At 40.6% G+C, this 70,890-nt stretch overlaps 6 protein-coding genes across 8 annotated transcripts in view; 4 read left to right on the top strand and 2 right to left on the bottom strand.

The window, feature by feature from the left end:
* Positions 1–5,214: 5,214 nt before the first annotated feature.
* lrrc56 (leucine rich repeat containing 56) lies at positions 5,215–12,736 on the bottom strand. The gene is made up of 12 exons (XM_030790619.1): positions 12,581–12,736; positions 12,398–12,485; positions 11,724–11,784; positions 10,428–10,524; positions 9,934–10,131; positions 8,243–8,420; positions 7,695–7,886; positions 7,132–7,199; positions 6,593–6,735; positions 6,171–6,382; positions 5,516–5,831; positions 5,215–5,389 (listed from the first exon to the last, which is right to left on the bottom strand). Exons 1-12 carry the CDS (start codon positions 12,734–12,736, stop codon positions 5,215–5,217), a joined length of 1,884 nt encoding a protein of 627 aa, XP_030646479.1.
* Positions 12,737–20,048: 7,312 nt separating this feature from the next.
* hrasa (HRas proto-oncogene, GTPase a) lies at positions 20,049–23,425 on the top strand. Its single transcript, XM_030790998.1, has 4 exons — positions 20,049–20,159; positions 20,597–20,775; positions 22,072–22,231; positions 23,306–23,425. The coding sequence occupies exons 1-4, from the start codon at positions 20,049–20,051 to the stop codon at positions 23,423–23,425; spliced, it is 570 nt and encodes a 189-aa protein (XP_030646858.1).
* A 7,001-nt stretch (positions 23,426–30,426) lies between these two features.
* Positions 30,427–31,910, top strand: LOC115826733 (tumor susceptibility gene 101 protein). Its single transcript, XM_030790617.1, has 5 exons — positions 30,427–30,471; positions 30,786–30,873; positions 31,015–31,080; positions 31,261–31,424; positions 31,776–31,910. Exons 1-5 carry the CDS (start codon positions 30,427–30,429, stop codon positions 31,908–31,910), a joined length of 498 nt encoding a protein of 165 aa, XP_030646477.1.
* Positions 31,911–34,370: 2,460 nt separating this feature from the next.
* Positions 34,371–40,936, top strand: tsg101a (tumor susceptibility 101a). The gene is made up of 10 exons (XM_030790632.1): positions 34,371–34,650; positions 35,218–35,305; positions 35,437–35,502; positions 35,627–35,790; positions 36,393–36,519; positions 37,030–37,087; positions 37,313–37,404; positions 38,849–39,051; positions 39,303–39,542; positions 39,729–40,936. The coding sequence occupies exons 1-10, from the start codon at positions 34,609–34,611 to the stop codon at positions 39,816–39,818; spliced, it is 1,170 nt and encodes a 389-aa protein (XP_030646492.1). The 5' UTR covers positions 34,371–34,608; the 3' UTR covers positions 39,819–40,936.
* A 341-nt stretch (positions 40,937–41,277) lies between these two features.
* On the bottom strand, positions 41,278–48,555 carry ldha (lactate dehydrogenase A4). 3 transcript variants are annotated; one of them, XM_030789625.1, is made up of 8 exons: positions 48,467–48,555; positions 46,529–46,660; positions 45,463–45,580; positions 45,004–45,177; positions 44,730–44,903; positions 43,238–43,355; positions 42,527–42,650; positions 42,083–42,247 (listed from the first exon to the last, which is right to left on the bottom strand). In XM_030789625.1, exons 2-8 carry the CDS (start codon positions 46,655–46,657, stop codon positions 42,083–42,085), a joined length of 1,002 nt encoding a protein of 333 aa, XP_030645485.1. In that variant the 5' UTR covers positions 46,658–46,660; positions 48,467–48,555. The 3 variants fall into 3 exon arrangements, with proteins under 3 accessions (XP_030645486.1, XP_030645487.1, XP_030645485.1); XM_030789626.1 differs by lacking the exon at positions 48,467–48,555 and having other exon boundaries at positions 41,278–42,247; positions 46,529–46,657; XM_030789627.1 differs by lacking the exons at positions 45,004–45,177; positions 48,467–48,555 and having other exon boundaries at positions 41,278–42,247; positions 46,529–46,657.
* A 13,714-nt stretch (positions 48,556–62,269) lies between these two features.
* The window catches only part of brsk2a (BR serine/threonine kinase 2a), a 131,109-nt gene continuing 122,488 nt past the window's right edge, over positions 62,270–70,890 (top strand). The window contains exon 1 of the mRNA XM_030790150.1: positions 62,270–62,363. Within this exon, the coding sequence (XP_030646010.1) occupies positions 62,270–62,363 (94 nt within the window). The remainder of the gene's footprint in view (positions 62,364–70,890) is intronic.

Raw genomic sequence — 70,890 nt, 5'->3', positions numbered from 1 at the left:
GGGAGTAAAAAAAATAGCCTATATGAGCGTGTGGGAACAGAGAATGTTTGAAATTTGAGTTATGTCTCTGGACATCTCCCTGAAAGTATTTCACATCCTCTGGGAGTAAATTACGATAAATCCCTTGTAGTCCTCTATATAAACCTAAGGGAAAGACTGTGTGAACATGGAACTGGTCTCAGCTGTTTACATGGCAAGCCTGTTATGTCAACCATGAAAACAGATCAACCTAATGACTATAACCTTCTCCAGGAGCTATCCAATGACAAGAATAGTACTTTTTCGCATGACACAAAGCGTTACATCACAACGCAGCCTGTGCATTTACTGGGACATTTTTTTTTTGCGAGTGGTGCATAGCAATGTACGAGTAAACCAAGAACTCCCTTCAGGTCGTGATCTGTTTGTCTTGCTCACCTCTGCACCTGATGTCACCTTGAGGACTTGTAATGACAACCGACAGGTGTGTTTCAGTAACAGTGGTAAATAATATTCTTGGTAAATCTGAACACATTTCTGAGAGGTGAAAAAGCAAGTGAAGTCACAGTTCGTTTAATTGAAAGAGCCGCTAAACAAACAAAATGGCACGGGTTAACGATAAACCTCGACAACTTAAAGGATTGGTTACGGTGAGTTTACAGTAGCTACGCAGCGCTCCACAAAGCAGGCAGGTGCAATGGACGCGCAAACTTGGCATACGTTGATCTACAGTAAACTAGGCAACAGATCAAGTTAGCACTCACTATAGTCTAAGAGATAAAATACAGAACAATAAACTTGACTGAGCTCTACCAAGAGTTTCTCGATGTTCACAGCAACATGGGCGACACCTAAATTGCACACCACTTGTTAGCATTAACACTAAGCAAGAAACTTGCAACAACAGTGCTATCATAACCTGTGTTAATTGCAAAACGTATTCGAGGTTAGTTTAAAAGCTTCTTTGTGACTACTTACCGTCCCAGCATTACATTATAAACTTTTGGATCCTCAACTCAACAGGTTCATGTTGAATACGGCAGCTATGCATGATACCGCCTACACACCTCAACGCGCTGTGTCCTGCATCTTAAAGGGGAAATGCAAAAACAAGAAATGGACCGATTTTTAACTTTGATAAACCGGTCCTGGTGTTAATCTGGTTCCGTATATCAGCGTCATGTTAACCTACAATACATGTTTATCGCGGCATGCATATTAACAAGCATTCTACATCGCAATCATTCTAACGGGAGACATTTTGCCTTTATTTCTCTTGGCGCTGTACTGCGTGTTCGTTCCATAATTTCCAGTTCAACGACGACATTTCAGCCACTTTCTTAGCAACAGGTCCATCCTTTGTTGAGTCCTGTGCTCATAGCAACCATATGACCTTGACGCATTCTTGTTATGTTTTTAGAAAGCGGAGGAAGAGCAAAAAGATGTCTCACCTTTACTGTTTCAGTCTCATTTTAAAATAACATACAGTATGGTACTGACATCACAATTTGATTCCATCATATTTAATTTAAAGCTTAGTTTTGTGTATCCTCCATTCGTTTTAGGACACTTTACAACACAGATCATGTTGCCAGTTCCGTAGCTCCCCCAGTGTGGGCTGGTAATCTCTCGCAAATTCTCACAGCACATTTTAGCTCTCCACAGGTGTATTTAATAAATTATGAGAGAGGTTTTAGTTTGTTGTCATGTCATTAATATTGATATGGTTGTTATTAATAACTTTGGTCCTCTAATAAGTGTAACTGTGTACGACGTTGATCGAGTAAGATCGACTTTCTCAAGCAGTAGCACAACAAGTGAGCTTCAAAACTGATCTTCTGTCCAAACGTGAGCAACTGGCTAGTGTATGACTTGGGGCGCGACGAAAAAAATTATGATAACATGACAACTGCAAGTCATTTGTCACTGGCACTGCTGAGTTTTAATTTGCCAACCTGTCCATCCTTCAACCTCCACCTGAAACTTGCCCCCCAGCTCAGCGGCTGTGACCTGTGTGTTTTGAGGATCCTTGACGAACTGCACCAGCGCGTCAAAGATCAGCGAGCAGCAGGCACTGAAGACTGCACTGCGCCTTAAGACACCTTTGTGGTCTGTCTACATACATGTAGAGATCCTGAAGGTTTCAGGTTAGATATTCCCCTTCATAACAGAATGTGCAATTTAACTCAGCTGAATCCTATGTTCACAACTGAGGGTTAGGACAATGATGAATAATCATCTTTTACTTTGCAAGAGGGCTTGTAATTAACCCTACCTTTTTTCTTAAATGCTTCCTCAGCTGTGTTAGTGACTTTGTTCATGCAATCCACTAATGAGGTTTGGCTCTGTGTGGCACAAAAATGATCCATCAGTGTAGAGGAGTGCATGCCATATACAGACATATGGTGAAGCCACACCCAGTACCCCGACCGTAAAACGAAGCAGAATTCAATGGGTCGTCGTTCACAGTTAACACATGTGAGACATGTAATCGAGACTAGGAGGTACTTGTGTTATGATGTGAGCAACCAAGCAACAGACTTCTTTCTGCACAGACTGCCTACTATAAAGGTCATTTTTTTCACTCCACTCTCCTGATTACCGGCAGCACGGATGTTTGCTCTTTAGCTGAAGTGGCAGTGTTAAATGAGATGAGCAGTGAAGCTGTGTGGTGGAAGAGGCTCAACACCTGGCTGCCATGGAGCACAGTTTGACGAGGCAGGTCAGAGCGTCACGCATGGCTGGAGACATCTAAGAAGCTTTGTAAGAACTGATCAAAACTTATCACGTGACGAATACACATCCAACATAAGAGAAAAATGAAGCACGTCTAGATCCTGTGTTGATGTGCGTGTAAAACACAATTAAGTTGTTCTAATGGTTTATTTAATTACACCTTGTATATTCCACACAATTCCTTTATGAGTTATTAACTAAGAAATATGTGTGTACAGTTAATGTTTTCTCTCTGAGATCATACTCTTGTGTTCTATTGCTAGAGAGAGTAATAGAATTTATTTGACAGATTCTTGGAATGGCAGCAGCTTTGTCTTTCATCTGTATGTGGACTCCAGTCATGTACTAGACTGAACTTGCTCAGGAATTTGACTATCACTAATGACCTTCCATCAGATTGGAATTCCACATGTGCTCACCTAGCAATGTCGTCAAAACAAATCACAAATCCAAAGTATTTTTTTAGGAGGGTGTTTTTTTTTTGCCTCCAGTGTCAGAGTCATCTAATGTTTCACCTCTCACTGATGTCCTTATAAGAGATTACCATTTTTCACAGATCATCAGGTAAAACTCTGTGAGAAATCTCCATTATTTAAGAGGAAAACCACACTTAAACAGACTATATTAAAACCTGTCATTGTTCAATGAATACAGGAACCTTTAAATACACAGAGCACCCCCTCGTGGCAAAACAAATTTGTCTTGAGTCTAGGAAGATGCTGGTCCAGTAATCCATACTGTAGCGTCAGCTGCTATGGCAACTCAACAAGAGAACAATAGAGGAGGAAAGTTGTTCTTTGAGTGTAGTTTGCTAACCTTGCTCTTACAGTGGGTGGCCGGTGGTTGCCGTAGGTGCCAGAGCCAGGTGACAACCGTGGCCTCTAGGGGTCCATCCTCTCGACCTACTGTCAAAACAACTGTGGTCCCTATTCACCAGTCTTCCTTCAGGCACACACCCTGAAGTGGTGCCAGTTGTCGTTCACTGGTGCTCACTGTCTCCGTCACCATCTCCTCCTGCTCCTGTACCATCCTGTCCACTTTGCTGGAGCAGAGTCTTTGCAGTTCTCATTTCTTCAGGCTTCCAGAATGGTGTCACTATCACTGATCTCATTGTCACTGGATCCATTACCATTTCACTTGATCTGTCTGTGGATAAGACGTTGACTGGCTCTTCACTTTAATTAACCACTCCTAAATACTAATTAAAATAACTATTGTCAATGAAGACACTGATATAACATTACTAAGCCTACTAAACAACTGTCCACAGAGAAGAGTAAGACAACATTTTTGATTAACAAGATAGCTTACGCCATTAACGGTCACTGAACTTCTTATCTGCAGGAATTTAACACTTTTTAATGCTGTAGATGTGTCTTGGGCGCAAACAACCTCTTTGATGGGCACTTAAAGTGAACGTGGCCACAACAATGCAGACCACTTCTATAGCAAATCCCAAAAACCAAGTAACAAACCTTATATACTTAACACAAAATCAAAAAAAAAAAAGTCTATTATTGTAACAAATGAGATCAAATTCATGAAACTAAGAAAAAAAACTAAGAGGGAAATTTTGTTTTTGTTTGGTTTTTAGTTAATAATGAGGTACACCTCTGCATAGGTGGATTGGGTAATAATATTATTAAATGTTAGTAAATGTTATATTGCCAGGTCCGATATTTGTATGACACCTGTGTTGTTGTTTTTCTATGTGCAATAAGTACTACAGAAGAGTCATAAGCATCAGTGATGGAATCACATACCTGGTCAATCATTATATTAATCTGACCTTGATCCAGTTACCATGATTGCCAAGTTATACTATTCCAGTTCATTGCTCCACTCTGCTTCCAGTTAAGTCTGAGGGAGTGTCTCTTTGGTATTTAGTACCCTACAGGCAACAACTACACCAAACTTAGGCAAGTTTTCCCAGTTTATATGATGCCAACCCTGTGTCTACATAGGTACATTTTCAATGCAAACCTTGTGAACTTTGTACAGCTACATGTGTGCAAGCAAAATGAGACACACAGTATCAGAGTTACTGTATAGAAAGAAACGGAAATAAAGAACAGAGTGACACATTCATTGCTACTTAACACACTGACTTATTTTGTTTTAGAAATATACTACGCTGTTTGTTGCATCAATTTGACATTGCCTCTTACTACTACTGTACATTGCATCAATTTGAAAAGCATCCACAAAGCTTTAATGAACAACTGATCATCTGTTTACAATACGACAACATCTACATGTACAAATTGAGACATTTCCAAGTTGAGCTTTAAAAACATCATCAAACAGTATGGGTGTCTGATTTGTTAACATTAGTACATTCAGTGGGTGGGTAAATTGGTACATTATTCTCTGCATAAGCAGGGCGTGCGAGGGAGGAAGAGGTAGCGAACTATACACGTTTTTCAGACAATTCCTGAGACCAGATGTCATAAAGGTAGAGTTTCTGTTCCAGCATTAGTAAGGTCCACTAGCTAACCTTCAGTCTAAGTGGGAGCTCCACCTGCTGGGTAAGAGTGGTTGATAGTTTGCTGGCTTCTGAAGAGCCGCTCTGGCTGTGTGGGGACGCGTGTGCGTCTGCCTCCCAGGTGTTTTCAAAGATATGACTGGCTTGTGGTCACAAACAGACAGGCAACAACCAGCAGCAGCCTCTGCACTGTAAAAAAGAAAAAAAAAACAAAAACAGAACTATCAGTATTGACACTCAATAAGATAGGTCTTTGGCTTTTAAAAAAAAAAATGTTGATGAGAGACTGGCAATGAAAAACAGCCCAAGACATACCACTGTGAGCTACACCCAGGAACCAAAGGACTAGAATTTGGCTGATGAAGTTGTTGACTGCCAGGGGAAGAGTTACAGAGTTCTACAGGTCTATCCATGGTAGGGTCTCCTGTTTGTGCAATAGGCACCTTTTCTGCAGGCTTCTGTGTGCCGATACATGGCCTAACAAGTCTGAGCCTACGTGCCCGGATCTCTGCTAACTTCCTGCCACCGGTGGGTGAAACAGTCGTCAAAGGAGGGGATGGGGAGAGAGTGTGGTCTGATGACAGAGTAAGTCTGGAAATCTCAGGAGAAACAGCCTCTCGTTCCAACAGATCTATTACAGAAAAAAAAAAACACATTAAACACTATTTAACATTACGTTAGAAGTGACCAATTGAGAGATTAATGACTCCTCCATGAAATCACAGTACGTCTGCAATTTTACCAACCAGACTTACAAAATTATCCTTCAAAAGCTTCATATCCAATATGTCAACCTAAATATGTCTGTATTTCAATATGTCTACCCCAAAATGGACATGCACATTTTGAGGAGGGTAAAAGTTGTTTTGTCTTGTTGTTAAAACATTTGTCCATGAATTAAAACAAATGCAGATTTTATGTAAAAAAAAAAAAAAAGGCTTAAAAACAAACAGTGGTTTGAATGGAGAACCTGGCGATGGAGAATGGAAAGAGGAATCAGGCGAATCATTTTCTATCCGACGACCACATGCAGTTTTGTCTTCTCGCTCTTCCTGTTTGTCAGTGATGACGCTAAGAGTGTGTCCTGACACCTCCTCTTCTTCAGAGTCAACACCTCCTCCTTCACTGTGGATGATGCTCATTATCTGTGGCTGCCGAGCTTTCTCTATCATCATTAGTCGTCTGTCGCGCATGCATGGAAGTGTGCACACACACACACACAAACACATACAAAGAGACAGAGACAAAAACAAAAGCATTGTGGACAGTTAGCCATGTGGACAGTTAGCCGTGTGAAACAGATAGGGAAAAAATGCTAAGAGCAAACTGTAGCAGAGCAACAGGAAATAGTTAACCGGTCTTGTACGCAATGCTGGACAAATTGCTCCATACCGGCTGTGTTCCTCCCTCCAGGCTCTCAGCTCAGCAAAGATGTCATTGCGGCCCTGACCTCCTGAGTCCTCAATGTCATATGTGTGCTCTGGAACATAACTGAGTTGGGTAGAGGGCCTAGGATTGGAGCTGGTTGCTCTATGCTGGACAAGAAAGCATGAGATAGCAAAAGAGTTGTGACAAAGGTAAATTTGGCCATCGGTGGTTATTCAGTCTTAAAAGGCTGGCTCTATCTAAATGCCTGTCCCCTGAGAACCCCCATAACCACCCACCCATTCACCCAGCCACACACCCCATCATCTTCCGCTTGACCTTAATAGCATCATCAGATTATGACTGTTTATAACCTTTACATAGACTCCACCCAGGGTCAATAAACTAATCTTGATAAGGCTACTTTCACCAATAAAAGTCTTCCAGGTAATTATTGTACTCAAATGAAGCTTACGTCTGATGTCATACATGTTTGTATAGAGAACATAACCCCTAGTTTATGATTGTGAAGGAAGTCTAGCAGACATCATTAAATGAAGACTCACCGTCAACTTCTGCCGACGCTCACGGAGAGCTTGTACGGGATTTCCACAGAAAACAATTTTTCCTGCCCCTACAAGTACACAGATAAAACTCAGCATTTCATGCAATGCCTCATATGAACTGGCATCATGCATAAAGTTCAGTGAAGTAGCGACCACAGATAATTTTACATTTTATTTACCATCCACAGGGAGGCAGTATTAAACACCACAACTGGCCATCTCATAAAGGTACAACAAAGCCTCGTGAGACACTTCTCATTTAAGGAAATTGCATTTGTTTAATATTCTGCTAATAAAATTCATAATTATGATTAAGAACAACTAACTTTCCCAAGATACACAGCCTCATGGTAAGGAATGGGAATGAGGATAAATGGTACTGAATTTAAGCAGCTCCGTGGCAAACTAGGATTTTGGGGGTTTGTTTAGAGACATGGGTTTTTTTTGTGCCACAGAGTAACGTCTGTTTTCATAAGATACCGTGCTAGTGCCTGAACTAACGTAAAGTTGCCGATGCAGAACTTTAAAAGGTTTTGAGGTGCCATAGACAAGCATTTGCTCACCATGTGTCAGATCACTGGCATCGTGATCCAGAGAGGCTGGGTCAGATTCGGCAGAACCCGGCCTAGAGCTTGACGAGGACAGGGGTCCAGCGCTGCTTGGACGACTTGGGAGGTTAGCGGAGGAGAGGTCAGCGCCAAGGCAATGGGCAGAGCACGGTCTAGAGTAGCCACACGCGTTGGCTCCTCTATCCTCTGCCACTATAAAACATACCAATCCCTTTATTAAACAAAGTGATGGTGTTTCATAGATGCATAAATGTCTTCCAGTGAAAATATCTGAGTACAAACTGCAGCCTTGCTCAGTTTGTTCCTTGGTTTTGAAGCTGACCACTCAACAGAAAAAAGTAGAAAAGACCAAGGTGCTCCTCCTAAAGTTAAAATGACTTTTTATCAAACGGCATATTACACTGAAAAAAAATAAAACGCACTGAATATGCCATTAGAATAAGAATAGAATGGGTTTTTTTCCTCCTTTTTACATATGAATTTGAAAACAAGCCCAAGGAGCAGCACAAACAAAGTCATGTGGATTGGTAATTTATTTATACCCAGGGGCTCTAAGTCATCAGAGGGATTGCAGTCCTTGATGGACTCTTTAAGCAGGACCCACTCCATCTCTGAGGTCTTGCAGACACGTGTGTCCTCCTCTTCCACAGAGACATCGTCCAGGTACAGCAGCTGTGGGATTAGCTTTCTCACTGATGATCGGTAGCCATACTCTACAGACTGTTAACAAACACAGAGCAAGGGTGTGGAGAAAGGTAGGTGGTTTCCAAACAATGCTTGTCACTGTACATGTTAATTTTTCACAAGCAGTAAAATCTCATTTGAATTCCCATGGGTGACTGCTCAGTGGAAAAGAATTGCATGACATCAGAGAGATTATGTCCAGCAATCAGGTACAGGGTGAAGAAACCAGTAAACCTGGAGAACGTAGACACTACCTAACATAGCCTGTACTGAACTATGGCAGAAATGCCAAAATGATTCATCTCCCGTGTTGGTTTAACCTCAAGAGATGAAAAGCATCTGAAGAATGAATGATACTAGGACTGCAAAGCTTAAATTAACACTGAGAATTTTGCCCTGCACACTGCCCCCAACCAATCATCACACAGAGAGAGATGATAGTTTATGGAAAGAAGGGAATAAGAACATCCCTTATTCACCACACCAACTGATACATATTCAAAGTGAGGCTTTGCCCTCACTGTTGGTTGCCCCAGTTTTCATAATTCCTTGTGGTGAGTGAAAATAAACTGATTACTTTGTGCCAGCACCTAGAGATAGAAAAGAAATCTAATAGAGAACCAGTCAGCCCCTGCAGTCTTCCTACTCAAGTGAAAGCTGATGAGTAGAAAGCATACCTGCTATTGAGAATGCCCTTGACACCTATAATTATTCATTCAGGTTTTTTTTTTACATGACTTGTGTTACAAAAAATAAATGAGACTAACTGCTCCAATTTTATTCTCTTGGACATATACGGTGAAATTATACTATAAAACACGCTGTATCTTTCAAAACCATTCTGTTATATAGGTAAAAGCAAAACTGGGGGGAAACACTTTCTATTCCATCTTATTCTGTTCAAGAGTTTTTTTTATTGAATTAAAATCTTCTTTGTACTGTCATTTATTGGGTTTCATGATGGATATTTCATAGCAGTGCCAAATCAAGCATCAGACAATGTCTTTCATGTCTTTCAAAGAGAGTAATTTCATTTTGTTGACTTGTGGAGCCATTATCTGGCTGGCCCATGCAGTAAATGTGCAGGGTTGAGTATTGCATGTGCTCCAAACTCTGCTTGCTGTACCACAGTAAGGAGAAGCTAAGCCTGTTAATCTTATCAGCCACGCTCTCTTACTTAAGCTCTGTTCCCAATCTGATGCTCTCCATACAAAACCACACGATGGATCTTTAAAAAAAGACAGGGTACAAGCACAAATCATCGATGTGAGGGAAAGACATTACCTATAAGACCAAAGATCAATGATGAATCTCCATTTCTCGTCATATAGCATCATTATTCCAAGCCTAAATCTTTATTAAATCATCCTAATTTAGGTAAGTAAAGTACAATACAATACTTTCATATGAGATATTTAAGGTCTGCCACATGTTGTTCACATTAGTTCTGTCTGTCTAAAAAGTGCTTTGAGAAGCCTGTATCAAGAAAGCTGAGAATTAAAGGTTGAACTCTAAGGACTGCAGCCTTATAGGACTTTTGTCTGTGTACCTCAGTAGCACTGGGGTGGGGCCGTATGCACACAGGGTTTCCCTCCAGGTTCAGGGTTCTCAGGCGACCACACAGGCCCAAGAACTGCACCTGGACAAGATCGTCCACATTATTCCCCTCTAAATCGAGCAGCTCCAGACACTCCAGCATGCTAACCTGGCTCAGGTCTGAGATGTTATTATAGGCCACATAAAGCTCCTGAAACAAGAAGGTGACAATTTTTAACAACAGCATGTTAATTTCAGGTGCGATCTCATATTAGCTCAAGTTCTGAACCTGTGAATAGACTTAAAAAAAAAAAAAGGAAAGAAAAAGAAAAAAACAGGACGGTAAAACTAAAAATTGTGTTCAAATTAAGGAAATAAATCATACACCACATTAATGAGCCCTGACTTAAACAATGGACAGAAACACATCACTGTATAGTACAGGTGGTTATTTCATTTTAAAATAATCACAATGGGGTGCTGATACATTTTCAAGTGTCAAAATACCTTTAGAGAGGAGAAAGATGGAATTCCATCCAAGTCAGCCAAACCACAACGAGCCAGCCATAGGACGTGCAGGTGGGAGAGAGTAGTTCCAAGATCCCTGAGGAAACATAGACAACAATGAGCAAACACACCCCTTTATTCCTCCAGCAGGCCTCTTTGACCCACTTCCTTCATCTGCTGGACCTCAGCACTTTCTCCTGTGCCCTGACCGTCCCGCAGCAGGAAATGCTATCAAGACGTTAAAGACGCTTCCCAGTTCTGCACTCCCGGAGTAATTTAGACAGCGCTGTTTCGTCTGTCACCTCCACTTTCACTGATATTTCTCTCCAACAGGATCCTTAACACCTGTGCTGGTGTCAGTCAAAGTTACAAGCAAAGTAAGTCAGACGACACGGTGTATTAACCATGTGTGTCTTTGTCTGTGTGTACCCTCGCGGGGACATCGAGGGTTGTATTACGTTCTCCTAAAAAAAGGTTCCAAAATCATGACAGAGGGTATGTAATCTGGTTAAAAATAAAGGTTACACTGAACCAAAACACTTTATTGTATAAATCATAATAATTTTAGCAAGGACCAGTGGTGTCTGATGGATGTACTTGATAATATGAATCACAGTAACAAAGCAGACACACACACATACTCACTCACACACACACACACACACAAACACACACGCATACACTTTCTCAATCCATGGAAACAACAGGTGATCCTGTTCTCCAGATGCGTCGAATCTACAAAGTCATCCTTTGAGACACTAGCTTCATCTTAAGATATATGACCTAGTGCATCCTCCATCTACAGGAAGTAACATTTGCCGTTTATCTGGGTTTGAGAGTTACAAGTCCCAGCTGGCTTTACTGCAAGGTATAGAACCATGCACCTGCACCACACAAGCACATACGGGACATTTGGGCTCTTGAGTGTTCCAGTGCCTCATTCTTCAAAACCCCACCCGTGACCACATCCCGCATACTTGCAGCTCACAGGAGGCATGGCAGGGATTTCCAAGGCCAGCTGAGCTCTGTTTCTAATTACCATTTCCTTTTGCATGGAAAACAGAGAACCTTATACTCTGTGTCTCTGGTCTATCTCTTCTTACTTTTTCTAAACCTCTGGAACAAGGATCTTTCTGAAGGACTCAGATGTTATATCACACACTGATAAATCTTTTGCAATATTGTTGAAATCTGTTTTAATAAACATGTAAAACTGTTAACATTAATGAGAATAACATGTCTTCAAGACTCCCACACATGAAGAAAAAATTACAGAGGAAATATACAAGCCCTTACCTCACAGACAAAATCAAACTGTTGTTCATTTTCAACTGTACAAGTTTGGGCAAGTAGGTACCTGCAATGAAATGGAATAAAAAAAGAATTAGAGTTAGTTGCCTGAGCCATCAGACATTGTGATGACGATTCAGTTCATATGTGTCTCTCTAAACTGGCTCACTACCAACCACACCTAATCTTTCAAAATTCCAGTCATACGCTAAAGAGTATGCCTAAGAGAATACATGATTCACTCCTTCCCCATAACTTCCGTTCCACTTGCTCATGTTGTGCAACTTCAGCTTTCCCGGTTCAATTAAATCCCTAGAGGTAAAATGTGCAGCATCATTCAAAAGACAAAAGAACGGATCTGTCACCAGGAGAGGATCATTAAGAAGTTACAGCTGCTTTTATTGAATGGCTGTCAGCACTGAGATGTTCTGTAATGCTCACCCTTCATTGACTTAGATTGCCTACCCACGGAGTTTGAGATCAGATCTTTTTTTTTTTTTCTTTTTCTTTTTCAGTTGCCCACATAACTCAAAAGTGCTTGGAGCATTGCAGGACCTTGCCCAACATGTTGGTCACTTTTCTGTTTTGACCTCAGATCTGATGCCTTTTGACTACCTTACGAATTTTAGACCTTTTCCGGGGTGAAAAAGGAGGTACTTGATTTAGTAAGTCACTCTCACCAAAGTTCCCAAGGGTATTCTGCCGGGTATCAATGGACATCTCAAGAGAAGTAACTTCGCGTAGGTCCTCAAATCCAGTTAGGCTCCTCTGTGGTGTTATTAACACAGTATCACCCCCTGAGGTTAGTTATTACATCACATTATCTTAACAAGGTGAGTAATAATTACGTATGAGTATCTCACCAACTTCTCTGGAGAAAGATACAGATCAACTTGTAGATCAGTGTCCTCGCAGCCTGAAGGAGTTGGATTTATTCGGTCAGACCCACTTAGTTCTGTTATCAATGGACGACCTCTGCCTGACCGCCTTGTTCTTACTGACTCTCGAGAAAAACTCATCTTTCGTATGTAACATTACCTTAAAGGCACACAGAAAGAAAAGGCAGTATTAATCAAGGATGTAAATTCGTGAGAAAAATCTGGAACTACAGTGGCAAGCCAACAACCCGACTTAGCTAGGTTAGCTACCTATTACAGACATCAAGTAACTAGGCAAGTTCTTTAGCTTGGCTAAGCTATCAAACCCCAAAGTTAACACGACATTAGAATATACTGACACTGAAATGTTTTGCTAATTTATATGTCCATTTGCATCGAATTTCTTACCCCACAATCTAAAATGACCAACCCTAATCACAAATTTATTTGCAGTAGCTGGCTGAGTGCTCCACCACCCAGAAGTTTGGTTGGCAACGGTACTTTACTTCCTAGATACGGTGATAATGGGTACTGCTGTCTGCAGGGATGTGTAGTCTTGTGCACGGCTACAGAATTTTCTCAAACTGTTGCCTTTGAAAACCTTGCGCTCTAACCCCAGATGCGTTTCAGGATACTTAAAATTCACCAAGCTCAAACTAAGCTATCTTGACAGGCTACGAATAGCTCATTAATTGAATATAAATTAAAATTATCTAGCAAGCTGCGAGCACAGTCATTTTGTTTTAATGAAAATTTGGTTTTATCAAAAAGTGGCGTCCTCAACGCTACCCCTCCTACTGATTAGAAACAAACGAATGACTGCCGGGGCGGTACAATGTCGTGTGGGGCTGGGCGTGGGCTGCAACAACCCGCACTCTCTCAGAGCACATTGTTCGTGGTGTTCTGGACTTAGCATCGGTCGTGTACTGGAAGGATTTTAAAATTTAAAATCGGCGCATTGGATGTTTGATATATCCGGGTAATCGAAGTTAAACTTAGGAGCTGGCTGTTCGTATTGTTCGCTCAGACCTTAACCACTGGAATCCATTGATACATTGTAGTCAACTGGAGTGAACCGCTGTTGCAGATTGGAGTGGTGTTTTGTTGTAAGTATTACGAGCTATCTCAGTGCAGAGTTTATGAAAAAAATATTTTAAGCACAAATGCCTTGTCGCATCTTAGTGATTCATCTGGAAATATTCTTGCCAGAATCTGAACGCAAGAATGAAATGCTGCTCCAAGCTTGCGGCGTACCTTCAGTTCCGTGCTTTTACGACGTAAACCACGGTTGAATCTATGATAGTCATTTTTAAGAGGCAAAAAAGCAAGTGTTATGTTTTCGTATTTCGTTTTCAAACATTCCTTTTTCTAATGTGAACTCACGTTAGTACAATAGGCCTACCTGTTTTTTTTGTCGGATACATTCTACCAGAATTTCATTCGCTGTAAAATTGGATACGGGTTTTGGTTATTTGTACGCACTCAGCGGTAACCTAATGTAATGGTTTGTTTCGGAGATGTAAACAAATAGTTTAATTTGTTATGCATTAGAACGTGAGACGATACATTTGACACCATGTTTGAGAATGTCACCACTGGACTTCTTTTCAATTTGTGTTGTGAGATCGATTTTGTCAAGTTTTGGACACTTCCATGTGACAGCTGGGTGTATGCTTCATGGGTAGGGGTGACGCCCCGTTGTACTGGGCTGAATGGAGAACAGTGCGGAAGTTGCATACCAGTACTCGACTTGTGGCTACTTTCGTTATGTCATACAACTCATGTTTGTGAGAACAAAGTTTGACATATAAAACAGCAGGCGCTTCTCAACTTCGCAGTCATGGAGTTTGATTATCCAACTTGCCTTCCAAGGATCTTAAACAACAATAGGCTTTTCTCGATATTGCTGAAACCACAGAAACGGCTCATTATGGATATCTTACTGGTGCGCATAACAACAGTGTCTCTTGTCTAAACATGATGAGTCTTCAGAGTAGTAGGCTATGCTACCCACAGGTTTATGCTGTGAGCCGTCTCGGGAAACGTGTTTTTGAAAGCGAAAGATGAAAAGTTGTTTGAATCCCTTAAGGCCTGTCTGGTGTCATTGTCTGTTGAGGGGGTAACTGAGAACTGAAATACGCCAATAAATGTCTCATCCTTGTATTACCAGTATGAATTGCGTCCGTGTGGTTACCCGGCTGAATCGCATCAGCGTCTTTTCCAGTCAGTCGCAAATGCTGTTGTGCTCTTACCTGAGATAATCTTTTCATAAAATATTGCATTATAGTTATATTATAATATGTAGATCCAGTGCCGTGGAGACCATTTGTAAACAACATCTTCAATTAAAACCCTCGCAGTTTTTTCTGATCACAGCTGACGGATGACTTGACCTACAGGCTGTGTTCTTTGTTGTTCTAACACAACCCAGCCGAAATATCTGAATATAAGGGCGTGTTCAGGGCCCTTAGAGCCAATAATACTGCAGAGTAAATTTTGGAATGTATGGAAAAAGATGAAAGCCAAGGTTGAATGATGAAATATTTACTCCTGCAGACAGAACCATTTGTAATATCTTTATCTGAATCAACTCATTAACTTAATATGTTTCTCAGTTTGGTTAACACATAGAGATTAATAAGAAGCTATAATGAAGCTGAACTCTGCTGGTGTAATCTGACCGCCCAGGGAAGTTATTTTGAGGTATGATGTCAGAACACAAAATTTAGCATACTGCCCGGAGTCAGAGATGGTTTCCCAGTATTTGATTCTCACATCCCTTGAGAGTTTCCTCTTACCATCATCACTCCATTGAAAATCAATTACCCTGGTTACTGGCTTGTGGATCTGCCAAAATGGGTCTTTTAACCAATTAAATGTTTTACGAGGGTTCTGAAAATGGAGAAGCATTCAACCCATTCCCCAGCTCAAGGCTGCTTGTTTTCTGGCTCATTTTTTGTGGCTCCCCCCATCCCCATTCATCTTTTCCTCTCACAGAGATCTACATGGATTTACCAGCTAGGCAGCCAGTTGGTTGCCAGAATTCTGTTGTATTAGCTTATAGATTTGTTGTTATTTTTTTTAAACATTCCACCTATCTTGCTTAGTATCAAGGCTGAGAGGATTTTGGCAAGCTTTGTTGAGCATGTTTACCATGAATCATTCAGTTGTGTTGTTTATTATCCAACGATGCTAATGCTAAGACACCAACTGCCATCAACGAGTTTTTAACTTTAGACATGTTGAACAATTTAATTTTAACATATAAAAGTGATAAAATCATTTCAAAGTGATTTCCGTTAAAAGCCACATAAATATATATATATATTTTTTTTTTTTTTTTTTTTTTTCTTTTGTTTTCAAAAAAACAAAAGAAAAATATTATTCAAATCCCCCAAAAGTATCCAGGTCACAGCTCTCCCCACCCTCTCAACCCTCTGTGCCCTTGTAGCTGTATGTGAAGCATAGCACTGAGGTTTTTCCACAGGCTCACTCTCAGTGTGCTGTCATGTAAGATTATCCTCAGTGTCCAGTGGGGCTATTGAGTTTCAAAATGAACTCTTAATTTGTCCAGCTCATGGTGACAGGCCATATATATATATACAACTACTGAGCAGTGGCACACTGGTTAGGGTGGAGGTCACTAGTGTACACGTGATTTATTTTATCACTTGAACATCAGTGCATGGAGTATGCTGTTTTTTGGGGGGGTTTTTTTTGGTTGACATAGCCTGTGCTCACTGACCTACACTGAACTTTTGGGGGAAAAACAGAGGACCCGAAAGTTTGTGCATTTGGTAAATACAACACAACAAGGCGGGTTAGTGTTGCTCCAGGGTTTAGTGCTGCTCCAGGGTTTGATGTTCATATTTATCTACCAAAGAAGTAGTCTGAGACACAAACAGTAGGACTGTGGGGGCTAATTAAGATCTTTCTGAAGGCCCACTCTACTGGATACTAATTGTGAATCTGAAAGTCAGATGTGACGGTGTGGGAATGTGAGAAGGTGCCATGGGGAGAGGCTCTCCATCTGTGTGTGTGTGTGTGTGTGTGTGTGTGTGTGTGTGCATGTGCGCATGTTTGCGAGGGAGGGAGGAAGAGGACGCTGGGGATTCTCACAACAGATCTTTCCTCAGCACCAACGTCAACATGCAAAACACCCTCAACAACAAATGGCCCTGAAAACAGGGCCATATAAAACATTAATTTCCTTATGTTTGTTTGTATTATTAATCACATTCCCATATGGCCTGGGTTAGCGAGGTATTTTTTTTTATCGCACACAGTTTTATGGGACATGTCAGCTTAGCTCATCTCTTCTGCAAAGTTACACCTGACATGGTATTTGCTCTCGTTAATGGAGCTTGTACATTTTTTTTGCTTAAAACGTTTTTGGGTTTTTTTGTTTTTTTTTTGCTTAAAAGCTTTTTTTTTCCCTTAAAACATCATTTGTAATTCTATTTCATGCAGGAGCAAACATGAAAGAAGTGAGGTCTTTACTGAGAGCTAGCAGCTTTGGCATGTTGTTGTGATTTGGTCAGGAATGCTGCTACCCCTAGTTTCCCAGTAGGTCTGTATCTGAAAATGAAGTTCTCAGTTGTACCTTTCACTTTCCTGCGGTGATTTCTGTATCACTCTGTCAAGCTGAGTGAATAGTTTGCCCTCAGAAAAGAGTATCACTCCACGGTATGTTTCGCGAGAGATTGTAAACACTTACACCACTCTCTCACTGAGATGTTGGGTATTTTTATTTAAGTGTGCCATGCTCATGACAGGGAAGTGTGGAACATTAGGAAAGTTTCAACAATGTTAGAGTGCCTTTTTTTTAAGCTTCTTTAATCATTTCCTTGTTCCTACGGTACGAATGACTGATCCAGGAGACATGAGTATACAGCAGCTGACCAAAAGCACATCTTACTGTCAGGTTTTATGAAGTCATGTCTTTCCCTAAAAACAGCTCTTCCCAGAAGCAGATGTTGCCACAGTATAGACGGTTCCTACTAGGGACTTTTTGTTTTTCTCCAATTTCCCAATGCCCTCATTTTATTCCCTGATGCATGAGCGACTCACGTTTTTAGGCAATGAATGTTTTTGTTGTAACACCCGTTAATAGATTAATAACGATGTCCCTCAATCGATCGGTAACCCACTTGCAAATTGTTTCCATCCTTGAGCACCCTACTAAACCACTAACGGTGTCAAAGAACTTCTAATAATAAAATACCACACCCAGTTACAAATATAACTTGAAAGTAGAGAGTGCTGGGTTGGCGTCCGGGGTATTAGCAGAGAGGTTGTGGTGTAAATACAGGATGTCATGTTCACTTCTCGTTCAGTTCCCTACCTTTACCTGTCACCACGTTGATGTATAGTAAGGATTAGCAGAAGACTTCAAGAAAGCTTGTACTACTGTATGCCCCATATATATTGTATGTGTGCTAACATCTGAAATTTGGATCTTAAAATTCATCCGTATGATTTTTATTTAAATGCCCTGCCTATATGGAGAATAGCTAGACCGTGTGAATATTTTAACCACCTTATCTGGATATCTAGTTTGCATGACAATTAAATTGTCCACAAATTCTTTTGCTAGCCTATGATTAAAAAAAAAAAAAAAAAAAAAAAACTTTGGTAAGGCTGTTGTGGACACTTATTTTTCAGAGCACTGCTGGGGTGAATTTTAGGGCAGACAGTGTTAGGATGTTGCAGCCCCCCTGGGGCAAGTTGGGGTTAAGTGCCTTACACAGTAGCACAGCGGCAGCAGGCAGGGCGTCAGTGGGGACATGAGAATCAGCAGTCCTTCAGCACTGAGTTGATAAACTGTTGTGTCACAGTATGAGTCAGACCGGCTTTACCCTGCCCATGACTTGTCAGATTCACACTCTTTGGAATTTCACTGGTAAATGTTGCCCATGATGTCATAGCGCTTGCTTGCCAAGGAACATAATAACTGAAGGAGAGAAGCCTTTTGGATTCTGCATGAAGTGTCCACTGCATTTGGAGCTGAAGCTTTTGCTGGTCTGTAATTAATTTGATTACTTCACTGGCTCTCTTGCTTGGTTCCATTCCATTCTCCATGACATTACTGTCTTTGCCTTCATTTAATACTCTCAGCTGTGTGCCGCGAAGCTTGCTCTTTCTGACTCACAACAACCACCAATCCAGGCCTGCAAATGTCAAACTATGTCATGGAAAAGGCCTTATGCTTGAGTGGGGGAGTTTTATATGGCAGACAGCTAAAGTTAAGGTGGAGGATCTGTCCAGTGAAATAGCCTGTGTTCTGTCTTTCTGTGGGGTGCTGTGGATTTGACTCTGTTTGTCCTGTCTGGTGAGCTCTTTTGTTCTTGCTTGTTAATGATTGGTCTCTCATCCTGTAGCCTTTGGGTTCATTGCTTTGCGGGTTTTATTCACAAAGTACTTACGGTCAGAGATTAATTTGCTCTGCTACTCTGCACTGGTCAAATAACAGTGGTTTGATTCATGGTCGTGACTGATCTGTTTAATAGCCTTCCTCTTAACTCGGACGAATGGCTCTGGGGGGGTGTGGGGGGGGGGCGTCTTAGGGCACACCTGGTTGTAATAAGCAGATGAAGGACTTCAGAAGGTTGACTGTAACTGAGCAGTAAGCTCCATCTTACAGTTGATTTGTTTCTTCTCAGCTAGAACACTTCTCTCACATCTTGCAAACACAGTTCAGAGTATAAAATTCACCTTTTCAACTTCTTTTTTTTTAAAATACTTTTTGACTGAAATGGTCTGCATACAGACTTAAGCCAATTGGAATTGTGTAATAGATGTTTTGGAGAAATGCATGAACAAAATCGTCAGTTTTCAAAAGTTTCCTGAATGAAGAAAACTGAAGGCTAGAACCTTTCAGTGTCTAGTGGAGGCCATCCCAAAACTGCACTGCAGTAACTGGTCCGTATTAGACAATTTTAACTTGTTTTTTTGCGATTATAGAGCGGTTTCACTGCTGATGGCTAATGCTGGATATGGGATTCTAATGATCAGTTGTTCACTGATGAATGTTAATGATTAGGTTTATCTTTCGCTAAGCATATACAATAATCCGAACATGAGTATAATAAATGTAACCTCAGCAGCTCTTCGTGAAAAAGCATCAGCTGATTATTTTGAACAGTAATAGAACAGTTCAAATCCGTTAAAGTAGGAGTGGCTAACTGTTCTCCTGGGAATCTGCTCCTCCTGTAGGATTTTGTTGTAACCCCCTGACACACATGGTTCTAATATTCAGGTGCTCCTTAACCAGGAATGTTAGCTGAGGGCATAAAATCGAACAAAATCCCACAGGAGAGTAGATATCCAAAAACAGAATTTGTCAACCTTAGTCAAAAGAAAAAGATTATGAGATATCATTTTCCATCATATTTTCCAACACTCTGCTTCTTTTTTCCTCTCCATTTTCAGTAGCTGAAGAGGAACGGCGAGGATGACTGAGTACAAACTGGTGGTGGTTGGAGCTGGAGGCGTGGGCAAGAGTGCTCTCACTATTCAGCTCATCCAGAACCATTTTGTAGATGAATATGACCCTACCATAGAGGTGTGTATGCCCATGTATGTCTCATGAGCTTAAGTGCATTGTGTCTGGCACTCACATGTTGGGGATACTATTTTACGTTAAACTTGTTAACGGTACTGTTCATATCAGTCCTGATGTAGAAATTGTTGTATATTCGCGCACTAAATTTTTGACCACATTGTAGTTCCTTATGCTCCGTAGATCAAGATGTATATCTGTACTGTGAATAGAGGTTGTCCACTCTGCTGTGGCGAAGCTCCGACAGTGACTCGACATATTTTGAGGAACAGCGGTTTCTAGGTCAACTCGTTAGTCTGTGCAAACTTGAATGTGCTCAGCTCTGCAGTGGATTAGGGTTTGATTAGAAGTTATAGCTCATGAGATGTTTTATACATCTAAGTCTGTTTACAGAATCCCAGGGTTTGATCCAGGTTCAACAAGTACCTTCCTCTCTACAGGATTCGTACAGGAAGCAGGTGGTGATTGATGGAGAGACATGTCTGCTGGATATCCTGGACACTGCAGGTCAGGAGGAGTACAGTGCCATGAGGGACCAGTACATGAGGACAGGGGAAGGCTTCCTCTGTGTATTTGCCATTAATAACACCAAGTCATTTGAGGACATTCACCAGTACAGGTGTGTTTTCTTTTGTATGTTTGAGTGAATGAGATTTTAATGTTAATTCAGAGAATACAGCGTGTTGATAGTTTTGTCAGGCTAGAAACGGGAGGATTTCTGAACTGGGTTTTCAGCTCTGTATTTCGACATAAGGGCCATAATACCCAATGAATAGATTTCTTTTAAATTTTGGGGATAAACAAGGGTGGAAGATAAGATCTTAAGGCCATCAACAGCAATGAAGCATAAGACAGTGTGCCAACAATAGTTTGTTAGTCTGACCAAAGCCACTGGGAGTGACTGACGTCATTCTGTAGCATTTTATCGTGGCTAAAGAAAGCATAGCTTCTCAACTGGAAGATTACTGTACGGTGCCAATGAAATCGATCCTGACTCAATTAGAGAGGAGGCTGGGGGTGGGGGTGGAGAAAGTGAGGGGATAGATATAGCAAACACTCAAGGACATGGAAGGAGAGATACAGGGAGTGAATAGCTGAATTATCTTATAACATTTTTTTTTTCTTAGATGTGGCAAGGATGGTCTAATTTTGCATGGTAACACACAAAGAAGGGTTTGATCTGTTTGAGCCCACAGGACTAATGTGTTTAATCTCTTTAGAAGTAATTCTAATGCTTTATTTACAACTCATAATGTACCCTTCCCTGTCTTTTAATCTATGTCTAAGCTGACATAAATTGGCCGATCATGATTCAAGACATGTCGTGGGCCCATAATTAGGCATATTTTGGATATGCATATTTTGCATATTTTCGTATGTCATAGCTGCTTTTTCAGCTTTGTAGACAGGAATATGTGCATCACCTGCTGGGAATTTCTCTATCCATAAAATGGGTAATAAATATATCAATAAAATCATTATCTACATCTGCTCACTCCTGTCCACTACCAACACCTGCTCAAAACCGTCTAGTGATTAAAAAAAAAAGTTACCTAACTGTACTGAATTCAGTTCATTGTCTGTGAACTGAAAGTTTGTACAGACACCTTGGTCATGCATACTGCTCTAAAAAAAGGATTCACATGGATACATTGGTTCATCTGGTCAATTTCCCTAATTATGCTCCCACTATCAAGACAAATCATTTTTCCATATAACATGGAAGCACTCCATCGGAAACTCAAATCTCGAGCGTGTCGCAGTCAGTAATTTAGATCTATCCAAATGTAGTCTTGTAGTGATCAAATAAACTTTCTCTGTCTAAGCTGTTAGGCCAGAGCCTACAAGTCAGACATCTGTGAATTAGTACCTCATTTCAGAAATGTGTTCACTCCATCTTTATCACTGATCACAGGGAACAGATCAAACGGGTGAAAGATTCCGATGACGTGCCCATGGTGCTTGTGGGTAATAAATGTGACCTTCCAGCTCGCACGGTTGACACACGACAGGCTCAAGAGCTCGCCCGAAGCTACGGCATCCCCTATATCGAGACATCAGCCAAGACAAGACAAGTAGGTGGAAGGACGCCGACTGAAAGTTTGACTAATGCTCTACTTAACAGTGGTTGACAGTGCTCTATGTGTGAGGGGAGCAGGTCAGTGTGACTTTTATCTTCTGTGTGAGATGATGGGGGAAATCCCGCAACATGCAGCAAGAAGAATCCCATCGTATACACCATAATCCTTTATATGTCCCTTATAATGAGCTGTATATTGTATAAATATTTATCATTCCGCATTCCTACATCCATACGCTTAATGAGAAAGAAAGAGTCATGTCACGAAACTGTAGCCAGACTAGAGATATAAATTTCAAAGCAGTATGTATGTATGTGTGTGTATATATATATATATATATATATATACACACACACACACACACACACACACACATACATACATACATATACATATATATATAATGCCATAATAATGTCATATGCTGTGTTAAATGTGAAATTCTGTTAGTTAGTTCATAGGCATTAGACAGTGATGTACTGGCTTGCATGGCATGATATATGAACATAACAACTGCAGTTTTTAAAGTATCATTTGTCTTTGTCGCATGGTTTATAATATATGAATGATATTACAAACGTGTGATGTTTTGAAGTGTTTTGAAGAAGAAAGTATTCACAAACAATACTTCTGGAAGTCACAGGATTTTTCTCACACTGGCCTGTAGTGTGGTGTATTCCTGATTGGCATGCCTTTACTGATACAGCTTTCTTTGGCTGGCAAACACTTTGGACATGTGCGATATTAAATGCACTTCAGAATTTATAGTCTTTTAGCACAGTAGTGCTTCTCACATACACACTCACACACCCACACACACACACACACACTCTCTCTCTCTCTGAGAATCATTTTATAGCACTGCAGGTGGTGAGTCACTCCCAGGTACAACTTACAAGAAAAGTCGTCATACTTTTATCGCTTCGTATCACATTGTGTATGTCATACAAACATGGGGGAGTTTCTGTTAATTGATTTGGAAACTGACCCTGGTTAGGACAAGCATAGATCACAAAGAACTGATACAGGTTTGAATGTCAGTGACATCTGCCTAAATCTGCTCCGCAGGGTGTTGAGGATGCTTTCTACACGCTGGTGCGCGAGATCAGACAACACAAGCTGAGGAAACTGAATCCACCAGATGAGAGCGGACAGGACTGCATGAGCTGCCGATGTGTGGTGTCGTGATAAAGGTGAGAGCTGCCCACTGTCCACCCCTGTCTTTGACACTCACAACGGAAATGCACCCACAGGTAGCCTGACGACCTACCCTGGAAAACAATGCATGTGTTTATTGACGCATGGTCTATCTGGAGAGTGAACAGCGAATACTGTGACCAAAGGAATATGAGTTTGGTAGTTGTTTTGCGATGACATTTCCATATAGGAGGACATGCATACTAGAACATGTCCGACAGAAGATCTTAGCAGCGACTGCTTCGTAAGATTGATGCCTCATGCTCTTTAGGCACAGGGTCATTTTTGGTGGGTGCTTCAAATTTCCAATCTGATACCCAGTGTGTTTGAGTATACATGTTATCTTTGTAGGTCAGTAAAACATTTTGACTGGCACACCAGCACTGTAGATTGCTTGCTCCCTCGAATGCTTTTGCTCTGTATCTCTCGGTGTCATCAGATAGTGCTGTTAAAATGAAGTCGTTCCATTGTGAACAACGCCTGTGACACAAACACAGATAAAAATCTGAGGAAAATGGAAGATGTTGTCGGTTTCTGCAGTGGTGTTCTGTGTTTGATAAATGACTCATCAGAAAGATAGAGTTTTGTAATTGACACAGAAAATGCTGTTGGCACGTCATCCGAAGTGGTATTACATAAGTGAGTCAGAGAAAACCCATGGTTAAGGTCTTCCTGTCATTTGTTAGTTTTCAAGGATCCTTTTTCAGACTCGCATGTATTTTAGACTGAAAACATCTGCTGACCGCTTACACAAATATTAACGTGGAATACAAAAGCTGTTCACTCTCTCTTCAAGACTTGTTTGTAAGACCTGCAAGTCCCTTTGGCTGTGTTGTGTTATACATGAGTGACATCACAGATGACCCACGCTCTCTGTACTGACAATGCACTGACTCATTCCCTTTACAGCTGACCAATCAGGAACAAGGAGGAGCGGATCTAACCAGTCCGCGTTGGCGTAGCAGACCAGATGGAGGACTGCAACAAGGATACCGCATTTGGGAAAAAAAACAAAAAACAAAAAAAAAACAGACTGTCAAGAAAAGCCAGGAAAGCACCAGGCTGACTGTATATTGAACAATTAAAGATTTAAAGGACAGAGGGGGACCTTGTTGTGACCTCACCATCCCCACTGGCTGTCCGTGTCTGCCAGATGAATACCACTAATGACTTTTGTTCTTTTTCTTTTTTTTCTTTTTTTAAACTCCAGTGTGCTAATACTGGGCAGCTCCATGAATTTCATTTAAGTTATTGTTTTCAGTCTCGACACTGTTTAAAACGGTCCTGCGACCTTTGCATCATAAAATGCTTATTCAGCTTCATTTGCAAGGACTGGACAATACCGACCTCATCCCAGATACCCCTCCCCTTTGGTGGCTTCTCCAGGAAAGACACATTGAAAGTTCCTACGAGAAAGAGCACTGTGGACTAAGGAAAACGAATTAAGACAATGATGTTAAGAATCGTCTTTTTACAGTTAGTCACATTTCTTCTTTAACATTCAAACTGTTTTAACCTGTAACTTTTGTGAATAGGTTTTGTGGAGTTAACAATGGTGATTTTTACTAGGCAAGAGCATTAAATTCTAAGCGACGGATTGTTTGCAGTGTTCAACAGGAGACAGCTAGAGAGGAGTATATTGAGCTGGTTGACTGAACTTCCTGTCAGACTGCTGGCCCAGCTTAAAGTCTCGACATTGGATCAAAACTAAGTCCTTTGGGAGTTGTACTAGATGAACAAAGGTTACTGCAGACATTCATGCCCCAATAAAGTAACAACAACTCCAACCTAAAAAAAAAAAAAAAAAGGTAGTATGTAAGCTTTTTCGCCCAAATAAAAGGGAAAGTACATGCAAACTCTGACCTCTTGTCCTGAACAGTGCTACATCACACCGTGTAGTCACCATTATATTAAAGGAGAACCATTGTCACATTCATAATTATATTTTTGGGTCATTCCATTCATCATTGAATTCTTTCGAGTTTGAGAACAGTTAGAGAGTACAAATTTAAGTCTCTTTGTGTGTGTGTGTGTGTGTGTGTGTGTGTGTGTGTGTGTGTATACATCAGGTTGTTCAGATCCTTGTATCAGAATTCATATCAAGTAACTGCTTTTCACACTGAGACCATGTCACACAGTGATCAGTGTTCCCAGAGGTCTTTTTCTTTCTCTCCATTAAAAGATGGTTCAGATAGCACCATCTACTTTCTTTAGGTTTTAAAAACATATAACATTAATTGTCCATTACATCCATACACATTTTTTCTCATGCTATTTTCCGCAAGAGGTGAACTGACTGAATTAGCACATTCTGAGCATTTTCTGATCCTCTGCATTTGTAAGAAAATCTCATGGCATTCAAGGTCTTCCTGTCTTCTAGTCAGGAGGCAAATCTTGTCATTTACATTTACATCACTGGATACTGCATCTGTGTGTGTGTGTGTGTGTGTTTGTTTGTTTCTCCTCTGTACTTCTCTTTGGTGTGTAATAATGATGTCTTGATATCTTTGTCTATAATGATGAGGCTGCTCTGATCATTTTTTAGCAGTTTCGTAACATGGAGTAGTAAGGACTATACATGGTTGAGACTTGTGTGCAATGTGAGTGTGTAAGTCTTATTAGGTTAACCAATGAAAATAAAGTGAAACCTCAGAAGTTCATTTTCCAGGTTGCAACAAGTCAGACTGATTAAATTCACGTTGTTTGCAGTGTGTGATTTACAAAGAGGTACAGTCTTCTTTCGTCTCAAAGATGTTTGACTTTTCGTTCATGCTTTCCATTGAAGTAGAGAAAAGTCATGTGGGAATTGGTTTCCTTGACTCTTCAGTGGTGCTATCTTTTCTCAAACTGTTGAACTGGTAGCTGTCTGATTTTGAAGGCCAGTTGTACTGAAACCAGTTACTTACATAAACTTCATTTGCATATACAATACCAACGTCATGACAAGCAACTGGCATTGACTTTATCCAAGTTGCTTAATTTGTCTGAACTTGAAAAAGTCATAAAACGAAGATTAGTACTTCTTTTTGTAGATTACGGCAACAGCTTGGAAAAGTGCCGTTCCACTTTGTCTTAAATTAAAATTTTGAGTTTTGCTTTTTGAAATTATGACAAGACATGTAAATGGATTGCTCTGTGGCTGCCTCTATTATTATGTGGGTGAAAAAAAAAATTAGTACCATCTCCAAAAAGTTAATCAAACCAATAACGGCCAATAACAGAGTGGATGTTGTCTGCTACAGATCTACCACCGGACTGATTTGATAATACATCAAAATTTCCTGTTAGTCTCATGAGATTCGTCAAATGAAAGAAAAAAAAATAGAGTATGTCAATAAAAACAATCTTCCTGGAGCCGTATTGTGTTTTAACAGTTACGGGAGAACACATAAAGCGCTGGTAAGTGAACCGCTGAATGCCAACACGCACCAACACAACGAGTGAAATGGACTGCCATCTAGTGGTCATCAGCATGCACTACATACGTATTTACCACCGTACGTTTCTGAGTGCACTGCGTTGCATTTAAACCTAAATATGCATACGCCGTGAGATGGAATTATGTTCAAGCAGAGATAGTCAGAGGAGCTTAGAATAACCAAAAACTGTACTCAAGTAAAAGTATTGTTACTTTATAATAATGATAATATCTCAAGTAGAAGAAAAAGTACTCACCAAAATAACGATTTGAGTATCAGTAAGAAAGAATTTCATGAAATGACTACTCAAGTAGTGAATAACTTCATATGTAGATTTATTAAGTCTACAGAGTATTACATTCAAATGTATCAGAATAACAGTTATGCCCAAAATAAAAATTTAAAGATGCACTACTGAAATATCTGCAATGCAATAGACATTCATTACAAACTCATCTAAAGTTATAACGTTTTTGGTGCAACGTCCGAAATCTCTTCTCCGTCGTTGAAACGAGCGCTTTAACGCACCTCTCTGTTTCATGAAGCTCAGTTTGCTAACGCAAGCTCCCTCCATGCTCTCTCTCTAGCTCATAATGATACTGTGTTAATAATGTGTTTAAGTACTGTATACCAGCGTAGGGGTGTAGTTTATTTAAAACTGTGAGCTAAACATAGTCATAAACGTGTATCAAAGCAGTGGATATCGTAAAGCTGTGCGAGTATGAATAAAAATTTAATAAATTAAAAAAAAGTGGCGAGAAGTGTGTAGTCTAATGTGATAAGTACATTTTTTAAGTCGTAAATGCACTCGAGTACTGAAAAGTATCGTGCATTAAAAGTAGTCAAGGCCGTAGCCATGGAGACAACATTTTCAAATTCAAAATTTGAAAACTCATTTCCTGCTATTTTAATATATTTAACAATTCACTAGCACATGGGATGAATATTTCATTTATTTTCTATTTTTTACAATAACATCGAACAGTATATTGTATTACATTGCTCTGTCTTTTCTTTCTTTTTCTCTTTCCTCTTTTTTACTTTTCTTGTTCCACTGTATGCAATGGCAGAGATTAGGGATGAATAAAGCACAACCATAACCATAATCATTCAATTCAAAACAAAACAACTGCACAGTACCTCAGACTAGGCTATGACACCTTGCCATGGCCACACCCAATGCCACCCTCCTCTCCCCTCCCTCATTCTGTGTGTGACATAACAAATGAGACTTTTAGACTAAAATAGTGCTCCAAGGTCATATTCAAACTAGTAACATTGATCTTTAAGTGGAAAAGTCCGTTTTTGATTGCAGTATCACTTTCACTGTCAATATTTGTTCCTTTCTTTCACTTACCTCCATATAACCTGCTCTCCCTGCCCTGTCGGCATCCTCATGCTCTCTCTCTCTCTCCCTCTACTCTGATCACACCAGAGTGAACATGAAAGAAATATTATCAGCAAACAAGTGGTGTTTCTTGCCATGATGTACAGGAACTGATATACTAACCGTTTCTGATCTGAATGGCAATATAATTATATCAAGAAACAATGACTCATCTCTTGTACTACTGTATACTTCTATCCTCTGACTAGTACTTTTTTCTCACTGCTTTCAACTTACTGTACTTTTCTTCTTTTCTGAGGAGGCCCAAAAACTGACGAATGTCACTGCCACCCTTCATTCCTCTTGCTCATGATGACACTCACTGTGAATGAAAGCTAACTGTTATAATACTGCTTGTACTTTAACCAAACAATAACTAATAATGATATTTATCATAAGCTAGTGCAGCTATACAGTCTAGTATACGAATATGCAATAAATGAAAGCTACAACTGTCTGCATCATTTAAACATGCAGCGCAACATAAATGATTTATACTTTACTCAGACTTCACGTGGGCTTTCTGACGAATATAACGTAATAGAGACATTAATGTCAATTGAATACGCCTGTGATCACCATTGCTGGTCGCTGGGTGAATATGTGGCTAATTAATTTTCCAGATTAGCACTCGCAAATCGGCCCGTTTTCACCAAAAACGCTTGTTTCCACGCCATGTAATTACTCATAGCAGTCGAGCAACAGCTTCTGCTGGGGTACGGCAACACCACTTGGACAAACCACACGCAGGACTCCAGTACACCGTAATACTAGAACTGGTAGTCATAATAATAGCATTTTGTTATTAGTTATGATGATTATGATTACATTTGATAATGACTTTGTCGGACGGCGGTGAGTGGTTGCCTGTCGTAACATAGCGATTTTTTCTTTCTTTATATTTTTTTATAATCACTAGGGGGGGAGGGGGCCGCCCTCCCTCAATATATTGATTATAATACATTATAATATATAATATATTATAATTACGGCCCTCCTATAAGTACAGTTTATCGGAAAATGTTACTTAAGCACATGTAACGGAGTAAACGTAACGTGTTACTAACTACCCATCTCTGGAGATAGTCATACCCACATCGAATGGTCAAGGAGTAAAACGGTTATGAAATTTAAACACAAAACCTGATCTCATTAACAAAATATCCTGTCCAAGTCTACCGTGAATTACAAAATATTTGAGAGAGCCGAGTTTTTGGGGTTTTTTTAGCTGTTCCTAGCAACTTTTTTGCCAAGCACCCAAAATATGCGTTTGCTTCCCTTTCGTGTGCCAAGTTTTGATCATGAAAAAGGCTGAAGGTCTTTTGCCTCTATGTAGGTTAGGCAGGAAGTAGTTCATCTTTTACCAGTGATAAGCTTAATTAGACTTGTCCAAGAAGTTAGAGGGAAAACAATGCCTAAGCAGGTCAAGTTTGTTTACACCGATGTGTAAGGTACATTGGTTTGCATTTAACAAGGAATTAAATCTTGAATTATACTGAATTAAATGAAGAAGAATTAAATTATGAATTCACACACACACACACTATACTCCTTTTAGTTATACACAATAATTAGTTTAAGTAGTTTTAGATGGAAAATTGTATATGCGTATATGCAAAAATATACAAGAATAATCCGTTTTTAGAGCGCTTAAATGCATTCAAGTTTACATACTGCTAAGATAAATATGAACATATGATTCTCACATACTTTTGCTACATGCAAAAACATTTTGGAGCATTTTTGGGGGAATTTCATGATCATGATGAAATTTATGATCTACTTGCTGATATGCTGAGAGTTTTTTTGTTCACATTTATCAGTATGGATCAATGTGGGAAGAAATTTACTTATTTGTATTTAATTGTAGGGTAGTGTTGTGTGTTGACTTTACTGCAAAATTATCTTAATGAATCCATTTTGGTGCATTATATTTTTCGTAAACATAGGTGAACTCTGTTCCTTCACTTCTGGTTTATCTTGATTTAGGTACACATGAAAACAAGTGTGCCATTGGCTGTCTCCAAAGGTCAAGATAATAAACAAATCATAAACCTTAGGGAGGGTACAAATTGCCAGTGATACAAGGGCTCTCAGGGCAGAGCTGAACCACTGAGGACGAGTAGAGACTGAAATTCTGTGTGACTGCATTGTTTTTCTTATCCTTTAATCCAAAGAGTTTAATCATGACGATTGTCACAGTTGCCAAGCTAAAGAAAATGTTACCAAAGGTAAGACTTACAGTTTGATTTCTACTTAATAATCCAATGATCATAACAAATTTACTATGTTTAGTAAACACTGGGATTTACACATTTATGTGTTCTCCGTGTTAATGTAATACTGGAGTGTTTTCTACTTTCATATGCAAGCATGGGTATTTTTTATTTGTTCAACCATATGGAGAGAATTATAACTCAAATTTAAATCACTAGAAACCAATTGTTAGTAATCACCAAATGCAGTTAATTGTTCTTGTGAGAAGGACATTTCCATTTTATATTTTGTTTCAATCAAACAAACATGTGTGTGTGTGTGTGTGTAGACATACTTACACAAGAAAGAGACTTTGGCTGAAATCATTGCTGTGATGTCTCAGAATAAACACCTTGAACCAGTGATGGATAGATTTGGTGAGTATGGTGCAGTTCTTCATTACTGTGATGCAGTGTAACTATCCTCTCATATTACACAGCAGATACCTATGTGCTTGCAGATCTTAGAAAGATTAACACCTTTTTTTCTGCTTTTTCATCTGCCTTTTCTTCCAACAGTTTACAATGACGGGACTGGTAAAAACCTGATGAGTTTACAAGGGACTATTGCGGTGTTATACAAAGGTAATAAAGAAAGAAATCTGCATATCCTCCCTTAAAGGGAAATGACCAAAAAGACATATCATATTCAACCTCGTGCAATAAACTGGTTTATGACCAAGAACAGCACAGAGTGGCCTTTCATAACATGTCATGTTATGAAAGCACAAATTTAAGCAACTTTCGTTATTGTCCTTGTTACAGGAAAACACTACAATTTCCCTGTTTGCCTGTGGTTAGAGGAAAGCTATCCTCGCTCCCCTCCTATTTGCTTTGTAAAACCTACCAGGGAGATGGTAATAGTCCCCTGCAAATATGTTGACAATGATGGGAAGATCTTGCTCCCTTACCTGGATGAGTGGAGACACGTAAGTTGGTTTGCACTTAAAGTAACTGATGAAACAAAACAAAATAGAGGAAAAAAACTTCACAGTTTTGTACAGTTAATTCTTAAATACGTGATATAAACAGATTTAGGTACACAATGTTTGTTCAGGATGGAATTTTAATACTGTGTTGTCACAGACACATGTAATAATAATTCAGTTGTTATTTCATATTTCAAACACAAAAGTGTGTTCTTTAAAAATTTGTTCCTAAGCTGTATGTAAATGAAAAGGTATCTTGAAGTCTTCAGTGTAAAATCCAAACTGATTCAGTTCTATACTTGACTGCACTGGAGTAACACAGGGTTTGGGTTTAACCGTTTTGGTTTGCAGACCCAGTGTGATCTGCACGGTCTGATTCAGGTGATGATGGCTGTTTTCGGAGAGATACCTCCTCTGTGTGTACGTACTCGTCCAGAGGACAACTGTGAGTACATGCTGAAATACCCTTTTTTATCTTGTTTTTGATTCATTCTTAACTGCTTTCTGAAATTCTCACCACCTGCCAGAGTAATTTAGACAGTGTTTCAAAACAAGGTACAAAGTCCCTCTGATAACACGACTGCTAGAGCAACCATGACAACCAAGGGTGTATCCACCACTTTATCCCAAACAATAAAGAAAACTGACTACACTAGCACGGTTAAGCCTGAAAAAGGAAAATTATATATTCATGTTAATCTTCTTGACTTTATATATATACACACACACACACATATAAATATATATATATATATATATATATATAAAGTCAAAGAAATGAACATGAATAAATAATTACTTTCAGTGTTTCAACCAACAACATCTTGTCCAAGCTTAGTAAAACATTAATTGTTCTCTAAATGACAACATCTTGTCCAAGCTTAGTAAAACATTAATTGTTCTCTAAATGACTAAATATATTTGACACGAGGACGCTGATGACCTTATCATCATTATACGCATGGTTTCATCATACAACTGAACAGCATTATGCACCAGTACTGTAAATCATGAGGAGAATTTCAACAGCACCCTTATCAGATTGTATTGTGTATTGATTCCATTAAGCAGCATATAATGAAATATTCTATCTCCACCCATTTAGACTCCCTAACAAAGCCTCAGTGGAACACACAGATTTCAGCAGCTCTGGACAACTCACATGTTTTATTGTGGAGAGATGACGGCTCTAGTTTCAATCAGCAGCAAGAAACTAATTGCTAGTATTCTGCTATCATCTGCTACTGTGTAGAGATTGTAAATAAATGTCTTTGTTCCAAGACAGATTGTCAGAAATAACATATATGATAAAATCATAGGTAACTCTTAAAATCTGAAAAAGACCTAAATGTGTAAATCTTGTGATTATTCTGTAAAGGTATTGTTGTCACATTGATTGAAAAAAAGATGTGTCTTTACTTCCATATTTTAATGGAAATTTGATTTAAGTTTATTTGTTTGTTTGTTTTGAACTAACACTAAAGATGTTTTCCACATTGGATTGTGTTCTTTATGTTTCATACATGAGTTGAATTGACTAGACTCGTTGACATTAGAAAGTAAAGGTGAAGTAGATGTCTCAAATGTGTTGTGATAGAGGAATGTCATTTTTAATTTTGAAGTAATGAAGGCTGGAATATTATAGAATAAATATCAAATATATGTATCTGAATCCCTGTGTGCAGTCTTTGAGTTTTTTCCCAGTCTCAATGGCTGTTGATAAATGCTTTGTGAATGGGAAGTGGGGAATAGTGGTCACCCTTTGGTGAACAAGTAAAGGCGCCAAGTTTAAACGCTGTGATAAAAACGATGAACACAAACCACAAACGTGGGTCACGTTTGCCAACCCGATTTCTGAACCAGGCCAATGTGGAAGGCAGGGCTGTAGTGCTCGGGTGCTCGGATGCCCTGTCACTACAAACGCTCAATACTGTTACAACACTAGCTGGGTTTCCTTCCAACTATTTAACGCAAATTAACGCTTAAAATTCAAATTTAATGCACCAGATCTCTTAAGTCGCATGAGAAGTTTATTCGCTGGAAAGATGATTACCACAGGGTAAAATGATACTAGTTGATGGAAACAAGTTTAGTCGCATCGAGAGGGGGTTTGTTGCGACTTTATCACGTATTTCCGTTAAAGTTGCCCTAGACAAGTTTTACACCCACAGCTGTTCACAACTCCGCCCGCGATGTCGAGAGACATTTTGTACATTTTTAATCCGCATTAACACAGCTGATGGAGACGCGTACAGGCATTTCCTTAGCCGAACTCTCATGAATGCGCTTAAAATGTGCGAATATGTCGGATGGAGAACCAGCTGCTATCTCCTGTTGAAGGTTTGCATCGCTGGAACCATGAAGTCAAGACCAAACTTGTTAATTAGCTAATACAGACGTCAGTCAAACCCATCAAGCATTATACAAATAAAAAATTAGAACACATTTTCTTTATTTCGGGAGCGTTTGTGATGATATTTTAGTTATATTATCAATCAATTTAGCAAACAATAACGTATTATTTTTTAGTATTAAATAAAATAACTTAATCCTAACTGGTGGGGTCTGTGCATCTTTTAGGTGGGCCTAGGCCCGTCTGTTGGCAACTAGCCTCTGTTTCTCATTTGGACTCGGTCTTGACTTAAACTCGAACCTCTTTGGACTCCGTCTTGGCTAGTCCTGGGCTTGGACTTGGCCTGGACTCGACAAAGGTGGTCTTGACTACAACTCTGCTGGAAGGGACGCACCTGTTGGTGACCTCCGTACAGTCAACCTGTCCGATGCTCTTGTAGTTCAGCTCAGTTTTACTCCAACCCAGCAGAGGGCAGAATAAATCACATAAATTTGAAATTACGCTTTCGGCCGAATTGGAATCAGCGAAGACAATACGCATGTATGTTTTGGTTGTTCCGTGTAATGACGTTGTATTTACCCTTAGCTAACAAGTAACCTGCGATCAAGTCATCGACAAAGTAGGGCTTTAATTGTGTCGTTTTAGACAACGCTGTATCATATTATAAAACGTACTTTACGTACATTTTGTTGAATTAGCCAGGAGGTCATTACTGGCCCTGGCTTGGAGTAGCCGGGGACCAGTCAAGGGTCCAGAAAACTAGCCAGTTAGCTACCACACAAGTTGACGCCTTTTTGCCACACGGTTCATAGAGCATAAACGCTACTCATCATGGCGGTAGTCAACGAAGCCTCACTTAAAAAGATGCTAAAGGTAAGACAGAAAACTTGTCACCTCTTATCTTGCAGCCTGGAGAGAGCAGGCGAGCTTACTGTGTCAGAGCTAATGAAAGTAGCTAGCTGTTCGCTCTCCATTTTGTGTGCTACCAAGCAAATCTTAGTGTGATCATGAAAATCGTCAACCAGTACAGGATCATTTAAATAGTGGCTTTAAGCAACAGTTCTGTCTGCTTTCATGGCAACTATCTTATGAATAAGAGTAGTACTTATGTCTGTTACGCTGGATCCGTTGACAGACCGAAGTATAATTATCAAACAAGTTGTATTGCTCGCGATTCCTAATATTAAGTAGAGACAGTGTTTTGGTCGCTGTAAAGCAGTGGACAAGCAGTTGTCATGTGTCCAAAGTTTACTCTTCAGTATAAGATATTCAGAAAATTTGCTTAATGTTCATTAGTTCGTTTAATTAATAGAGGTGACACACTCTTTGTGAATCTAGGAGTGGTTTGATAAAGGCCCGTTTTCCAGTTAGCATGCTGAATGTCTCATATTTGCTAGTTGGATATACACTCTAATGTAAGTAATATGTGTCCCTTTTTAGCAATACAAATACAGGGACCTGACTGTTCGGGAGATAACTAATGTTGTCTCCCAGTATAAGGACCTGAAACCAATGATGGACGCATATGGTAAGTGCTCAACCCTCTATTTCCTTTTTAGTAGTTCTGTTAGTGTCTTAAATCTGAATTGTCCACATATGGAATGTGTATTTGGCTTGCATCATTTCAAAAGAAAATTTCCCTGAATAATATGTTTACAGTATTTAATGATGGCTCTTCGAGAGAGTTAATGAGTTTGACGGGCACAGTACCAGTCAGCTACAGAGGTGAGATATTTCACTATTGCTCATAGATTATAGATTAATGTATCGATTAATGTCTACTCTCGTCTGTATCATGAAACATATTTATATTGGTTTCTCTTTGCTCTCTCCCCCTTCATTTCCACAGGGAATGTTTATAATATTCCCGTGTGTCTTTGGCTCTTGGACACATACCCCTACAATCCTCCGATTTGTTTTGTGAAGCCCACGAGTGCTATGATGATCAAGACTGGAAAACACATCGATGCCAATGGCAAGATTTACCTGCCCTACCTACATGAGTGGAAACATGTGAGACAACATTCCTTCAGTTCTCTGATTGACGTAGACAAGGGAAATACGCTATGTGAAACAGTAGGAATTATGGTTAATGTTTTAGATCAGAAATGACCAATAACACCAATGGAAATCTTTTCTGTCCTGTTGTACTGATAACTTGACTGTCACCTTCACAGAAACATTTCAGCTTCATCTGTCTGAGGGTTGTCATGATATCAGTATATGTACTGTATATGTATGATATCAGCAAGAAGTTCCTGGGTTCCATTCCTGGCCAGACGGCCAGGGTCCTCTCTGTGTGGGTCCCTTCTGCATGTTCTCCCCGTTCCTGTGTGGGTTTCCTCCGGGAGCTCCAGTTTCCTCCCACTGTCCAAAGACATGCAAGCCAGGCGAATCAGAGATACTATATTGTCCTTAGGTGTGAATGTGTTTGTATGAATGTCCCCCCCCCCCCCCCCCCGGGCCCTAATTTGGATAAACGGCTTGATGTGAAAAATGTAACATTTTCATGTGCTTAATGAGTCAGTCTTGTTAGATGTTCTGAAGATATCTCAGGATTTGTTGGCTCTAAATTTCTTTCTCTGTTTGGTTTGTCTATGCTCTGTGTCCTTCAGCCTCAGTCTGACCTGTATGGGCTGATCCAGGTCATGATTGTGGTTTTTGGCGAGGAGCCCCCCGTGTTCTCTCGACCCACCACTCAACCCCCCTACCAGGCTTTCCAGGCAACTGGACCCCCCAACCGTAAGGACAGACTTAGTCTCCCTCCCACGTCTTCAATATGTCATTCTCCATAGCTCAACTGATGAATTAACTTATTTGAGCTTTCAGCCTTTACATATAAAGCATTAAAGAAGTTCTTTTAACCTTTTTCCCTCTGAAGTATTTGAACTATTAGATTGTGCTTCATTCTTGGTCATATTTAGATTGCATGATGGCATGAGCGGTGAAAAATCTCATCACTGTTCATTACAGTTTATGAATGAATTACAACGTACATGTGAAAATGACCATTCGTAGTTTGTGTATGAATGGATTAAAATGAATATATCTGAAAATTCACATAAGTAAAGCAACAGACATGTAATGAAATCCTATGCTTCAGTCTCAGAACAAGCGCCCATTGTCCTTTTTACGTAAGCAATAGACATAAAACCCATTCAGAGCAATGCAGTGCGTTCGACTCTAGATGTCTCCCGGTGACCGTGTTTCTTGAACACTCATACATTGGTCCTGTAATTGTATCACATTTAGAGTCCTACATGCCTGGTATGCCTGCAGTGTCTCCGTATGGGCCAACTCCTAGTCCGGGGTAAGATTGCATTCTAGCCTCTGCTCATTTGAAGGCAGTGCAACCCAGTGATTTCACACAGACATGCCGTACATTTGTTACCCTTCTGCATAAGGTCCCTACTGAAATCTGTATTATGCAAGTAAAAAGGAATTCACATTAAGCATAATTTACACTGGTTAACATTCATAATGACTTTCAGACTAAGTGTAGTGTCTTGCTGATGTGATCATTTGTTTTCTTTAGATACCCAGGCTACCCTTATGCCGGTGGGAACACATACCCGGCCACAGTTGGTCCTGCACACTACTCTTCCCAGACTCCCGTGACCACTGTGGGTAAGCTACTGGGCTTAATGGTTGCTCGGGATTGTCATCAAATGTCATTTGGTCTACAGTAAATTTCATGTTCACATCTGCATATACAAAGGCTTTTAAATCAATAGAAAATGTTAAATTGTTACCCTTTTAATTTTTAGAAACATTATTATTCAAACACAGAGGTGTGAAATAAAGTTGACTTTTTTAAAACATACATCTTCCTTTAAAATGCTTGCAGTTCCATCTGCTTTTCTGGTCGAAAAGTTTGCATATCATTTGTGAAAAAGAGTTCATGTAGAAATCACTTGTCGTGCTCTAGAGACTGTTGTGTGTGCAGGGTTCCGTTACCAATAAGTATTTCATCGTGCACATCTGATAGTAAAAATGCTGACCTTATAGTGCTGTCTAGAGAACAGTTATGGGTGTCGTGTTGGCACGTATGTGTCTGACATTACATTACAAAAGGTCCCCCCAGAGCAACCTTTTAACAGTAGACATGACTGTATAACCTGTCTCAAACTTTCCATGACCCTGACTTCCGACCTTATGCCTCAGCCTATACCTAGTTGTGGGGACCTCGGTGGGGTTTGCAGAAAGGTCAAGTCTGTAACCAGATTCGGGGACAGAAAAGGTCAAAGGGTGTGGTTGATCCAGTATGAAAGGGTCTTGGTGTTGCCTCCCCGCCTTTGAGCGTCTATATTTAGATCATTAGGAGTGGGAAGGGAAAAGGATAAGGTTCACCAAGGACTTGGAGTTGGGCCGTTATAAACTATGACATTCATAGTGCTGACCAAGGCCTGGCAGTCTCAAAGTACACCATCCCCCTGCGTGGATGCTGCTCTCCAGGACTATGCTCTGTGTAGCCTTCCTGCTTTAGAATCTCTAATAGTTGCCCTTTAACCAGTGCCTTTCCTACAGTCTCCTCAGGTGTAGAGCATTATGCAAGAAGCATTACTCATCGAACTGTTTAGCTATTTATTTGATCTCAGACACACAGGTAACTGCTAAAACAAGGGAAACAGCCCCATACAGTGACTTCATAAAGTGTTTGGCATGACATACATACTTCACACAGTAAACCACTTGTCCTCTCTGGATGGTATATTGTCACCCTGAAAAAAGACCTCTTCCATCAGCTGATTAATGCTTCACTATAGGGCGTCATTGGACATCAGAAGTGATGTGTCTTGCTTACTGGGATCTCTCTGTCAGGCTGTTTTTGTGACAGAGCTGGCCCAGTGTTACCACACATGACCTTAAACAGGATTGGATGTTAACTGCTTAATTAAACTAGGACTCACTCTTTGTAACAACGCCGCATTTTAATGTACTTTGCATTCCCTATACCAAGTGTTCGCTTGATCTCGACAAGTCATCGGGGACGTGTTCTGCGTAACAGTTTGAAACTTAGTCCCAACGTCTAACGTCTCATCCGCTTTGTCTTTTCCTCTGACCGCTTCAGGCCCAAGCCGCGATGGCACGATCGGCGAGGACACCATCCGCGCATCCCTCATCTCGGCGGTCAGCGACAAGCTACGCTGGAGGATGAAGGAGGAGATGGACAGAGCGCAAGCCGAGCTGGATGCTCTAAAGAGGACAGAGGAGGACCTGAAGAAAGGCCATCAGAAACTGGAGGAGATGGTGTCCAGGCTGGACCAAGAAGTGGTAAGAGTTTGGCCCACGTGTATGTCAAGATAGCAGTGCTGCTGGGATTTTGCACAGTGTTGTTTGATATGGTGCTCAAACTGATCGATAAAGAACTGCACTGTAGTGAGGATTCAGTGTTGCATTTTTGCAACGCCACTGAGAAGCGTTACGTTGTTTGATTACATGGAACGCATTAAAGGTTTGTATCTGATGTTCCACTGTCTCTCTATGTGCGTGTGTGTGTGCGTGTGCGTGTGTGTGTTGATCAGGCTGAGGTGGACAGGAACATTGAACTCCTGAAGAAGAAGGATGAGGAACTTAGCGAGGCCCTGGAGAAGATGGAGAACCAGTCGGAAAACAACGACATCGATGACGTCATCGTGCCCACAGCTCCCCTCTACAAGCAGATCCTCAACCTGTACGCGGAGGAGAACGCCATCGAGGATACCATCTTCTACCTTGGCGAGGCGCTGCGGCGAGGAGTCATCGACCTGGAGGTCTTCCTCAAAGTCAGTCCGCCACGTTGTTATTTATTTTATTTCCCCCCCCCCCCCCCCATAGTCTCCGCATGTCACATACCTCTGTCGAAAAAGCCGTATCGAAATGCTGTCTAGGCTTCTGTAAATTGGTAGACCCATTTGCTGATGTGACCTGATGACTGAATTGCCATTTCGTCCATCTCTGTGTTCCAACAGCACGTGCGTCTCCTGTCCCGCAAGCAGTTCCAGCTGCGCGCGCTCATGCAGAAAGCCCGAAAGACCGCCGGCCTGAGTGACCTCTACTGAAACTAGTTTCACAGATGTCTCTCTCTCGTTCTCTCTCCCAACTCTTCTTCTCTCTGTCTCATAGAGATACGTGGTCATCTCGAGAGGGTTATCCGGTTGAACTGCTCCTCCTTTATACTGTCTCAGTTATAGTCTTTTGCGTTTGATATGTTCTTTTTTCCCCCTTTTCTAACTTAAAGTAAAAATATTTACACATCTACAGATGTAGTGGATTCTGCTTAGCCAAGACGTCAGGTTATTTAAGTTAATATCAGAGTCAAATGAATATTAATTCAGGAAAAACGACTGAAGAGCACAGCTAGTTCACCCCCTTCATGCTACAGTGGAGCATCAAATAAACATTTCATCTGCATTGTGTAATTTCACAGTTATTCTATCATCTTGCTGATATGGACTTATGACTTACTGAGCTCATAGATTGAATGTTATCAACCAGACGTTACAGCAGCAAATTTTTAGCACACTCCATAAAGAAGGGTTATTTGTGGACGGAAACAAACTATCATAGTACAGACAGTAGCTATAGTCAAGATACTCTTCTGCGGCTGGTTTGGTTTTTCAACAACACTTTTTGCTTTTCTGGGCAGTTTATTTGAAGGATTATAGTTGTTTTATTTACTGTATCCTGGTTCTAGTTGTCATTACAGGTAACTTATTCATTTCTTTTGGTATTTTGCAGCTCATTTGACAATTCTAAAATAATTTTGTTTGCATTAAATTCCAGGTTCGATCCGCAAATTTTGAAAGGGAGAAACGACTGTTCATATTTGAGGATGTGTGTGTGTGTGTGTGTGTTTGTGTTTGGTGGGCATGTCTGTTGAAGTGGGCATGTCTGTGTCTTGAGTGGTGAACTTTTGGGCAATTTTTATATTAAAACATTTCAGTAATAAATTAACAATGCATAAAAGATGCAATAGGAAAAATGCTTGGCAGAATATTATTTCTTAGGATCATACATTTCCTTTAGTGATTTTATTGCACTTTGAGTTGTAAATTAGATTTTACATTTGGGCCCCCTTTTCTGAGCAGAGTTACTGTCTCAATGTTCTCATTGTATTGTTTTGTTTAAAATCCATAGCAATCTTACAATGGTTAATAAATAACAGAAGCAAGACAAATTCTTTGTGTCCTATTGATAAGTGTGTCTCTGTCTGATGACTGATCATTTATTATAATCAGCAAAATACATATTCCTCCTACTCTGGGCGGAATCAGATATTACTTGTCGCACGTGTCATGCACGCATTAGACGATGATGTAATTCAGTCAGTCTTCTCAACCTTGTGGCCTCCCTTTAACCTGCCAATGAGACATCTAAATCTGAGCCAGCAAGTTGGTGGCCACTTTTTCAAAGGAACAAAGATCCTTTGTGAATTACCTTTGAGCCATCGGTTTCTATCTTTCCATGTTTTTAATCCCACAAACAACACACAGAAGAAAAGAGTACCTCTAGTTATTGTCCACGGAGTTTATTTGGTATTGGAGCGAGGTTCTGTTCCATGTAAACATTGTGTTCCTATGGAACGGAGTTTCTTTGTTTTGCAGAAACTAGTTTCACAAAAGGTAGAAGTACAAAAAAACAACTTTCCAGCAGACAGATAAGGTGCACAAGAAACGAACCATTTATGTTCTAAACGAAATTTCTCAGTGCCGAATTACATTTATGAGCTAAAACAAAGTTCCGTTTGGTTCTTTGTTAAGTAATTTGTTACATATCTCCTTTCTTTATGAGCGGGCCAAAATCCTTCCTTGGCAAATGAACAATCTATTTATGTCCATATTTGGTATTTAGTAGTGGTTTCTGATATCAAGTAAAGAAGTTCTGTTTCCACAGGAAGTAGGTTTTACACTGATGAGATGAGAAGCTGTAACACAGGTAGACTGTTCCTGCCATGGGAACGAAATGGTTCGGAATGGCTGCTGAGCTTGGAACAAACTTCCACCAAACAGAGACCCAAACTGGAAACTGTCACGCTCATGCTAGATGTGTTTTTTCGTTTTTAAACACTCTTTGCAGCATTGAGGAAGACGAGAAGCAGCAACAACAACAACAACATACGCACACAGACAATCTGTTTACCATTGCATTATAATCTTTCTGAAGACGACAAAAATAACAACAACCTTTAAGCATTAGCTATTGTTGCTAATAGCGAGGGGGTTTTAAGGTCTACGGTTCGGAGGTCTGCTTGAAGACACCAATTAGAAGTTTTAAGGTATTGTTGAGTACAGCTAATTGGTTACATTTTGGAGGGGATTCCGTTTCACAGTGCCAGCTCCTTCTGAACACCCCACAGTGTCTCGGCACTCTTGACCAGTTGTTTCTCCTCATCTGGCTGAAGGGTCATGTGTATCACATGCGTCAGGCCGCTGTTGCCAAGGACACAGGGCAAGCTCAGGAAAACCTCGTCCTTAATACCATGCATACCCTGAGGACGCAAACAACAGTGTGTCACTGCCACCAACTTTCATCTCACACAGAGGGAATTCAACTTGTACAATGCTGTTAAAGTCAGGTTCAAACCATTTATTTAATACTTTTGGCCGAATTCTACGTGTTTTAACTTGCAAGACCAGTGAATGTTATTTGAGCTTTATTGTTTTTTTTCAGAAATCACGAAATATGATCGCGTTTAAATCATATCCTGTCGAATTACACTTTTTTTTGGCACTAGCTGACAGTGAAATAAACCATGCTCTTCACTGACCTGGACCAAGGTGGACACTGGGTGCACCTTGTGCATATTCTTAAGGATGCTCGCCACCAAGTCAGCCACAGACATACCAATGGCCCAGGAGGTGTAGCCCTTCAGTTTAATGACTTCATAAGCACTGTGAAAGCATGATTCAAAGAAGTAAAGCTAAAGTCAAACAAAAGCAATAAAAAATAAACACAACAAAGTTATTGGGTTAATTTAAGTAAGCTTTGTTTATGTCATTATACGTATGACTGCCCACCCCCCCTTTCACACAGAGAAACGATATTTATTTATTAATGTAATGGTTACTCAAGTGTAAAAACTCTTGCATTGGTTGTACATTATAATACTGTTACAACTTAGGTACGGTACACGAAGTGCTCTGTTGGTTGGTACAGTGTGAATCAGATTAAGTCGGCATGTCCAAAGGTCTGGAAACAGTTGTGCAACCCCAACCATCACATTAAGCTCATAGCACTGCACAACAGCTTACTCTGTTGCCAAGTATCCTTGCTAAGTACCATACAAAGCAACACTGTGTGCTAGTGGAGGCATGTTATTGAGTTTATAGTTCACAGGTGGATTTTTCCAACCCATCCCTTTCACCTACAGATAACATTAAGCCTTGCAATGCACCCATACTGTTCATGTATACAGGCTCCCTGAAGTGAGTGCTTCTGTCTTTTCTGCATGCAGTTTAAGCAGTGATACAACAATCACCTGTCAACCACCATCTTGTGAACGCTCTTCCAGTCTTCCTTATCCTTGTCTGTGCCCATTTCAGGGTGAAGAGACTTGAGGGAGACTCCAGCTACGTTCACACCGCTCCATACAGGCACTGTCAGTGAAAGACACAGCAGAACAAAGAAAAGAGTGAATACACGTATATATATATATATATATATATATATATATATATATATATATATATATATATATATATATATTTTTTTTTAGGGATGTGCAGAGAGCCCAGTACTTGTATTGTTGAGGCAGCAAAATTATTTGTATTTGTATTTGTGTTCGAACAAAAGAGGAAATTGGCATAACAATCCTGGTTTTGTTTTTATTACACGTCTAATGTTAGGATATTAAAGTGCTAATAAGTGTTTTTCACTAAACTATTATGATAATTATGAACACTTAAATGTAATATTGGTTTATGGTTTTCATAAACCCAGCAATAAATTACATTTAACCATAAACACCATCGAAAAGAAAATCATTTTAAAACCAATATTCAGTTCTTTATCCACACTCAAGCCAATAAACCAAACCTTAAACTAATAAATGCCTTTGTGAACATTGTGAACCCTGCCACCACCCACTCTAACTGGAGGACGCAACCGTGTGTTTCAATAAATAACAAAATACTTAATGTTTTGGCACATCAGCACCACACTATCGTAAGTATCAGGACTTCGAAAGGATTGTGCAAGAAACTGTGTCTATTCCAAAGAAAGAACCACACGGACTTGGAGGAAACTGCCACCAGAATAATGTCATAATTTTACAAGAAAAAGGTCATAATATTACATGAATGAAGTTGTAATTTTACGAGGAAAAAGTCATATTACCAGAACTGAGTCGTAATTTTAGGATACGTGTTATTTTAGAGGGGAAGTATCAGAGCAGTCTACCACCTGCGCTAAAATGAAGAACGTGGAGCATCTTGTGAAGTTGTATAGGTTTCACAAATAATGAAATACTTAATCTTTTGGCACATCAGCACCACATTGCGCCAGGCTGCTCTGCTGATCCTCCTCTGAACTTACGACTTTATTCTTGTAATATCACGACCTTATTCTCCAAATCTCATATTTTTTTCCCCTCAATGTGGCCCTAATACTCTAGCTATTTTACATGTTTTTCTTCCTGAAAACAAATAATTTTTTAAATATCTGTACAAAATAAAAATTCCTAAAAACCACTATTTCTGCTTTGCCAAATACCATATTTGGATTCGGCTACACCCCTAACATGTATATATATATATATATATATATATATATATATATATATATATATATAATTTTTTGTATTATACTCAGTTCTACCTCAGTTGCACTGTATTTCTGTCATGCAAACTGCCCAAATAAATCTAATAAGAGCAGTAAAGCAGCAGTCCAGACACACTGAAATCTTTCTTTGAAATCTTTCTTTGTTAACTGTTAAGTGCATATAGAGAGACAGATGTACTGAGCAGACTTACCACTAGAGTCACCATGCTCTCCAACCACCCAGGCATGGCAGCTGGAGGAATGGATCTTAAGCCTTTCCGCCATAAAGTGACGGAAACGGGCTGAGTCCAGATTGGTGCCGCTGCCAATGACACGGTGCCTGGGCAGGCCGCTCAGCTTCCATGCCACGTAGGTCAGGATATCGACTGCAAACAGCAAACAGAAAATGAGGGTTATTTCATTCAGACATATGTTTGGTAACAGCTTTGCTGTTTTTACGCTCAGTATACATTAAGCAGGACTAACCTGGATTGGAGACAACCAGCATGATGCAGTCAGGGCTGTACTTGACAATGTTGGGGATGATGAATTTGAAGATGTTGACATTTCTCTGCACCAGGTTAAGGCGGCTCTCACCTTCCTGCTGACGGGCTCCAGCAGTCACCACCACAACCCTTGAATTGGCTGTGACGCTGTAGTCTGAGAGGTGATGTGACACACAATTAGTTTCTAGTGCTCTACTTCCATCTGTTTTTTGCTATTACTGACTGACCAAATCTTTAACAATGAGCTTTTCAGTTGTACAAAAAAAAAAAAAAAAAAAATACTCAAACGATGTCTATTTGTTACACGCTTTTGAAGAAAAAGGCTATGCACATTCATATGGTTATTTAGATCAAGCAGCTTCGGTTATGAGGAAGAGAATTCGACGGAACTCTCATCGTTTTTGTTTAATTTGCTTTTATCGTGAACTCCAGCGCTCACCCTTGTCAGCCACGATCTTGTGCGTATGCAGGAAGAGACTGCCGTGCTGCAGGTCCATAGCCTCACCCTTCAGCTTGTCCTCCATCACATCAACCAGGGCCAACTCATCAGCCAAATCCTGTTTGGTAAAATGAAGAGATGGGATTCATGAGAGGATCAAGTTTCCAGTTAAATGTAACTGTTTTATTACAAATAATGACTGCATATTTGCGGCACTTGGCATATATTGATTTCCTTTTCAATTCATCCAGGGTGTTCAACAGCAAGTTGAACATTTCACAGTTGAACATTTTCCATGAATATTACAGAACTTTTTAACTGGATTTCAGTTCATTTCTTGAAATAACATAGTTCAGAAAGAGGGGAGCAAGTTCGAAAGGGGAAACATGTACAGGAACTTGTGAAACTGTTTAGACATTGCAGACTTGGCAATTCTCCAATCTAGAAGACTGCATTCACGGCTTAAAGAACACAGTCAAGACCTGTTTTGAGGGTGTCTTTTGTTATCACAGCATGACAAGAATTTAAAACCGCCTAGAAATCCCCGACCTGAGTATGGAAAATCCAGTCACATTTTGAGAGAATTTAGGTTCATGGTGTGTAATGACCCAGTTTTCATTCTTTTCAGTGGAGATGTTAGTGGGACCTGAATGAAGGAGTACTGAAACGCTCCTTTACTTTCAGATCTTTCACTTCATTCTTTTATCTATGCCACGGTTTCACTGTCCATTCAGGAGACTGAAATGTTTTCGACATATCTGTGTACCCAGCATGCTTGTCTGACTTCATCAGTTCTTGAACATGGACCAAAGAGATGCCAATACATTACCACTACCCAAATAAAAGCTCCTATATCAAACGTGGTCCACATAAACATCTCCAGCATGAACTTCATGAATGCATTTCTCTCACTCCCCTACAGATTCCACATTCCTCAATACCAGTTAATATCCCACAATGTACAAACCCTTTTGGTGACCATTTTTTTATTGAATGGTATCCCATAATGTCTGCTGTAAAATGACAAAACCATAAATATCTAGACCTTTTCTTACAATCATCTTACCTTGAGCAGGATGCTGATAGCAGAAGCCATGCCCACCATTCCAACACCAACCACTGTCACTTTGTTCCTGCAGTGAACAGGCTCCCCCTTCATAACCTCAGTAATCAGTTTCTCCTTTGTGGATGCCATCTTCTGTAGAGGGGGAAAAGATCTCAAATGTGACAGGTACTTCTCACAAGTTAGTCACCCAATTTATTGTTAGTTCTTCAATTACAGGATTAGTCTCTCTCTGTAATGAAGGTCTCTTATTTTTAATGGATAAGAAAGAGTTAGAGGAAAAGTGGAAAGTTTTGTTGTGCAGTTATATTTTCTGGAGGTTAACACTTAATGCACCCATCTGTGGTTTAACAGAGATGTTGAGTTTCCATAGCAACATGTCCAGTGCCCACTCTCTTGTTTCACTCTGCTATTATGGGATGACTCTATTTTTATTTCTTCACTGGGTGCAGACACTGGAAAAGGTTAAGTGCAGTGGATGCTATTTCCATCATGGCTGCATCTTCCAGCGTTGTGTGGACAGAGGCACGTAGATGAGACTCAGGATTAATAGACTATAATTCTGTAAGAGGACGTCTACTAAAGGCTCCCACTATTCTCCTTTATCCATTGGAAAGGTCAAGAATGTCAACAACACTACATCTCCAGCTACTTATTTAACTGCACGCGAAGTTCATGAGACCAACTCAGGAGTACGTTAAGACCATTTCCGTATAAATACTGGCATAAATGGTTGGCATACTGAATGTCTGCACTAACGGCAATTACATGGGTGAATAATCCATGGCTTATCTTGCCCATCAAAATCTTAACCATCTCTGGTTATAATGATAATGATAAAAACCATCCAACTGACAGGTACAAAAGCGCCATGCCGCGTTTACGTAACGGTGGCATGGGAGACTGCAGTCTACACGCCCCGACATAGCGTGAAAGTCTTCAAGAGCAGTCAAGTCCTGGTTTTGCCACGCGACTGATGAATGGGTGGATATTTTAAACGTTTCGGGAATAGTTGTACATCCCAAAGTATATAAAAACGAGTGCATTTAAAGAACCATCTTAAAATGCCTATGAACAACGTATCAGTCTATACAAGAGTCTTTACCTGTCCGCACTACACTACAGATACCACAGTTCATTGCAACCTGAGGATTCGTCCTGTAAAGTGGTAGCGCCTCATGTAAAACAGGGGGTTGTCCATGCGGCCAGTATTTCTGGTCACGTACACTCATGAGCCTGAGAATCTGGCAGGTGGTTGCATCAATTACGCTATCATCAAATATTTAAAAAATGAATGGATAAGAACGTAAAATGTTTAAAACATTTCTGAAGCAACTCAGAAATTTTCAGGAACAAGATACACCTTTAAGGCAGGACGATTTCCTTGGGGTCTGCGTTCTGAACAGAGCATCCTGACGCATCATTATATAACTCTGCTCCCGTACATTAAGGTTGATAAGAAAGGAGCAGCATACTTAAAAGAGGAAATGGAAAACATACAACCAGCATGTATTTCAACACTGCCAAATACTGACCATCTCCATTTGTCTTATGCAACACTAGACTACAGGAAACCCATATGGATTCATCTGGATATGGAAAACAGTTAACAGCGAGAGACTATTTCACATAAAATAAAAGAGAGACCACGTTTAATGAATGACTAGGAGCATCACCGCCAGAGCGTTGACAGCATCGCCTGGTCCTGAACGTTACATGAAGGGCGTTACCACCTCTACAATTACTTTAAAAACAAGTGTTTTATGCGAGGTCACTGACCATGTATGCTTGATATGCCGGGTTGTAATCTTTATCACCTACCATGGTTAAACTGAATACGAATGATAAATTCGTACAAATCTATGTCTGTCTATTTACTAACTATTTCTCCTGTCAGGTTCGGTGTGAAGATGCGTTGAGAAGCTACCAGCTGAGTCTTACCTGTCTTCTCTATGTTTTATGTTAAAACACAGCGGATACTTTGTTGGAATGTCTTCGGTTAGACTCCTCTGCTGGCCGCTGGATAGACGTGACAGAGACTTCAAGCTGCAGTGGTGGGCAGGCGGGGCTATCCGTATTTAAAGTGCGGAACGGGCCTGCACGGGATGTGTGATTAGCATATGAATAATCTGGGCGGGGCTTTGCATCCCCATGGCAAAAGTCACGTCCTAGGGAAAACGTCACGGCGGATGTGGGGGTTTAGTCACGTTCAGCTGCGTGCTACTTGTAACTGGGTAATTTCCATTGCCTCTACTGTGATGACTGTAAGAGTGCAAGAGTTTTTTTAGTGTTTTTTAGTGTTTTTTAAACGTGGTAAAATTTATTGTAGTAAAGGTGTTTTGAATATCAAAACAGAGTCTACTAGCCATTAAGACAAGAGTACTGAGGTATGAAATATATTGTGCTACTTAACATGTATTATTATATCTACCTAGTACCTTTAAATTATACAGAGGCTCTTTCCTATAGGTGCAGCCCGCTAGAATTGAAACGATGACGTGTCTTTACTGTAGATATATTGTAACCTATAATATAATTTTTGCTGATGTAATTTTGATACTTGAGCATGAAATACACCAGTCTCCATGATAACGCGAAAACAGACCGCTCCACCCAAAGACAACACTGACAATGTAACGGTGACACGTGCTACGAACCATCATGTATGTGAATAATTTGAGGCCCTTCTGAGATTGATCAGCGATAGAAGAGAATTTGATGAGAGTTCTGTCATGACAGTTAGAGCAAGATCAATCCTTTTGTGTCCATCTGTGGTATCTAGCTGCTGCTCTGTCTAAAAAATTATGTCTCAGCATGCTTTTACATCCATCTGTGGTTTATCTAATTGCTGCTGTATCATAAAAGTGGGACAATTTTGTAGATTCTCATTAAAAGAAAAAAAGAAAGAAAATTGTGTGAATTGTATTAATGATCATTTTTTTTGTCTTAATTGCCAAATTTTGTCACAAACAAACAAACAAAAAAGCTGAGAAAATTCTCACTCTAAAAACATTATCTGAATGTTAAAAGGTCTCTGAAGAACTTGCACCATGAGCCTGTAATACTTCCAGTTTTCTGAGAACTTTACAAAATGTACAGCTGATGAGTTTCATATAGGAGCCTTTGATTGGTAAGAAGGGTAAGAATGAGACAGAGCATTACCAAAGCTGGCTCTCCTTACTTTTTTAGGAACGACTTGTATGATTGTGAAAGGTGCTATACATTAACAATGGGAAGTCCCAACTATATTTCATACCACAAAGGCCTTATGTACCATCTCTTATTCCTAACATATGCCAGTAGTGTTCAGAGCTCATAACTTTCTTTTCAGCTGCGTGCGTTAAATCTGATGACAGGCTTCTGGTATATCTGGCTGGCCCTGTCTCATCTTGTTTCTTCACACTGAACTTTAATGACCTCCAGGTTTTTGTTTTTGCCAGCGTCATGCTTGCTATGTGATTTGCAGGTGAACTGGATCCATCAAGAGTTTTGTATGGTATTGCGAAGAGTCGGACGGTGAAAACCACTCGTGCTGAGGAAGGGACGCCAGCTTGAGGTATGGACGCCAGCTGGTTTTCATCCTCACTGGATTTCTGCCCTTGAAAGAGGTGTGTATATTCCTTAGCCAATCAAAATTCAAAGAGGACTTCTGCCCAAAACACTGTGTTCCATAGGAGTTATAAAAGCATAGATGATGGGATAAGGTAGGCATGACTGTAAACAACAAAGGGTGCTGTTTTTCTTTTCTGCACCAGATTTGCAACCAGGTTCACCCTAAATTGAATTCGATCACTTCTTTGATCTGACTAACAATGAACAGTTGTCGATAGCCTCATTCACAATTTCTTATTATTTTTAACACATTCTTACTACTCCCTTTTACCCAGAACATTCAGTGGTTTATAGGATCATCTGGTTCCAGAAGACCTGTATGTGAGATACACTATATTTCTAATAATCTAATCATTATGTTTTATTGGTTAGAAAGGCATTGTGACAGAAGAAGACACAGACATTTGACTGACTGTTGTTTGGCTTTGGACCAGCTGCCATAAATGCACGCATGCTGTGTCCCACAAATCAGCAAAGAAAGTCGTGTTTTGGCTAGAGATTCAGACACTGGTTAAGTAGCTTTATTGAGGTACTTAGAACATAAGGGTGAAGTTCAGCTCATACACTTGCTCAATTTCCTGTACATTACAAAATAATCATGCTCTCCCAGAGCTCTTCGTTTAGGCAGAGGAAATTATAAATTGAATTTTGTAATAAGATATCAACCAAGAGTGGAACTATACTTTTTGGAGGACACGTAAAAACATTATGAGATCCCCACAGGAACAGAAAGTACACTGTCAGGTTTGTTCAATTTAACAACATAAAACAGCTACAAAAGTCTTTGGAGTTCCCGTGTTTGAGAACTGAACATAAAACACGCACCCAGCAGGCCTCTAAACGGTTAGTATATAACACACCTGCCATCTAGTGGTGAAAATAAGCACTGACAAAGGAAAAACTAGAATGCAGCAACAGGAAGGACATGATGTTCTGTGCCTTGCTGAAATAGCTTTTTTTTTTTTTCATGTGATTGCTCTGTATGAAGTAAGACCATAATTTGAGATTATTATCTTGTTTTCTTCAATTACAAATATGACAGCTTATTTGTGCTGTGATTGACCACCTACTAACAGATCTGGTACTGTTTGTCAGTAGGGGCGAGGGAAAACTCCGTCTTAAGTTCAGTTAATATAGTGAGCAATGAAAGTGTAGCTCCCATTAACCTGACAATCACTGTTAATCACAGAGATGGTGGTAGTCCATGTCTTGTCCAATGCATTTAAATGCTCATTTGTGCTGTATAAGTAATAGGGTTGGCCCTGATCCATGTTTCAGGTCCACCACTGTAGAATGTATTAATCTCTTTGTATTTTATAAGACTCTGGCTGCAGACATTCAATGGGAGTTGATATGCAGCAACACACTAAATAACTATATATACTGTAAATGTTAGATGTGAGAATATATAGTTACATTGTGATATTATGACATCATCACCGTAATTTTATATTTATAGACAGGCGCACATATTTTGTTAGGACAACATAACACGTTCCTGTAGGTCATAGGATCATTTTTTGTTTGTTTGTTTGTTTGTTGTTTGCTTGTTTTTCTCTCATTTTGTGAGTCTGTGCTGTCTGTCTTTCAACCCGCCATCTGCATGCTCAGCTTACAATAGTTTGGCAAAGATTAATAAAATACCGGTCATTGTCCACACTTCTAAACCACACTCTGTTGTATTACATTCTTTCTCATTTTCCATGGGGTTCTTACAAAGAGTGTTTGGATTCCTTCCAGCTGAGGGCGATAGTCAACCCACCATGACTGTGTAAAGGAATATAATGAAATTACTGTTCCCAGTAAAATTCCTCTATGACAACAAAGCTAAACAGGAAAACTAAAGATTCTCTCACAGAAAACAATGTCTGTCATCTGTCCTTGGCAGCATCCAGCACTTCCTGTACTGCTTAGTTTAATTACCTAAATTATTAATTACTTTTTCCTCTTACTTTTTCCTTTTAATCTGTAACTCTTAGCCTTTGTTCTCGCTACCTGCATCTTTCCATGTAATCCGCCTGTATTTACAAGATTACATTTCCAACTGTGCATTATTAGTGAGATTAAATGGTGTAATTATAGCCCAATCAACTCCAATTAAGTCGCGATAAGAGTTTCAAAGCTTTGCTGGGACACGGATTGGTGGACACAGTAGAAGTCAGCACCGAGGGGATTGGAATGTGTGTTTTATCAGTGCTAAATACACCACAGAGAGACCCTGTCTTGCCTCAGTCTTAATTCCTTTATCAAACCCATTATTCCAATCAGAGGTGAAATCAGTAGCTGGTCCCCAGGTTGTAATCAGGTGTTAATTGAAAGGTTGTGTGAGATTATCAAGAAGAGCCTGGTTCCCTGAGCAGAGGGAACTGTCTAGTTCCTAATGACATGGATCTGATGCACTCCAGGCATCTTCTCACTTCCTCATTCTTTTTTTTTTTTTATATAACTTTGCCATCTGTGGTGTGGTCAGCTGGCTGAAATCCAACACTATAGATTTTTATTGATCTCAGAATGAAAAAAGAAAAGCTGAAGATGTTTCTCTTTATGGGAGTATAATCACACATATTACACAAAATGATACAAAATCTGCTTTTATCTAATGGTGTTCTAAACATACGTTTAGATAGCACATTGATTCCAAATTTAGCATGGGCAGAAGAAAAATGACCCCCTTTAAATGCTGTGAGATACAATTATGGCTTTGCATATTTCAGTTCCTTCAGTCTTTCTTCATATCCAGGGTTTGAACCTCAGATTGCTTCATGAGTGGAGTTCTTGACATGCGGGCATAGCAGATGAAGTGTGTGTGTGTGTGTGTGTGTGTGTGTGTTGTGCCTATGAACAGTGCATAAACAAGGCCCATGCTTATTTGAAGCAGCTGTGTAGATTTAGCCCTTGTACAGAGAGCTAGAATTATTGCACTGTTTGTGAGGAACTCTAAGACCACAGAAACTGTTTACTGTCTGGCTACAGTAAGGCCCGATAATCTTCAGGCATCAGCATTGGCTTATTGCTCCAGTACAGTCTAGGCGCTATGCCTTGGCCCAACATGACAATCCGCATGGGCTCACTAACCGTCTGTTTGAGGGTTCAGAGTTTTCAGCTGAGTTTGCCTATTGTCATTATAAAAGGAGTCATTTTAAGCCGGTCGAAATATGTCACAAGTAAAGTCTGACGGCTGTTTTACGAGTTTATTCTAAGAGAGGTGAAAATAACTACATATTGCTGATGAAAAATCAGTGCCTCAACCCACAAGTTTGACACAAACAATTAAAATAAATAAATAAATAAATAAGCTGATTTAACAGGTAGAATTGTTCAACTGTTTGTTTTGAATTTCAGTGATTTTAATTGAAGAGGGGGATAAGGACCATATTTGAAGGTAGAGAATGAAATAAACCCTCCCGCTTAATGAATGTGATGCAGAGTAATTTTACCACTCCGAGAGAAGATGATTCACATCAGTCAAGAAAAAAGATTAAAAGACTGCTCCTCAAGCTCATTTCTCTCCATTATTTCCTCTAAACCCCCAAATTCATAATCCGTCCTACGTATGCCGTGTTCATTGTGAGACGTCTAGTCGGTATTTATCATTGGGCTGCAGAGGGAAAACTCAGGCGAACTAACTTCGTTACAGGTCGACAGCTAATGAATGAGTTTCGTGAGAGGACGCATTTGGAGAGGGTGGATGTTTGTGCTTTGTGGAGCTTTCTGTCTCTGCTGAAATTCACATCATTGAATGTTCTGAGCATAATGATTTTAGCTTTGTAACTTAACCATTCACAGAGGCTTCAATATGTGTGTGTTTGTGTGTGTGTGCGTATGTGCGTGTGTGTGTGTGTGTGCGCGTGCGTGTGTGTGTGTGTTACTTGTATGTATGCATTTGTGTGTGTGTGTGTGTGTTACTTGTATGTATACATTCATGTGTGTGTTTGTGTTACTTGTATGTATACATTCATGTGTGTGTTTGTGTTTGTGGAAATGTGCCCGTCCCCTCTGCAACTCATCATGACTCCTTTAGTTCAGGGCATCATGTGATTTAGGCTCAGGTCCTCCACAGGAGTTTCGATCAGCCTTGTTAATGAATTGTTTATGGCCAGTATTAATTTTTCAGCAGCACTCCCTCAGCCTTCCTCAGGCCCCCCTCTCAACTCCTGCATGGAGATCAAACAAAGAGAGAGGAAACTGGAAACACAGCCAACTTTTTTGTCTCTTTCAGAATGAGACTATACTGGTACACAATGAAAAAAATCTCCTCTTCTTTCCTCTCCTCTCCTCTCCTCTCAAAGTTTTCTCATCAGCCACTGAAAATTCAACACTCCTCTCTACCCATTAAAAGTTTTTTCCTTCAAAGGGGAGATTTGAATTGCAAGTCCAAGAGCGAGAGGAGAGGGGAGATGCCTCAACTCAGCGTCGCCGGGTCCACAGATAATCAGGCCCAGAGCTAAGACACACTGTAAGAACTACGAAAATAACGCTGCAAACCTCCTGATCAAAGTGACCGAAATGCGTATGCGTTATTTCAGAGTTTCAGACTGATGATTTTTTTTCTCTCTCTCTCTTTTTGAGGACAGTTCAGTGTGATCTGGGCTGAAGAGGAGTGTTTTTTTTTCAGGCACGATGCAGCACTCACATTAGCTCTAATAAGATTTGTTTTGTTACATCTTATGCAAGAATATTTGATTACAAATGCTTTAGCAAATTCCCTCAGTATTTCATAGCAAAAAGCATATCTATTTGATTCATAATGATCTTCTTAATATAGTCTTGACTTAATTAAAGATTAACCCAATTTTTAGATGGAGCTTTAGAATATGGCTTACTAGGTCTCTGACTATAAAGAAGCTGAAATCTCTCACACTGTTTAGAGATTTTTTGGAAGGACTCTTTTTCCTTTTTTTCTTCAGTTCTGCACAGTGGAAGAATCTTTTTTTATATGTTACACAGGGGAGAGATTGCCATTTTGTTAGCAGCTTAAAGTATGAACTAAGGTGACTATACAAGCCATGAATGTATTAGATTAGACATAGTCAGTTTTCAGAGATAGTGACCTTTCCCACCTGTGAAAGCTTGAGTTGTGGGAAGACACCTTTTCTCTTTGGAGAGGAATTAAGGTTAATTGAAGTTGTTAGAGTGAAAAGGATTCCCTCTGAGGGACAGGAGGAGGGTCAGGAGATGACATAGGTGAGAGAGAGAGAGAGAGAGAGAGATAGTCAAAGTGTGAAAGACAGAGAGAGAGAAACCACAGGGTTCTCCCTCTATTCCATCACACGCTATGTGTCTGACACATGAGGAGAGTGAAATGACATGATTCGTTTAAAGGTCAAAAACATCTGCCCCTCCTTCTGTCTACCCCTCCTCTCCCTCACTTTCTCTTTTTCATCACCTCTGCTCACCCTTCGCTTGTCTCCCCCCCCCCCTTCCATCTGTGGCCTTTTCCCTCAGTTTCTCCATCCAAACTTCATTTCACAGATGACAGGCTCCTGCCCCTAATCCAGCAGCTGCCTGGGCGGGGAGGCCTGACCAACTGTTTTAACTCTAATCAGCTTTTATTGCTCTCTGGAGAAAATGAGAGGAACCCCCCCGTCGACATGACATTTCCTGTGCTTTGGGGGGGTGTGTGGCGCGGAGTGCTGTGTTGTGGTAGCGAACGTGAAAGGGGTGGAGGTACGGATGGCGTGGGGGGGTGTTTTGGTCGGGACTAGAAGGACACGATGGAACATAGACATCGGTTACTTCCGCGGCACGGCGAGGAGCCATCCGAACCGCTGTTTTCAATCAGTCTGGTCCGCAGAGGTTCGGCTCCGTCGACTTGGATGGAGACGTCCGCGTTAATGCGTCTGCCGTTGTTGCTGGTGCTCAGCAGCCTATGCCACCCCAACGCCTGCTGTGTCTGTCACCTCCTTCTCCTTCCCCATCCATCTCTCTCTCATGCCCCCCCCCCCTCCATTCTCTCTGCCCCCATCCACCTTTATGAGAAAGACAAAAGGGCAACAGATTACTACTGATTTTCTTGTAAAATATTGCTCCATCTTCCCACTGTCTTCCCACTGTTGTTCAAAGCACCTGTTTTGCCTTTATCTCTCTATGTATCTACCTACCTACCTGTGTATGTATGTATGTATCTATCTATCTAAAAATATACTTGACTTTTTTACATTTTCTACATTTATGTATACATATTTATGAGAAATATTAAAAATAATACCAGAATATATATAGTTGTTTTCTTTGATAATCCCTTGGTGATGGTTCACTGTATGTCTATGACAGTGTTGTGAGTGAAAGCCCAATTGAAATGCATAATGATATGAGTTACGGACAACATTACGGGTGCTGCAAGGGTTCCTCAGCCATCAGAGGGTTACACAACCACACTGGATGTCTACTTAAGACTTTTTGCAAACATTGAGCGCCCAGATTTGTGATTTCTACAAAACAGTCCATATGAAAATACTCTCAATTTATATTCTCTTGTCCCTCATAAGAATCAATGTATCTATGGAAATAGAAGTACTTTATATAAGCCATTGTTATTATTTGAGTTGAAGGTCTAGCTGATGGACATTGTGTATATTATTCCATTTTATCACATTTAATTCCACCACCGAAACTGAATTGCACCAGCAAGAAGAGGACGCAATCATCTTATGATAATATTGACCAACAAGTAAACAAGTTGTTCTGCGCCCGTCAGTGACATGCATCGTGACCGCTCCTCATTTCCCTGTCACAGTCTTGTTTCTGGGTGAAGGATGGAGTCAAAATCATTTTCAAGCGATACTATTTTTTTTTTTTTATCTAATGAGAAGAGTGTTGCATGCCACGCTGTGAATAATTGGCCCGTGCTTATGTAGATCAAGGGCTAAGCCCAGTGAACAGAGCAAAGACGTGAGAGGAGGCCGCAAAGCCAGCCATGAAAAAGCAGAGACAAAAGAGACAGCAATGATTTGTGGAGCACTGTGTGAATAATTATGGTGCTCGGGTAATGTAATTGTGGTGGGTTTTGTCAAGCTGAATTCTCAACGCCGCATTCCGCATTAGCTGGGCCTGTAATTATTTAGGCACAGTAAACTTCATTATCCCTACTAGCACCGAATTCTCCATTTGATTGCCAACAATTTGCTTCTTATACGGCAATTACTAGCTTTCTAATCGTTCAGGCCTGATTACGGATCAAACACTTGCTTTTGTGCAAACACACGATTTCTTTTAACCATGTGCTTTCTAAATGCTCACTTACACCTAATAATAACTTGTACCTGCCACCTCTGTTATTGTAGTACCCATGGGAACGGTGGCTAATTGTCATTAATGAAAAGCATTGTAATTTGCATGGCTTGCTCGCTCTTTTTTTCTGCTTTGCCGGGCAGCATTCCCATTTTCTGTCTCTGGCCTCGTTGCACGACGGAGAAATTCCCATTCTTAAAGCGCTTAGTGCAGGCTAAAGTTTTTCTCCCCTGTTAAAAAAAAAAAAACAGCTGCCTTTGGCAAAGATGGTTTACAGATTCCCACAAGCTATTACATATAAGAGTAGAATTTTGTGCTCTGTGACAAACTGAGCACACCACCCCCTTCGCTCCTCACCAAAAAAAAGCTGTAACATCCAGAACATCTACCAACATGCCTACAGACAGTGTTGCAGGGATATCAGTGAGCAAGCCATTGTTGTTTATTGAAGATGCTAACAAAATGTATGCAACATTCGATACACTTCATGAAGTGCATTACACGCAGTGGGTCCTGTCTTGATGTCCTTCACTCACGTAGAATAGATACAACATTGTGTCTGTCCAGCAGGGGTCAGTAGAGCTGTGCCATTAATCCTGGTCTCCCAGTAATACCTCAGTCAGGCACCTGTCACACACTATACAGTCTCCCCACACAGAGCACCATAGAGACATCTACAGGGTGGTTGTTTCTTTGTGTGTGTGTGTGTGTGTGTGTGTGTGTGTGTATACAGTCCTGTGCATAGCGCATTTCTGCGCTTCGTTCATTCACCCTGTTCATACCTGGTCAGTGTATATGTATATGTTAAAGTGCATATTTTTGTTTGTGTGTATATATGAAAGAGAGAGAGAGGGAGAGAGAAAGAGAGAAGAAAGGCATGTCAAGCCATAAGGCTCTATCAGGCTAGAACTAAAACCTTGTGTGGTATTTCAGATCATTCACTCAACCAGAATGGTCTGTAGAAACAGATCACGTGTCATATCTGTGCGGATATGAACTGTCTTTGCAACCTACACACATAAACATACATGCCATTCAAATTTAGCAACCACTGATCCCACTGTAAATCACAAATATGTTCTCTCTTAAATCGACATGCACCATAAATCTTTGGCACTGCTGTAATCTTATACAGTATTGTCACAGGCAACCTTCATCTACTCCTCACAAGACATATACAGACACTTCATTATGTTTAAGGGAACAAGAGGACAAGAAGATGAATAACATTCAGAGAAAAATGCCTTTGCTTTTCATGGCTTTTAAGCAGCTTGTGTAATGCCAATAACATACCTAAGGTCCTTCATAACAAAGAACAAAACAAAAGAAAAAGAACAAGCCTCAAATGTAAAAACAGAAAAGAAAAAAAAAAAAAACCTTGTCCAATGGCACTCCATGTTTAAATCCTCCATCAGTGATGTGGAGACCACATCAAGATCTCACCACTCCGAATGGAAGAAGATACGAGTCTCACAATGCCTCTGTGTTCTCAGACTGATCTCAGATCATGCTCAGCCTTCCCCGTTCTTTTATCTCATATGTTCCATTGTCTCACATCAGGTTCCTCTCACATAGATACCTTCAGATCAGACATGGTGGTGACCTGTGACAGGATTCGTACCTGCGTGTGTGTGTGTGTGTGTCTAAATACTGTCTCTGACTATAACAACTACTCAGTCATGTTCTGTGGCATCAAAACGTAAATGGCTTCATCCTTCATCAGACCAGAGTCCTGCTGTTTTTTGTCCTCGCTTTATAATTAGAGACTGATTTCTATCAGAGGGAAAGAAAACATGTGCGCTCGTCATCTAATTAGAGACACGTAGTGGTTGGTAGATACAAAAACCAGCGGGATTTTTGGGGCTTGAAGCTCTTGAGCTGTGTGTCCCTCCTCTGTCATGCATCTCATTTCAAGGACAGAGAGAAAGAGAGAGAGAAAGAGAAAGAGAGAGGGAGAGAGCCCTGTACCTCCACTTGTTTTCCCTCATCTCTCTGTGTTCTGTCTGCTCCAAGCCCCGTCAGTGAGGATGAGGGATATTGGTGACACGTTGAGGTCTGAGCCTCCCCTCTGTTCTCCAGCTCCTAAATGCTTACAGATGGAGCGTAATGGCCTCCTCTGTCTGTAGCCGACGCTCTAATTAATCAGCCGTGGAACACACAGACGACCAGCTACGTCCGGTTGTAGGGCAGGCGTTCTGATTTCCGGTTCGTTCCGGTGGTTTCTGGCTCCAGTCTCTCTGACCTTATACCGTCGCACCTGTGTCCAATGATAATTGGATAACTAGCACGGATGGAGGGCTTCCAGCCTCCACAGAGTACACCAGAACACCGTGATTTTAAAGACGGCTTGGAGAGAACGTCTCTCTCTCTGTCTGTAACATGTCGAAGCAAAGTAACATTTTGTTTGCTATTCACAATACCACTGTAGACATCAGTCAGAAGAGCAAGCATTGTTTATTGTTAAGAGTTATGCATTACCAGCGCTAATGCTGAGTCTGCTGTGTCCTCATACCTGCGTAAAGGTGTTCACATTTGTGTAGTCCACAAATCGTTTCCATTTTGTGTTGCCATTCTTGGACCATCCTTGGAATACTTTTATAAGAGCTTTAGGTACCAGCTGTATCAGAACTTTCTCAAATTCACCAGAGCATTCCTTTGTTACGTGGTTAATGACAGAAGCCTCTCGGTTACATACTTTGCTCTGTCACGGGCACGAGTTGAGTTAAGTTGGATAAGACATCGTCATATTTGTTCACTTGCTCTTTCTCACTTTTTGCTCCAGTGCAACGAAAACTCAACATGCACCTCCAGTTCCCTGCTCACCAGATAAGGAGACGTGATGCCTTACCCAGCGTGCTCCGCGGCACCTGGCTACCTCATTACTAGACCTTTCAGATCTTGGAGCACCCACGTCTGCCTCATCTTGTATCTGATGTGTGTATCTGCATTCCATTAGCATATATCTGTATAATAATGCTGTCTTGCTTGGTTCCACACACAAACGCGGTGAAATTGTAAATCAGAGACATTGCGGATGTTGTTTACTCAGTTTATTTGGCCGGGCCTGTCGGCGTGTAAACACCGTGGATGCTCAGTTGCTCTATGATTAATTCCACGGCAGCAGAGGAGCAAGGGAAACTGGGAGGAGCAGGAGGGATGATTAGACACAACAGGTACAGATGTTCCCAACAACTTCAAAGTCCTCCGACTGAAGACTCTTGGGCTGTGTGTTACTGGGATGACTGCTTACGATACCATTGGTGGATTAACGATGCATTTGCCCACCCCAACTGCAGGTGTTTTGAATCACCTTCAACTCTGGTCATCCAGCTGTTGTCCACAGCCCTTCACCAAAACACACAGAACTGTAAACTGTTGGTTAAAGAAATGTCCAATGAGAACCATCTCTTATGAATTCCAGTTCTGACCCACTACTCAGTGTTGGTATACACTGAGTATTAGATCTCATGTTCTGACAATACTTTCTCACCTACCTCCTTGGTGTTTATTCTCATTAGTGGCTTTGTGCCCCCCCCCCAAACCCACACCCCACACAGTTAGCCAGTTGCTTTTGTTGTGTGAGCTTCTGTACAAATACATGATTATGTGGCTCCTTCTATCAGTGCCTCTTCACCTCCTTGACTAATTATGTCTGATATTTCAAGTGATTTTCTCCCTAGTATAAAAGTGTTACTCTCTAGTAATGACTTTCTACTAGTACTAAGACTTGGTGCAATGATACACTCACATGATAAATGAACTCGGGTCGATGACTCAAATCATTGTGAATGTCACTTAATATGACTTGTCTTTGTGTATGTGTGTGTGTGTGTGGATGTGTGTTTGGTGGGGGGGGGGGGGGGGGGGGGGGGGTGTAATGATGGTTGTCTCTTCAAATTCACCCCCTCACAGATGGTCATTCCGAGATTCCCCTTGGCACAGCAGGTTCCCAGGGTTCTGTGCTGTCAGACCTGAGGAGGCATGTCATTGGTCAGTGTTCCCACTGCACCTGTCCTCTTCACAGATACAGGTTTCAGTGCATCAGGCTGTGAAATGAATGTGCTAGCTTTCAGACTTTTCTCAGCAGACAGTTATGCCTAAATTGTACAAAGCACTCCACAGCTTATCACTACAAGGTCTGTAGGCTTTCTGCACAAATAAGGCACATATGTCCCTAGCTTAAATGGGAAAATGTACTAACCGATTATATTTTAAAATAATAAAATAAAATATATAACTTGCTGTCTCGATCACTTCAAACTAAATGGTCTGTTAAAGTTCACAGAGTAGCCATTGCACAAGCTAGATTGTGTTATTTGCATCTGGACACCGAGATAATAAGTGAGACCTAAAACGTACACATTTTACATCATTGTTATTTTACATAATTAAAATATTCTACTTGGGAGAGGGAGAGAATATTTTTTGGCTCCTCATGTTCTGTTGCCTGTGGTCATTCAAAATACACCAGTAACTTGTGGTTTGCGGCACGGAGTCGAGCTCATTGTATGGTGCGTTCATATGTCAATCATTATTAAGAGCTGCGGACCTTCCTGTCTACTCCAGCACAGAGCCGGCGACTCCACAGCACCCGCACAGGCAGAGAGAAGCCGTGCAGGTCCGCGCTACACAATGCTATTCGGATCTTAAGCGCCTCGTTCATCTGCTGCAAAGAGGCACAGAGAGACTTTCCCTTACCCGAACAGCATCTGAGACAGAGAGACAGACTGAGAGTGAGAGAGGAACACACCGACCGAGGATCAAAGTGAGAGCGTCAGGAGGGGACTACTGGTTTGTGGAATAAAATATTTTTCCTGACCTGCCCCAAAAGACTTAAGAGGATTGCGGTATTCCCTGAATAAACAGAACTACCTTAGAAGTCTTTCCTTTTGACGAAGCAAAATGTCATCGTCTGGTAAAGACAACAGCGGTGCTCAACATGCCAATTACGTGGGACCATATCGCTTGGAAAAGACGCTCGGCAAAGGACAGACAGGTCCGTCTTATCTTTAATACCTATACGGCTGCGCTCATTTTTAAAGCACATTATTTTCGCCTCACCAAATCGCTGTGTTTCAAGTTGATATTTGACCGATTATGTTATTGAAGTCCATGTTTTGTAAGTGAGTGATAGCTCTTTAATCACTCAGCTGATTGAACTCTGCTAAAAATATTCGGTTATGATCAGACATTCTCTGCTGTTGGCTGTGTAAAACGCATAACTTGGGTGTGTTGCGGCGAACGCCTGTGAATGTGACGAATGTGAACTTGCCCCCTTTTTACAGTGCTGCTTGGCCTCCCAACGCAACATCCTGTGATTTATGTAGAACTGCTAATCCCGATTTACTCATTGCCTTGAACTATTCTTAGTATGCAACGTGTCTGAATATTCCTATTCATCACGGAGATGCCACACACATACATTTCACATCGGAGCCTGCTGCCAAATACGAGCACAGGTGCCTGATGCCCAAATAGCAATTATGACAGGATTCGCGTCACTGTGAGAGTTTTTAGTTTCCCTCAGAAGACAGCCACCGATGTACTGTGACATACAATATGCTCCGTTATGGGTATTTGTTTGCTGTTTAGACAGAGACATAAAAAGGGGAAGATTTTTAAATTGGCACACGTAACTGTTATTTGTTCTTTCGCCGTGCCTAACGGCGGACCTGGTACAGGGTTAATCTGAAGTAGCAAACCGCAGACCTGGGACATGAGAAAGTGATGCAACACTTATTGTCCGGCTCCGAGGAGACGGTCTTTTCTGTAAAGAACGTCTTAGTCCATCTGTGTTGTCAAATGGTTACAACAGGCGTTACCTTCTCTTACCTCTCTAGCGGAGTTCTGCTGAGCTTGCTGGTTGACAGAGGACAAATTCTGCAGTCCGCACAGTTATTTCACTAAAGATTTTCAACGCGTGGCTGACGCTGTTAGGTATGCAACCTGAACATCGCCGTGTTTTAATAGGTAGCTGCTCAGTCGAACAATGACAATCAGGAGTTTAAGATTATGGGCGATTGTTTGACACATTCACGCCAGCGGTGTTGACAGACCTGTCTTCGCCTGGTTCAGTTTATTTAATATTTTGCGTCCAATGGATGATGTGTGACACCCAGCCCGACTCTTGAACGGAGTTAAACAGTTATAGCCGAAAGCTGTACCGTTAGTTTAAGGCAAAATTCTTTGACAACATGATTTAGCTTTAGACTATTTATGGTACTTTTCTATAAGGATATGTTCAGTACTTATTGCAGTTTTATTGTATATTGACTTTAGGTTATTCATGGGGCATGTATCACTTGTTTTCACAGCTGCAAAACATTTCATATGGTTCGGGGAACACAGCTTCAGTGCCTGTGTTTCAGTGTAAGACACTCTGGGAACTTGGAAAACACACATCTCTCTCTCTCTCTGTGTGTGTGTGTGTGTGTGTGTGTGTGTTTGTCAACCCTACCTGTCTGTTTAATCATCACAGCATGACTCTTACTTCTGCAATGCACCTAATCTTTCTCAGTAGATCCTTTCAATATCCACAGTGAATTCAACTGCAAACACACTCATCCACACTATATACATGGCAGATTTTCATACGGGTTGACGGATGGCATACAAATGAATCTGTAGTATTGTCTCCTTAAAGGGAAACTCTCGGACAGATCCTTTGACTGACATGACAGTGACAGTGCTATGTAAATTGACAGTGATGCAGCCAGTCTCTGTATTGTACCCTGTTTAAGTTGGGACTCTGAGTATCCATTGAGCCCTCCTCGAATGACTGTATCTGGCTGTGGGGAGCTGTTATTTATAGTAAGGAAAGCGGAAGGATCCTGCGCAGTGCTGTAATCATGATGTGATTAGGAGCCACTGTGCACATGTCCCCTCTACCGGCCATGGCTGTAATCCTCAGGCCACTCTCACAGCTGCAAGACACCCGTTCACGTGTCGCTGGGAACTGCAGGATAGAGTCACCACCTAAGCGGAAAGACAAAAAAAACCAAAACATTGGATTTGGACAAGCGGTAACACTCACTGCTCCGACCACAGAAAAAAGGGGAATATTTTGTTATTTACCATTGTTAAGAGTATGAACATAAACCTTCAAATGATAATCTGTAGAGGAGTTGAACAGTTGGAAACTTTGCCAGGTAATGGGCGCTTGTTGCTAGGTAATGCTTTAGAATGGTGCCTAAATGTGCATCTTCTTTCACCTTGTGCTGGCCCAGTTATGTATTTTATAACTATCAGAGACACCTGTTCCTCTCAAATGGGCACCCTCTAACCAACGGCGTGTTAAAAAAAACAGCACGGACAAACCTTACTAGGTTTGGGCTTGGGTACCTCACACCAGTGCGTGGATAAGTTGACCCCTTTGGTCTGAAGTTCCAGTTGAGCGTATTTCGCCCGTCCTTTGTTAGGTGCTCACTGGGGCTTTAAGGTAGGGTTTATGGGGTCTTGCTTGACTGAGCCTTGATTGGGCTAAAGCTTGAGAAGCTCAAAGACCATTTCAAGACCACTGAGACGATTCTTTGGCTTGAGTGGTGGAGCAGCGGCGAGCCTTTGTTAGCTTTAGGAGGCTTTCTTCAAAGCGTTCGTGCCCCCGTATGTTTCTTAAGACGCAAAAACCACTTTCTCTCTCTGTCTTCCGTGGTGGGTCTTTTTCACCTGAGCAGCTCTCTCGCAGCACTTACTGGAATATTTATGTTAACGTGGTGCAGTTATTTTAAATAACGGTGAATCTCCGAGACTTTGCAGTCTATTTTTACCCCGCTACTGATGCAACACATTGTCTCAGTGCAGTGAAATGAATATAAAGTGTTGTAATATTGGTCAAACTATCTTGCTCTCGGACCTCAGAGAGCATACCCTGTTTTGACGCTGTCTCGCAGTGCAGAGGTGTAGCCCTACATCAGGGAATCATCAATCCCAGCTATGTCACATTTACCAGCTGTAGGTGGAGATCCAGGGGACCATAAATGCTTCTCACTACCTGTCACTGATTTTTGACGGTCAGGTGCCCGTGTGCAGTTAAAGACTTTTCCTTTAAGCGCACGGCAATATTTAGCAGCACACGGCGGAGATGACCAATTTCACCTTTACTAAAGTGACTGCCATGTGAAGTGATGACAGGTCATGGGTAGTCGGGCATTCCAAATTAACGGAAAAATATGAATAAAATAAAGTGGTCCTCAGATGAATATTACATAATATCTGTAAGCTGTGGTGATCCCTGGCTCTATTGCATCCTTCTTGCTGCAGCATTAATTTGACTATGACTAATGGTTTCTGAAACATGAGGTCTAATCAATATGAATTCCTAAAGATTTTCTTACCAGTAGAGCGGATCCATAACCTGTCATTGAGATTGATATTCTTGATAATGATAAGTGACCAAGAAAAAATCCAGTGAAGTCCTTCAGCCAGTGCAGTCAGTATGAACTGGAATGGGCTATTCTGTCCTGATAGTGTACCAACAGTTGACATAGGTTACTGCTCTTCTCATAAATTTCAGTAATTACCATGTTTCCAATAATTATATTTCCACAATAATAAACAGCACAGGGCTCTCGCGCTGTTCTGTACATTGATGTGTTCCCTATGATAAAGTGACAGTTACTACTTCCAGTGTCATTGCTCCAGTAGGTCGCTGTCATAATGAATGTAATTCTCACAATGGTTTCATGTCTTAATAAACAGTGCTGAGGGAATAAATGTAATCTTCATAATTGCATTTATTTCCTGTCTAAAAAGCCAGTGACCCCCCCCCCCCAATCCTAGCATATGTTCTTTGACCTGCCCTGTAGTTTGTCTTGGTACCTGGGAGTCTCCAATGACAGTTTCATGCTTGTGTCTTCCAGTGGCCTCATCTGCTCTGTTGCCAAGCTGGAGGGCTCCAGGGCACTGGTGAACTAGCATGAAATGCTGATTTTGAGGCTTGAAATGAATCCTAAGTGTGTGTCTGTGTCTGTGTGTTTCTGTGTGTGTGTGTGTGTGTGTGTGTGTGTGTGTGTGTGTGTGCGTACACATGCTTTAGTCAGAATTGTCGCTGTGTCACTGTATTCTAGTGGTTTCTGCAGGCAGTGCTTGGAGGGAGCTGGGTTGGCTGCACAGTGAATTGACTGCCATGCTGTTGCCATTGGTGATAGTCCATGTGTAATATCATAGCTGTATGTTGTTCCATGGGGATTAAAGTGCGCTTACCAAATGGTTTTTGTCCAGTGCTGAAAGATGGACGATTTCTACACGGTCGGGCCTTTCTTTTGGTTAGTTCAGGAAGTAATCATTTGAGTTACAGCCTCTTTCCTCCTCTCGTCTTCTATCTTTTTTTTTTTTTTTTTTGACCTGGCTCACACTAATGCTAACCTCTACGTTGTCTTAGCCCTTCTGTTTAATACCGCATGACTACTGCTAAAGAAAGAACAGCGAACCTCTGATCCCTGACCGACTCTTTGGGCTTCAGCTTGTCTGGAGCTGATGTGTGGATTTGGCGAGGGTGTATCTCAGACTGAACGTCTCTGCTCCACATGCTGCTTATTTAATGGAAACTAACGCGGCGTAGATTCTCGTTTTAACACAGTACAATCAAAAGTGAAACGCCGTTGTGTTCTCACATGGTGAGAAAAAAACAAAACAAAACATAGTTTATGGATTACTGATAACCATTTCATCATGTCTTTTTTTACTTTCTTAAATCACCTCCCATTCTTACCCCTCTCTTTACACCCCACTCTGCCAGATGGGACGTTTCAGGGGGACCTGTACAGTGAGACTCTGAAATACCTGCGCACCCTCACAATGACTGAAATAAGCTGATTGTTTTTGCAAAGATGTGAGTGTGTGTGTGTGTGTGTGTGTGTGAGTGAGAAAGGTTTGGTTAGATAAAAATGATGATGAAGCAACACGGACATTAAAATGACAGCTCGTCGCGTTGTAATCTGGTGTGCTGTGGATTGCTGTGTCTGTGCTCCTTAACATACCAGACATCTTGGATGCTGCTGTGAGCCTATTTTATAATTTTATCCAGAGCTCAACAGTAAAACGGAAACTGTGAGTCTTAGGTCTTTTGTCTCTCAGTAGTTGAGGTTTGTCTTTATCCTCAGCTATACGGTTATTGATTTCTGTACTGTACTATGGCCTGTATCAATTCAGCAAGCAAGTCGCCCTTCAAATTACACTCAGTGCAGTCACATGATATATGGCTCCCCTTGTTCTTTTCAGATGAAATATAGAAAGTCTAGAAAGACCTAAGGAATGTAAGGCAGGTCCCGTGACAATCGCTACAACAGGCGTTATTGCCCAAAGCACTTTATCAGTTACTCTCCATAACACACCATTCTGTTTATAATCTCAGACTTAATAAAACTAATGGCCCTCCATCTGTCATGTTTTGCTAGGTAGGATGTGTAAAATTCAGTATATCTAAAGTTTATAACGAGACATTTTTTTTTAAAGCCTAGCCCACACACCGAGTCGCTCTCTGCGTAAAGGTTGTAGACGTGTTTTCTCTGTAAGAAGCAGAAGGGTTAACAGAGGGTGTGAGGCCGAAGGGAAGAAGAGAGGGCTGTGCAGGACAAATCACGCTGACGGGCCCCAGTGCAGTACATCCAAAGGCACTGTTCCACTGACCATGTTTTTTCCAAATTGGGAATGCGACTAAAATTGTTACAGGACGATGGGGTTGCTATGGTCCATTTTCTGCCAATTTCGAACGCTATCAGACTTTTACTGTCACCCCATCAAGCTCTCCCCATTGCACAGATAGCCAGATGGATTTTTGTCACTACTGTGTGATTCAATCTTTTATTGTTTCTCTCTTGTATTCGCATGTATGTTCACACGCGCACACACACACACTCAGAGAACCATACAGAGACAATATAAATACAATAGGACTATAGAAAATGTAAACATACTAATATTATATATATAATACATATGTGCATATGCTTCTTTTTTTTGGGAAAAAAAAGAAAAAGAAATCCTGATATGAAAAGTCTCATTTTGTATCTGTCAGTATTCATGTGGTGAATCACAGATGTTACATACATGTTGTCTTAACTGGTTGTGCCCCTTGGAAGCCCATATTCAAGATTCAAGAGTTTTATTGTCATGTGCACAGCAAAACAGGCAGTTACACTGTACAATGAAATTCTTACTTTGCTCATCCTCCTTTACCAGACGAGTGTGAATAGACAATGTATAAATAAGTAGAAAAAAAAAAAAAAAAGATTATATATATATATATATATATATATATATATATATATATATATATATAGACACACACACTGTATGTATATGAATGTATGTATGTATATATGTTTATGTATATGTATGTATATATGTATACACATCAATGAAGAAACAACAGGGAGTTAATTACTGTAAATGACTGACCAGTGAGATAATGAAAATGTTGTTTTAGCGTTGGAGATCATACTTAATATCTAGACCTCTAATTACTCACTGAGCAATTTTAAAAACAATCTTTCTTTAAGATCTTGGCTTGATTAACCTCCAGTATTTGGTGTTGGTTCTTGTCAAATGCCGGTTCACTGTTCAGAGCAGCTTTCTTGTCCTCCCCTCTGCCTCAGTTTCCTGGCCCCTTGACAATGGCAGGCTCTCTGTCACAGAGATGAGGGTTTTTGGAGGTGACAGTCAAACTCTGAAATCCCTTCCACCACTCTGTCCTGGCGCTACGGCACAGGCCCAGTGCTGCTTTCTCATTAAAAGCTCTCAGATTAGCACAAGTTAGGACAAGAGGCTTTGGCCCTGTCAGCTCTCATTGTGTTGAGCAATCCAAATGGATGAGAGGAGCTTGATATCATTTTTTTTTGGCCCCCAAAGCGTGTGGTTTTGAGCAGATTTGTGTGGGTTAGTGGAAGAAAAGAGAGAATAGGGGGATGAAACTGGAGGAAAGGGTGTGATTGTGAGAGAAGAAGGGGTGTGTGTGTGTGTGTGTGTGTGTGTGTGTGTGTGTGTGTGTGTGTGTGTGTGTGTGTTGGCAGGGGTGACCTTCCCTGTTGTTTTGACCTCCTGCTGTTCTTTGAAGGTAGGCTGAAAATGGCTGATCAGTTTTGGGTCTACAGTGAGGAGGAACATGGAAGTCACAGAGGAGTGACTATTATTATTATTATTATTATTATTATTATTATTATTATTATTATTATTATTATTTTGTTTTTTTATGTTGTTGTTGCTTTGGCATATTGTGTATTTTCAGAAATTATGTTTGTCTTATTCGTTCTTTTCCCTATAGCAGTGTGGGGGAAAATCCAACCCCTTCCCAAAACTTAACTGTAGTGCAAATGTTTGCCTGACCAGGTATGACTCCTGCCATATAATTGTTTACCCTGCCCTGTTGTTTTAGAGTGGTTGGGGTTTGGTTAGCACAGCAGACTTGTCTAACCCAAGTCGGCTATAAGAATGATAGAGATCCATGCATGACACCATCTGGGTCAGCTGGCTATACTGTATATTGGTGTTGTCATGAATATCATTGCCAAGGATTTGCCACACAGTAAGAATACCTTTTACACCTGTTGGTGATACTGTTGTGAGAACATGTAGTGCAGTATCTGGTTAACAGTGGATGATTGGTGTGTTTTTGTCGGGGATTTATTTAGATAGTTTATAGGGGAACAACTGCATCTAGTGAGGGACAGATTTCTATGTATTCTACCCACCACACACTGGCAGTTTGTATGTTTCCCTTTATAGAAACAAAGACTCTATAATCATACCGTAAATGGAACTGATGTGAAAAGACATAATAGGTTGGTTCTGACAGATAAACGACATTGTGTTGACACATGTTGCTGTATGAATGACTGGATGAGGTTGGGTTGTATGATCTGGTCGTATTTCATGTCTTTTTTTCGCAAGCTGCAATTGTGACACATTGTGTCTTCATGTTACGTCTCAGTGCTTGTGTGTCAGAGGACATTGCTGTATTTTTTGTTGTTTTTTGCCTTATAGTAATCGAGACAGACGTCAGGACCAGACAAAGTCCAGATTCATTTCAAGACAAAGCCAAAAAATAGCAAAATATATTAATGTAAAATGGTGCAAGCGTGTCGCAAGCGTGCAAGATGAATGAACGTATCCAGGTCAGACGGCGATTCTTTCTTTTTTTCTCGGCCATGTTTATATTTGATCATTTGAGATTCCTGTTTAGCTATTGGAGAATGCTTTGAACTGTGGTCCTTTCTGACACCTATGGACCAAGATCAAAAACGCAGACAAAGCCCTGAGCACCAAGGCTCAGTACAAATTCACCTTTTTATGCATCCTTGAGATATGGCGTATAAATTATTTAGGAACAGATTTTAAAATGCAGGTGAAGAAGTCAGTTATTTTCCTTGGAACCCTTCCTATTGGCTGGGGTCAACTGTCAAAGCCTTCCTCTTTGTGCATTTTCCATCTGTCCATGTTGAGTCACGTTGGGAAATTGTTAAAATCGTCTATCCTTCCAGTCCCCTTACCAGAATTGTGCTTTTTGGACATCAAATGTGTCTATTCTG

This window comes from Chanos chanos, chromosome 13 (genome assembly GCF_902362185.1).
Source record: "Chanos chanos chromosome 13, fChaCha1.1, whole genome shotgun sequence".
NCBI classification, from domain to species: Eukaryota; Metazoa; Chordata; class Actinopteri; order Gonorynchiformes; family Chanidae; genus Chanos; species Chanos chanos.
This window is presented reverse-complemented; position numbering and strand designations above follow the sequence as displayed.

Coding starts and splice junctions, on each gene's coding strand:
- lrrc56 (XM_030790619.1), bottom strand. CDS start 12,736: ATGAGTTTTTCTCGAGAGTCAGTAAGAACAAGGCGGTCAGGCAGAGGT. Junction 7,200..7,694: donor TGCCAGTGATCTGACACATG/GTGAGCAAATGC, acceptor GTGTACTTGTAG/GGGCAGGAAAAATTGTTTTC. Junction 6,383..6,592: donor TGGAGGGAGGAACACAGCCG/GTATGGAGCAAT, acceptor CATGCGCGACAG/ACGACTAATGATGATAGAGA.
- hrasa (XM_030790998.1), top strand. CDS start 20,049: ATGACTGAGTACAAACTGGTGGTGGTTGGAGCTGGAGGCGTGGGCAAG. Junction 20,160..20,596: donor AATATGACCCTACCATAGAG/GTGTGTATGCCC, acceptor TCCTCTCTACAG/GATTCGTACAGGAAGCAGGT. Junction 22,232..23,305: donor CATCAGCCAAGACAAGACAA/GTAGGTGGAAGG, acceptor TCTGCTCCGCAG/GGTGTTGAGGATGCTTTCTA.
- LOC115826733 (XM_030790617.1), top strand. CDS start 30,427: ATGACGATTGTCACAGTTGCCAAGCTAAAGAAAATGTTACCAAAG. Junction 30,472..30,785: donor TAAAGAAAATGTTACCAAAG/GTAAGACTTACA, acceptor GTGTGTGTGTAG/ACATACTTACACAAGAAAGA. Junction 30,874..31,014: donor ACCAGTGATGGATAGATTTG/GTGAGTATGGTG, acceptor TTCTTCCAACAG/TTTACAATGACGGGACTGGT.
- tsg101a (XM_030790632.1), top strand. CDS start 34,609: ATGGCGGTAGTCAACGAAGCCTCACTTAAAAAGATGCTAAAG. Junction 35,791..36,392: donor ACCTACATGAGTGGAAACAT/GTGAGACAACAT, acceptor TGTGTCCTTCAG/CCTCAGTCTGACCTGTATGG. Junction 39,543..39,728: donor ACCTGGAGGTCTTCCTCAAA/GTCAGTCCGCCA, acceptor GTGTTCCAACAG/CACGTGCGTCTCCTGTCCCG.
- ldha (XM_030789625.1), bottom strand. CDS start 46,657: ATGGCATCCACAAAGGAGAAACTGATTACTGAGGTTATGAAGGGGGAG. Junction 45,581..46,528: donor CTATCAGCATCCTGCTCAAG/GTAAGATGATTG, acceptor TTTACCAAACAG/GATTTGGCTGATGAGTTGGC. Junction 44,904..45,003: donor GCTGGTTGTCTCCAATCCAG/GTTAGTCCTGCT, acceptor TGCTGTTTGCAG/TCGATATCCTGACCTACGTG.